The 72,089-nt window shown below is 45.2% G+C and overlaps 1 protein-coding gene across 3 annotated transcripts; it reads right to left on the reverse strand.

Annotated features, from left to right (window-relative positions):
* Positions 1 to 7,318: 7,318 nt before the first annotated feature.
* CAB39 (calcium binding protein 39) lies at positions 7,319 to 51,981 on the reverse strand (the record flags this gene model as incomplete). Of its 3 annotated transcripts, XM_080688915.1 has the most annotated exons (8): positions 7,319 to 7,507; positions 8,021 to 8,164; positions 9,072 to 9,137; positions 12,366 to 12,425; positions 19,320 to 19,488; positions 24,786 to 24,904; positions 27,109 to 27,273; positions 51,868 to 51,981. In XM_080688915.1, the coding sequence occupies 8 exons, from the start codon at positions 51,979 to 51,981 to the stop codon at positions 7,319 to 7,321; spliced, it is 1,026 nt and encodes a 341-aa protein (XP_080545041.1). The 3 variants fall into 3 exon arrangements, with proteins under 3 accessions (XP_080545041.1, XP_080545043.1, XP_080545042.1); XM_080688917.1 differs by lacking the exons at positions 19,320 to 19,488; positions 24,786 to 24,904; XM_080688916.1 differs by lacking the exons at positions 9,072 to 9,137; positions 12,366 to 12,425.
* Between the last annotated feature and the right edge of the window lie 20,108 nt (positions 51,982 to 72,089).

Consider the following 72,089-nt stretch of genomic DNA (forward strand, 5'->3'; position numbering starts at 1 on the left):
TGCAGATGCCCATTTGGAAGACTGGGGATATGAGGGGACTTTTCAAAGCATTTTTTCTTCCTCAATAATTTTTTGTCCACTGCACTTTTCCTATTTATTTATTTATTTATTTATTTATTTATTGTGGTACTAGGGATGGAACCCAGGGGCATTCTAGCTCTGAGCTATACCCCTAGCCCTATTTTCTATTTATTTATTTATTTTTGGTGGTTCTGGGGGTGGAACCCAGGGGCTTTCTACCTCCGGGCTACACTCTCAGACCTATTTTATATTTTATTTGGAAACAGGGTCTTACTAAGTTGCTGAGAGCCTCACTAAGCTGCTGAGGCTGGCTTCCAACCTGCGCGATCCTCCTGTCTCAGCCTCCCAAGTACTGGGAACACAAGCGGGCACCACCATGCCAGCTTCTATTTTTTTTTTTTTTGAAACAGGGTCTCACTGAGTTGCAAAGGGCCTCACTAAGTAGCGGAGGCTGGCTTTGAACCTGCAAGATCCTCCAGTCTCAGCCTCCCAAATGCTGGGATTACAAACATGCGTCACCACGCCCAGCTTCCATTTCTTTTAAAGTGCTTTAGAGGAACTCTGAGTTGCATGTGTCTTCAAAATGCCCTTTGGCTCATCTCCTAGGAGGCATCCGTTCTTTTTTTGTGGTACTGGGGGTGGAACCCAGGGGCTTTTCTACCTCCCGGCTATACTCCCAGACCTATTTTATACTTTATTTGGAAACAGGGCCTGAGTTGCTGAAAGCCTCACTAAGTAGCTGAGGCTGGCTTCGAACCTGCAGGGATTAAAGCAGGCACCGCCTCGCCCGGCTCAATTCTCCATTCTTATTTTTGGTACTGGGAATGGAACTCAAGGTCCTTCTACCTTTGAGCCACATCCTTAGCCTTAATTTTTAAATTTGGAAACAGAATCTCACTAGGTTGCTAAGTACCTCACTACATTGCTGAGGCTGGCTTTGAACCTGTCATCCTCCTGTCTCAGCCTCCCAAGTACTGAGAATACAGGCTTGCACTGCCAAGCCTGGCAGGAGGTGCACATTCCTGAGTGCGTTTGCTGCACCCGCTCCCAAGCACGGCACCCTCCGGGCTCCTTTATGCAAGCAGCTGTCCAGAGGCTCGACCTGGCTTTCCAGTCTTCTGACATTTCATTCTGTTTAATACATTCACCCACTCGTTCTTTCCTTTCTTTGATTTCTTGCAAAAGCAGCTTCCATGCACCCCCAGAGGCCGTGGTCCTGTCTGGCATCCCTTGGTGCTGGGGAAGGCTCTTTTCTCCCTCTGACGCCTTTTGAAGGCCGCTTGGGCTGCAGGTTCTTGATCTTGAATATGCTTTTTTTCCTTTTTCTTTCCAGTATTGGGGGTGGAGCCCAGGGGCATTCTGCCTCCGAGCAACACTCCCAGTCCTATTTTATTATCTTGAAATAGGGTCTCACTGAGTTGCAAAGGGCCTAAGTCGTAGCTGAGGAGGCTGTCCGCGAACTCAGATCCTCCTGCCTCAGCCTCCCGAATGCTGGGATCACAAGCGTGCACCACCACGCCCGGCTTTCGAAGTGTTTTGATGCATCTTCTGAAGACCGTTTCTTGTAATACCAGCCACAAGCTCGGCTTGTTCTGCACATTTCATTTCCCTTTACATCCCTTTCTAGAAGCCTCTACCTTAAACCCAAGCCAACAGTTGGTGATGTTCAGCTTGTTTTTTTATATTTTTTGCTAATTCGTATGTGTATGCAGGCTGGGGATTAAAGCCAGGGCCTTGTGCACGCTAAGCACCATGCTAGCGTTGAGCTATATCCCCTGCCCTCCAAGAACGCGTTCTGCATCCTAGTTTTCATTAAAGTTAATGTAGGGACTTCTTAAGTCATTTTCCAAGAGGTTGTTTCCAAAAAGTCTTTTTCCTAGAAGGGCAGGAATTCCAGTGGCCAATGGTCTCAACTTTAAGGTAGTCTCTCTCTCTCTCTCTCTCTCTCTCTTATTTTAGTACTGGGGATGGAACCCAGGGGCATTCTACCTCTGAGCTATACCCCCCCAGCCCTATTTTTTATTCTTTATTTTGCAACAGGGTCTGAGTTGCAAAGGGGCTAAGTAGCTGAGGCTGGCTGCGAATCCAAACCCTCTTGCCTTAAAGTCTGTGACCATCAACACCACCATCTTGCCCAGTGGTCCCTGGGAAGCTGCGACTGGTCCGATGTCCCCTGTGTTACCACCACTGCCTGGCCCCAGGGCTCTAGGACCTGAGCGTCACAGCCATCGCAACCCTGCTAGACCCAGAGGCCATTTGGGAGTCCCTCATGTTTCCAGGGACCAGCCAGCCTCGACAGACCAAAGAGAACACAGGAGTCTTCCTGGAGCCACCCTGTCCCAGCAGCCGACTCCAGGGCAGGAGGGGCAGGGACCATGTGGCCCACTGGGCTGATACTCTTCTGCTCGGGAACAAACTTCTCTTTTCAAGGTCTGGGGCCTCCGCTTGCCTACAAAGTGTCACACAACACCCCTGACAGTCCTCCTTGGTGTGCAGACAGGGGTGCAGGCGGGTTGTGGGGGCCTACAATGGGCTCACTTCACCATTGTCCCCTTTTAAGGCTCAGGAAGACATCAGCGATGTTTCTAGCCACCAGGACAATTTAGCAGGAGGCTGAGGTCCAGCTGCAGGAATTTACCTCTGTCTACATATTTAACACGGTCACAGTCACACCAGCTTCCTCGAAATTAGTGCTTGCATGCTTTTTACTTAGTCCTTTTGCTTTTAACTTATTTCTATTTCTTTAGTGGTCCTGGGGAGCAAAGCCAGGGGTGTTCTGCCTCTGAGCTACATCCCCAGCCCTATTTTTTTTTTAACTGTCTTGCTAAGTTACTGGCCTTGAACCTGTGATCCTCCTGTCTCGGTTTCCCAAGTACTGGAATTACAGGCTCTGCCACCACATCTGGCTAAACCGTGAAGTTTAATAAAATAGATACCCATTACTTAATTCTACTTCACATTTCTATCTCACAGGTCTGTCCGTCCCTATTTGTCTTTTTATAACCCCTTCCCGGACTGCTTCCCCCTCCTGGGTGAAAGCAGCACCCAGGAAACCTGGGACAGGATGCCCAGGTTTGCTCCAAGGGGCCAGGTTTGCTCACAGGCTCGCTGATAAAGCCAGCGGGCTGCACCGCCACCTGGTGGGCTTCCACGGTATTGGCAGGAGAAGCCGGCCACAGCGGGGCCCAGTGTATCACTATCTGGCCCCAATGCCAGATAGCTTTGTAAGGCTATCCAATACCTTACACAAGTGGGTGAGCGGAGAGTGCTGGGCGCCGGCGGTTCTGGTAGCCTGGTGACAGAGGGGAACATTATCTACCGCTGCCTATGAGGAGCCCAGGGCCAGAGATCCCACCTAGGCTAGGTGGGGCCTGGTGCTCACCGCCTGCTTCTCCACGCAGCTGAGGACTTTGTAAGATGGGGAGTGTCGGGTGAGTGACTGTGTGTGTGTCCATGCGCATGTGCGTGGAGCAGTATTCTGTGAGGGGTTTTGGCTTCCTGGGACCAGCCAGGGTCAAGGGGACCACAGGCCTTCCAACTCCCGCCCGCTGGCAGAGGCGGCCAGCTGGAGAAGCCTCCGGAAGCTTTGAAGCCCAGGCTGGCCCGCTGCTCCTCCTGGGACCTCTGTTCACCTTTGCATCTCAACCAAACCATCGCCAGGGCCGGTGGTGTCATTCCCACGGAACAGCAACACTGTTACAAGGTGGTAACACGTTTCCCAGGCGCTGCCGAGCTGAATCTCTTCTGTGGAGTGGGAACTGCTGTCTGAACCACTAAAATGCTGCCTAGCAAAGAAATGTAAAAATCTGCAGAAAACATGCCAGCAAATCGCAGAGGACACAATCCTGGGATTACCTCCTAGGCCAAGCCTGCAGGCAGGTGCAGCAGGTTCCACCTCGGCTGGCAGGGGAGCCAGCCACCGGGCACACACGTGGAGGGGCCGCGCATGCTGTGAGGCGAGCGGCCTTGGCAGCCACCAGCTCCTCTCCAGCCGGCCTCACGTCCGGTGGTGGTGCCTGCCATGGCCAGCGGGTGGGGCTGCGGTCTCCAGGTGGAGGTGGAGGCAGAACGTGTCCAGACTGCTCCCGAGGTCTTCCCGTGAGGTCAGTTTCTTGGGATCCCACAGGGCTTTGAGAATGAAATGTGGGGTTGAATCTGACCTTGTTCTAGAAAGCAGAGGGTCAGAGACTTCAAAATCTAAAAGATGTGGGTGGGAACGGCCGAGAACGTGCCTAAGAAACCTAGGAGCAGCCCAGGGGCCGTGTCTTCTTCCTCTAAGGGGCAGCTGGCACTCTCTCCAGAGGCTTCTCATGGCCTGGGAGCGGCTCCAGGCCTCCCTCCCTCCGGCTTCCGACTGCACCCTGGTCCTGCAGGGGGGAGCAGTGGACTCGAACTGCCGCGTGCGACTTGGGCCCTCTGCGGCCCCTCACAGCGCAGGTGCAGGCCGTCATCGAGCAGCACGCACTGGTCTTTGGAGGACCACGGCACTGTTACTTTGACGGAGGTTTTGGGCAAGCCCGTGGCCTGGCCCGCCCTCAGAGCGCGGAGATCTCACTGCTGGGTTCCAGCGGGAGGACGGGTGTGCGCAGGTAAGCGGCGTTCTGGAGGAAAGGCGGCCGCTCTCCTTCCCGTGTGCCGAGCTCCGCGCCTCCAAAGCGCTCTCGCTTCACTCCCGTGACTTGTAAAAGCTGCTAGTTCACCTTGGAGCGTTACGATAAAGGATCCCAGAGCCAGGCAGGGCCTGCTCCCCAAGGCCACGGCCGCACGCTGCCGTCCAGGCACAGCACTGCTGACCTGCGGCACAAGGAGGGGCATCACGCGGCGCGCAGGGACGGGGCCTGCGGGTCTGGGTCGAGTGGTCAGAGGCCGGGGTGGCGCCGGCGGCTTCCCGCGGGCCGGCGACTCTGCGCTGCGTGTCTCCTGCTGGGGATGTCCAGAGAGCACATGCAATCTCTAAAAGACATCGTGAAGATGGACAATGCTGTTTCTCCAAAATTTTATTTTAATTTAAATTACAGGGCCAGCCAGATATTCTGAGAGAAAATTCACTTTTCCTCAGGAGAAAGAAAATGCATTCATGGCATTGTTAACAATTGTTTACATCTCCACTTTTTCTTAAAGGGTTAAAAATCACATTGAGTAACTGCCATAAGTAAAACTGAACCTTTGTGACACAAAAAGAAACCACTTCCAGTCTAATGGTTTTGGTAATCCAAATTTCAGATGCAGCTTTTCAACTTGAAATGTTTCCACATTTTGTTTAAAAACAAAGAAAGTCTTAACTACCTTCGACTTCCAATGCGCCAGTGACAGTGGTGTCCTGACGCTTGGCCTCACTGTCTCCCACATACAGGCTCTAGTGCTGAACAGCCACGTAGCTGCCCAGGTGACGCTGCTTCCCTGTTTGAGGTTTCAAGGACTCGTTTGGCAAGGAGACGTTTCCTCCGCTTGGTGTAATGACTGCTGCACACTAACTCAGGACACACAGCACCCGCCCACGGGAGCCAGTCTGCCTTCCTACACAGCCCAGGGAACTTCTTTTCCAGGAGGTCAGAATGCTCTCCCTACTTCTGCTAGAGAACACGAATTCGTCCACACACATTCTTGTGACGACAGCCCCGGGAAAGCCAACTGCTGTAGACTGGCATTTAAATTAAATAGAATAAAATACATCAGTACTTTCTGTTCCCTGAAGGAGACCTTAAATCCTGCTGAAACATCAATTGGAAGGCTCATTTTACTGGCTGATAAATAATTCAATTCGTAAGAGAGGCTAGCAAAGAATAATTATATAAATTTCTTAATCAGCTACAGCCATGCTGAATTCGAACTGGCAAAGGCTTTGATTCATAAGTTGTTAGTTGTGATCTGTGATCTTCGTATGGCTAAGATGAACAGATACCATTCTAATAACTTTACAGAGATACAGTCTAGAAGTCATTGTTCTGCCGTGGTCACAGTAACAAAAACGTGGTGCAAAATCAGTTACTTTATAAATACTGATCATTTGCAGCATTAAGGAACAGGACATTAAAAAAAAATAAATTTCCCCACAGGACACCTATGACTAGGAATTCTTCTTTCCCTAAAAGAAGCCAAGGTTTTAATTTTTCAGTTTCACAACTATTGAATTGGATTACTTACTCTAAGAAAGAAAGGGTGCTCTACAGAATCCCCCCCAAATCAGCATTAATTTAGCATAATCTGTATCATTCATAGATCTGGCAAACTTATGACTCATTCTAAATGAATAAGGCCAATCTTATGCAGGAGAGTGTGGCGGACTGAGCTGCAGGCCAGTGGCCCGCCTATCGCTGGCACCGGTTAGGTAACTGAATACAAAGGACTGGTTTACCTTTTCTTTACCTTTCTGTGATCCTAAATGTTAAATCAGCATTTTCATATGATCTGAAGTATTTCAATTACATATGAGCATTCATATTTTTTTTTTGCAAAAACTCAGTATTAGGTAATAGTTACATACTACTACAATAACATTCCTCTGCTGTACAAATTAAACCATTTAAAAGAACTGAGCATTCTAAGAATTATATACAAAAGAAACCTCTAAGCAGTGTTGAAATGAAATGCAAGGTGTCGTTGCTAGCTCTACTGTTTTAAAATGCCTTCAAAGAGTAAAATTAACAAATACCCTTCAACATATCCAGGTTTACAAGTCTCAGGAAAATCAAACGTCGAAACGTCCTACAAAGCCATGAAAAGCATATATACATTTTCCTCATGACCTTACGAAGCTTCATACTTTCGAGAAGTTGCTAAGTTTCAGTATCAATTTATCTGCACGTCAACTTTCTTCGCCCCCAGAGCTCACATCTTGGACAGTTGCCGATTTCCAGCGAGGTCTGCACGCGTGGTCCTCCGCTGGCGAAGGCGGCATGCGCGCTGCTGCAAGGCACCAGGCATGCACACGCCAGGCCTGCTCGGATCTCCAGCGGAGGAAGGCGAACACAGGCGAGACCGGACGTCAGCGCCTCCCACCACCCTCACCCTACGGTCGCCCTCGCGAACCCAGCCACAGTCACAACTCCTGCGGCCAAGAGTCTTGAATTCTGAAATGACACAAAGATCAAGAAAAGCCCACGTGCGCTCTCGTGTGCAAGCAGCAGCAGCTACGCTCTCCAACCTGGACTGAAAAACAAAAAGGTAAAATGAAAAACCGTTCACTTAACAGCAGATTAGCAGTAATGTTCCTCATGAGTCGATAAGAGTGCCTGATGCTGAACAGCTAACAGCAAACGCTGACTTTGGATTTGGTATTTCAGGTGTTTATTGGAGGTCAGGCTTCTTGCTGGGCTGGCCTCTTCAGATCCCTGATCTGCTTGACTAGGTAGGTCTTCTCGTCGTTGAACTGCTCGTCCTCGGTCCTGTCGTTCTGGAACTTGCTGAGGAACTCGATGAGCTTGGTCTGGTTCTTGAGGAGAATGTCCAGGATGGGCTGCGTCTTGTTAGGGTTGGCTACGAACACCTGCGGAGAGGAGGCCACGTCAGCAGAGACAGAACAGACGGGCGTGCACGCCGGGCAGGCCGGCGGGAGCCGGGCCCGCTGATCCGCTAGAACTGACTGTATACAGTCTGGCGTCAGTGACAACAATCATAGTGACTACATGTTTCAGCACAGAGAGGACTGACAGGCCATGCTGGCTGCTCTGGACCACAGTGGCTAGCACTCAACCCGGTCTTGGATTTTAGAATTCTGGGCGCAGGAGGCCCAACTGGAATTTAAGAACGAAAACTTCCATGGACAGCACGGCTAAGCGCTTTCACGCTGGACTCATAATGGCACTCCGCTGCTACTACCTGTTCTCGTTCCCAAATCTAGCTTCAAGGTCTTTCTGTTTAAATATTATACTACACAAATATGAAAACGGAGTGAATTTTATCAGATCACCAAAGTAAGGCTAACCATATTCCGTGATTTGTATATGAAGAGACGTAGCAATTCTGGAGGAAAATGTTATTTGTGGCTTGCATACTCTACCTTGAAAACGTGAAAGGCCTCAAACTGGATGTTACGACTTTTGTCTCGTAGAAGGTTCATCATTAATTTGAGGTTCTCAGGTTTACTGATGTATTTTGTCATAATTGTGAAGTTGTGTCGATCTAACAGTAGTTCACCAAGAAGCTGAGAACACATTTAAACAATTACTCTTACATTATTATCGATGCTTAAAGCAAACCCAAAGTTTAAAAATTAGCTCATGTGTAATCATCGTCGAAACATGGACCCAGAAAATGGACAGAAGGGACCAAGTGCCGCCCCCCAAGCCGTGTGGCGGGGCCTCCTCTGGCTCCACTGTGTCCGGGTGTGTGCCGCCCTCAGCAGGGCACGCCAGGCACCAGGGCCCAGGACCGGCGCTGCCAGAGCATCTTTAAATGTGCATTTGTGTTAACTCACTAAAAGAACCACCCAAGAAAACATTCAGAAGAAGTTACTGGTAATTCCTGTTAACTAGCCTTAACTTAATTAAAAAGTTTTGGTTAAATTTTATTTAGTTTGCCTTCCTAAGATGAAGATTTTTGTGATCAAAATCCCCACGCCCTGACTCCACACACGCCAACTCTGCCACTAAGACAAAGGCCAGTCTCTCCCAGTGCCACTGGGCCACTAGGCCACGTGAGAGCAGCAGTGTGCTCGGCTCCCCGTGCTGGGGACCGGCAGGTGGCAGGGTGCTGAGTCTCCCTTGTCAAAGCCGCGCAGACACTGCCCAGGGCCCGTGGCGCCTGGAATGCCTTCAGCAGCTGGCGTGCTTCTAGGTTTTCAAGACAGGTTCAAAACCTAAAAGACAGCACTGCTGGCAAGGGATGTCCCCTGCGAGCTTCTGTCTACTCTTGGTGTGTCTATCTTCCAAGGGGTCAGCAGGCACAAAGCATGGACGCTGTCACACCCAACTCCTTCTGCCAAACAACCTGACTATGGATGTTATTTCCCAACAGAGGCCTACAACTCACGCCAGCACAGTTCCCTTTCCAAATTCAAACTTCAAACACAGCACACAGAGAAATAAAACCAAGCGCAGAGTCTGTCTTACCTTCAGTGACTGCCTTTTCGTCACATAATTTTCTGAATGAAGTAGCTTCTCATATTCACTGAAAAACTAAGAGACAAGAACACAGAGATACTGGTCAGGGTTACTGGCAAAAAAAAAAAAAAAAAAAGCTTGGTAGATTGCAGTAATGAGGTTGGAGGATGAACTCCCACCACCAGGAGGCCACGGTGGCCTTGCTCCAGGCCCCCTGCTGCCACGGGCAGCCCCTGCTCTCCCCCTCCATGAACAGGCCACTGGGACGATCCCCTGCACAAGCGAACAGGTCCAGAGACTGCTCAGGCGGGCCCCGCACCTCATTCCCGTGGTGCCCCAGCCTGCGCGTTTCCCTACAGTTGGCGCTCACTTCTTAGTAGTAGACTGGAAAGCTTGCCTTTAGGAGAATGAGAACTCAATGTGTCCAAAGCACTGCCACCGAGAGAAAAGTTACCTTTTTTCCCTTTGTTATCAAGTGAGAGAAATCCTGCACTGTGTTAGAAGAGGTAAAGGTTCTAGAAAAGGTGAAACTGGGCTCAAGCTTGGAGGAGGAAAGGGGTTTGTCTAGAAAAGCAGAGAAGAGACATGGGGGTAAAGAGGAAGGGCAGGCGCAGCTCGAGGAAGATGTGGCGAAGCAGCCGCTGCAATCTGACCAATCTGCCGCAGATGGGCCTGCTAGCTGCAGGTTATAGACGCCTTGCTTGTTTCTTTTGGCTAGGGACAGGTTGAAAACATTCCACAGGTCTGCAGAACCAGCATGCCTGTAGACACTGGTGCTTCACGGGGACTTCCAGCCGATGGTGGTGGTGCTAGAGGGAGGCCTGCTTCGTGGTCTCCCAGTGAAAAGCTTTAGGGTGCAACCTCAGGAGCCACCGACCCGTGGCTCAGAGCAGAGTTCGGCAAACTATAGTCCACAGGCCGAGTCTAGTCCGCTGCCTGTTTTTTTTTTTCTTTTTTTTTTTTTTAACCCAGGCCAGGGGCAATCTACATCCAACCTATACCCCAGACCGAATTTTTATTCTTTTGTCCTGAAACAGGGTCTCACTTAGTTGCAGAGGGCCTAAGTAGCTGAGGCTGGCCTTAAACCTGTGATCCCCCTGTCTCAGCCTCTCAAGTACTGGGATTACAAGGGTGTGTCACTATGCTCAGCCTGCTGCCTGTTTTTATACACAGAACTACTGGAACCCTGCAGAGCTCATTTGTTTATTGTCAACACACTCGCCAATGTACTTATTGGTTGCTCGTGGCGGTTTTCGCAGTATCAGACAGGAGAGTGGACTGAGGACAAGGGCCCGCGGAGCCTCAGTCACCATCTGGAGCTCTCGGCTTTGAGCCAACCCCAAAGGCCTGCGCACACTTCTCTTGTCTAACTGGTATGCAAGCAAGTTAGACTGAGCTCTTTCTGAAAAGGCTGTTGACCCTCCCTTCTCAAATGGATATGCCTTTAATCAGGAATAAATATGCACACCTCAAAAAAAAAAATTTTTTTTTTTTTTTTGCGGGTCTGGGGATGGAAGCCAGTGGCATTTGACCTCCGAGCCACACCCCCCTGCCCTATTTTTATTCTTTATTTTGAAACCGGGTCTCAGTAAGTTGCGGAAGGCCTCACTGAGTAGTTGAGGCTGTCCGCGAACCATGATCCTCCGGTCTCAGCCTCCCGAATGCTGGGATTACAAGCTTGCGTCACCATGCCTGGCCACACCTCAAATTTTTGACATAAAATGAATGTTAAGATTTTCAGCTGCATTATTTCTTAGGATAAGCTTGGTTGCAAGAAATAATTTCTAGTGGGAATTGCCTGAAGAGTGTGTGTGGAGCCCATATATCTGTCCAGACAGGTCAGATCTTCTCCCTGGACAGGGGTATGATAACCCTGGTGGCACCCCTCCCCTGGGTGGGCTGTCCACCCCGTGACGCGCGGCCACGTCCCTGCCCTTAATGAATACCGATGCAGGCGTCTGCTCAAGCTCGACTTGCAGGAAAGCCTGCGTTCCCTGTGAACAGCACTCAGTCCACTCTACAAATGGTACCAACTTTGTTTACCCCTGTGCTTTGTTTTAGAAAAGTCAAAGCCAAAGTGTTCGGGATTTTATTTATTTACTTAGTTTGTGGCACTGAGGATTGAACCCAAGGATGCACCCGTTGAGCTATATCCCCAGCACTTTTATTTTGAGATATGGTTTCTCTAAGTTGCGGAGGCTGCCCTTGAACTTGTGATTTCCTGTCTCAGCCTCCCAAATACTGGGATCACAGGTGCGCGCCCCCACGTACTTCTGTGCCACGGCCTCACCTCCGACCTCACTCACCCACGCTGCCCACCTCCCTTCCCTCTCAGACCTTACTTCACTATGTATATGCTAGTTGTCTCACATATATTTTCCTAAAATCCTGTGAATGGATGTTATTCACTAATAACACGCAGGAAATGATATTACTGCAAAATTAAACAGACTTCTCTGCCTGCAGTAGATTTCTTGGAAATGAGCTAGTTGGTATCTTTGGTAGGCTTTAAATTAAGATACTCTGGCGTATTAAAAAATGTGAGGTTAAGTGGCAATAACAAAATAGCTAGCATTTCCGAAACGCTTCCTACGCTTCGGAGCCTTCTCAGGCTGCGCGTGCGCGCTCGGAGACCCCAGGGCGGCTGTCTGAGGCCCTCCTGGCTGGCACACGCATGCGCCAGGCCCAGCAGTGCCGAGGGCGCCCACAGGCTGTGCACGAGGCCCGGCACACACTCAGCACTGTCATGCATGGTGCTGCCAGGAGCGGGAGGGCAACACACGAGAGGCAGAAAGCATTGCTGTGCTTCTAAGAGCCTTACAAGTGAGTTAAAACAGCAAAGGAAAAGACAAGTCATTACTAATACTCATTTCCAAGGTCACACAGCATTAAAGCCTAAGCCAGATCTGTGGGATGCAGAAATTCTACATGGATTCTTACTGTTCTGATTACCTATGAGACCTTGGACAATGAGGGGCCGGGAACCCCCAGGGGATGGCAGAGCCAGGAGTGGCAGAGAACAGAGGTGCCGCAGCCCAGGGCATGCTCCGTGGCGGGTTGGGACTCCAGTCAACGTGCTCACATCCCAGAGATCTGTGGGGTCACCCCTGCCAGAATGGTCGGAGGACACTGTCTCAGTCTCCCAAATGCTGGGATCACAAGCGTGCGCTGCCGTGCCTGGCTCTACAGCACCATTTAAAACCGTCTACATGCAAAACATTCTGGTACAACATCTAACTTAAATTTCCCATTGCTGGTAACAAAAGTTACAATTTTTCATTTAAAAATATTTCATATACTTACTCTATCATAATGCTGTTCCAAAAATTCTGCACTGAGCAATTTATGTCTTGTAAGTAAATCCTAGAAGAAGAAAACATGTTTATTTTTAGTTGTTTTCCATTAAAATTCTTTCAGAAGAGAACCCTAAAACACTCTATGCCATTTTACCTTATAAAAATTATTGTTAAACATTACTTAATATCTGAGCATGAATTATACTGAAAAGGCTGATTTTATATAAAAGGAAATCAGTACTTTGAAGCCACAATTTTAATGTTATGACTTGTATGGATCTATAATTCTCAGAAGAAAAAAGGCAATGGAAATATAAAAGGAGTAAAGAAGTAAAATAAAAATTTAAAATTGTTATGAATGTTAAGAATGCTATGCCCATTTAATGCTCCTAGTAGAGAAAGAAAATTTCTTGCATCAGAAAAAGTATTAGAGATCCTATTCCCTTCCTTCTAAATTTAATTATTCCATTTCAAATCTTACGTGGTCTTTTTCAGAGGTCGAAAAGTTTTTTTTTTTGAAAGGCCCATCATATAAACACTAGCTCCTAAGGCAGCAGAATAACACTGCACAAATGTGGGGTTAACAATTAGTGTGACCTGCCATCCAATTCTGCACAGCTATGAAACAAAGCTCATGTCTCACCCAGGAAATAACTCAAACATCATTCATCCAGAAATAATCCCGTGCTAGGAAAAGTCTAGGGACTGAGCCACAGACAAAATGAGCTGGAGCAGGCGCACACTTGTAAGTTCTTAGGAGGCTGAGACAGGAGGATCTGGGTTTGTGGCTAGCCTCAGCTACTTAATGAGGCCTTTTGCAACTCAGTGAGAACCTATTTCAAAATAAAGAATAAAAAATCAGGCTGGGGGTATAGCTCGGAGGTAGAATGCCACTGGGTTCCATCCCGAGCAACACACACACACACGTGCGACCACCTCTGCCCTGGGGGACTCCAAGTTGGCAAGGACAAGCCTGGGTCTCCTCAGGCAGGGACGGAGGGGACAAGCGGCAGCAGAAGGCCCGGCCCAGCTCTGGAGAAGCCATGAGTAAGGTCCCCTCAGTACCACCTACCAGAGGTGAGCGCCAGGAGCCCCTTCTGAGTCAGCTTTCCTGCTCATGTCCGAAGGCTGCCCAGGTTACAATGAGCCAGCATTTTCTGAAGTGTGCTGGCGTGTGACAGTGGTCCCGAGGAATGCTTCTGGAGACATTCCATAAAATGCAGGGAGGCCACTGCTGAGTTCTCAGAGACTCTGAGGTCTCTGCCCCAAAGGCCCTCACAGGGCTCCCCGCCTGGCCTCCACTGGCCTCCAGGCCTTGCCTGCCTCATCAGACCTTTCCTGGCTGATGGCCACAGTCACGGCCACTGCGCCTCTCCCTCCTGCTCATGGATCGTCTGAGTCCAGTCTCTGCTGTGCTAGATTGCCAGTCCATAAACACAAGGGTCATGTCTATTTCCTCTAACCCTTGAGTCGGTAGCCCCAGTATAGTGCCCCCTCCCAGCAAGAGCTTAATATTTAATAAATCAATGAATGAACCAAGAAAACCATGGAAAAAATCACATTAAGCAACCTTCAAAATATGCTTTGGGCAGGCTAAGCTCCACCCCAGAATTTACAGTAGTGTCCAGCTCCTGGACAGGTTTACCACCTTGTTTGGATGGGGCTGCCCAGGACAGGCCCATCACATCTTTCCCCTGAATCTTGGGGATTGAATAGTCAATGTCAGAACTCTAAGCATGCGTTTTTAGTATGCTTCCAGAGAAGTAGGAACTAGATTCAGTCTTCAGTAAAACTTCCCCCTCAGGACCACCGACACCGTGAAGACTTTGCCGGCTGGAGTGCTACAAGGTTCCACTCGCAGAATGTGAGGAGGAGCACGGGACCTGAGGTGTCGCCGGCGGTGGCACTGGCGCGGCCTGCGCCCCTGGGAGGGGCCACGGGGCCGGTGCTCAGAGGCTTGGAAAACCGAGGTGAGTGAGTGAGGGTGAGTCTGGTTTTGCTGGGGTGTGTGGTGAAGACGAGGACGTGCAGCCAAAGGAGTCTCTGCTCACCACCTGCCACTATCTGCAGCAAGACAACGCCGAGGGCGAGGGGCCTGATAGCCGTGGCTCTCACCTGCGGTTGGGGTCTTCGGAACCATGTCTTCTACCAAGCAAAGGTCCTCTAGGCATGACCATGCTGAGCAGCAGATTTTAACTGAATATTTGAATCAAGAGACTGTTCCCTCTGAAGGGTTTATCCCAAGCAGGAGCCTGCCCTGGGAAAGTGTTACCGCTAAGCTGGGAGAAGAGGAGATGGGTGTTGGGTGGTACCTCCATCTCCTGGGAGATGAGAAGGGTCCTTAACTTAGTGACTGTTGTCAGAAGCTTAGGAGAGAAGCTGGGCCTGGCACAGGCCTATCTCAGTACTTTGGAGGCTGAGAGAGGAGGATGGTAGGTTCAAGGCTACTTAGCAGTAACTTCGGTTGTTTCAAATAAAAAAGGGCTGAGGGTGTTAAAAAAAAATCCATACACACTACACATGTTCATTCTCTCTCTCTCTGGAGAGTTCAACCCATAGGGAGGGGTAAAAACAACAGAAGAGAGAATGACACTGGGCGCCGTGGTGTAAAACCTGTGATCCCAGCTACCGAGAGGCCGAGGCAGAAGGCCCGCACGTCGAGGCCAGCCTGGGCAACTCGGAGACCCATTCTCAAAATAAAAGATGAAAGGACTCGGTGAGCTCAGTGGTGGAGCACCTGTCTAGCGCACACAGCGCCCTGGGCTCATTCCCAGCATGGGGTGGGTGTAGGAAGGGAGGGAGGGAAAGAAAAAGATGAAGGAAAAGAGGGCATGCACGCAGTGTGTGTGTGTCCAGAGCCCAGAGCCTCCGCACCTCACCGGCCCCATTTCCTGCCTGCTGCTGCCTGTGTTCAAGGACAAGGCGCTCTGTTCTCCCCCACGTGGTTCACTTTAGAGCTCTTGCAGTTAGAAGGCTCTTTCTGTGCTAGAGTCGAAACCCATCCCTGGGTTATTTCCAGACACTGCTAAAGCTGACAGAAAGGGTCCGTTCACTTAGTAGAGGCTCCACTTCAAATACAAGCAGGGATGTCTCCAGCAAGGCCCACCAGCTTCTCTTCTTCGGGCTACGTACACTCAGCTTCCCAGTCCCTCCTCGAATGCAGGGGCGCTGGTCCCTCACCATCGGCCGCCTTCCAGAAGCCACGTGTTTGCCTACATGCCTGCCCCTGAAAGGGCAGCACTGTGGCAGGCCACCTTTCCGCACTGCCCCCAGGAGACGACGGGGTGGGGGGGGGGTTGTCCTGAGGTTGCACAGGGGCTAACGGGCTGGGGGCCGCGCCGCGACACTGCTTAGCTCCCCTGGACACATTCAGACTTGTGCCGCTCAGCCTGGCTCTGAGTCGCCTGCCAGCCTGGTTCAAACCCAGCTCCCCACTCACTGTCTTCACTCAGCATCTCTAGGCTGCTCCCAGGTGTCAAGGAGATAACAATGCCTGCCTCCCTTAGGGCCGAATGTGATACTGATTATATTCTACTAACTGTGCTTAGTAATTACTTAATTTCACATGAACTATCGTCACCGTGCCCGACTTGCCTCGGGATGGGCCCTTGAGTGGCAGCCTGTGCTCACTGGTATTTAACTGTGCCCTGCTCTGGTCTGGCCTCCAGGGAGCTTTGTGGCCTTCCAGGGCCAGTGTTACCCTACCTTCCCTTCTTGGCTAGCACCTACACATTAGATAAGTAGCCTCGTCACCCTTCAGCCATGGATACAAATGTCCATCTGGGCTGCGTGGGACAAAGCCTGAAGATCTGCTAGAACGTTTCCTCCGGGGTGCCGGCAATCCATCTGCCAGCAATGTATGGACGCGGCACTCGGAGTTGTGACCCACTCTGCCCAAACTCCACCTGGTTCATCTTCTCTGTTTTAGAGAAGCACTGTAGATAGAACCGTTCCTATCTGGGCCCCCAGTGTCTTGAGGAATCACCGCACACAGCTGTGTGCAGTGCAGATGCCTCCCATACTTGAATCATGGCCTAACTGGTAGCAAGTAGAGAGCTGCGGGTTAGGGCAGCAGAAGAGTGGGCTCGAAGCGGCAGCCATGCTTTAACTGCCAGCTCCCGGCATCTAGGAGACTGGCATGGTTGAACCCCCTTTCCCAAATGCTCAGAAATCGCCTCTTTATTCTTATTTTATTTTTGCGGTACAGGGGATCGATCCCAGGAGGATTCTACCTCTGAGCTATGCCCCCCTCCTTTTTTATTCTTTACTTTGAAACTGGGTTGCAAAGGGCCCCACTAAATAGCTGAGGCTGGCCACAAACTAAGATCGTCCTGTCTCAGCCTCCCAAATGCCGGGATTACAAGTATGTGCCACCTTGCCCAGCTTGAAATCACCTCTTTAGAGATACCATCTAGCTGGGCATGGTGGCACACTCCTGTAATCCCAGTACTTGGGAGGTTGAGACAGGAGGATCGCAGGTTTGTGGCCAGCCTCAGTAACTGAGCGAGACCTTCCGCAACTTACCGAGACCCTGTTTCAGAATAAAAATTAAATTGGGCTGAGGGCATAGCTCAGAGGTATACTGCCTCTGGGTTCAATCCCCAGCACCACAGAAACAACAATAAAAAAAACCCAAACCAAAAAAAAATCTTTCTAGAAGCTTATAAAGGTGTAACATCAAGCTCCAAGTCACACTCGCCTCCCTGGGGTACCTACTATGTTTTATTCTGGAAAACTGGAAATGTCTGTAGGCCTTTTAATGCCCCTCCCCATCTCAATTCCTCAAAAGCAAAACAAAAATGACCAATGACTATATCGCTATCTGGTTTACTCTTTCAGGTATCCATGCATTGCAAGCTATGGATCTTGGACACAGAGAAGCTAGTTTTAGTCTCCTTTTAAGAATAGCACCTACTCCAGGGGTTTATATGAGCACATCTGTTGAAGAGTGGTTGTGCCAGGGCCGCGGGCAGAGCCCCAGGCGGTCCCTGCTGCTGCCCTCCTCCCCGCCTCACGCGGTCCCTTCAGGGAGGCCCGAGTAGGTAGCTCTGGTTGGCCTGATATCCGATGGTGGCCTGTCTCTTAGGACTGTCTTGGTAGGGGCTCCGCTGTGTTTTTTTAGAGAGGCCTTTTCAGGGGCCTCTACTGAACTCGCCCCTCTCGGCAAGCAGGAGCACCTGACACAGCTTCCCAGCAGGCTCCTCTGGAGTCCATCCTGGGAACCCTAAGCTATTGCTCGAGTTCCCTTCTTCAAGTGGAGACCACTGCCTGCTCTGCCCAGTCCTCCCTCTGCGGCTATCATGACCTGACAGGACCGCGTTACCCACTGATCACATCAACCCACTTTCCACTTGGAGAAAATTAAAGCAGCAACCCGAATCGAGATGGTGTCATCAGTGGAGAATGCCAGGCCGCGCATCCCTGGCAGTGGCCCGCGACTCTCACCTCGGAATCAATCTGCTCATCTGTCCAGGACTCTGTCCCCGCCGAGGGGTCTGGCTGCCACTCTCGGGACCCTGGCTGTCCTCCCACACAGGGCTGACACACCTCTGTACACACCTCCCTTCAGGCTGGGCTGCTGTGCCTCAGCGGGGAACCCTCCCACCGACACAGTGATCACAAGTACTAGACCCCGCTGCGGTGACACCAAGGAGCAGTGACCACGCCATGTTAGCACCTCAGATCCACTTTGTTTTCCTCTGTACAGTGACAGGAAGTATCTGAGGTCTTACTAAGGTTTCTGACACTCTAAAGGTTTTGGGCAACAAATCCCTAAGCACCTCTCAGGCCTGTTCTTACTCAACGTCAAACCCCAATGGCCAGTCCCGAGGCCTTCATTCTACCCCAAGGGCGTTCATTTACCCAGAGCCCAAGGTGTGCACTCATTACACGATGAGTTCTTTATAGTCATAAAACTGAATCCTCATGAGAAAAGTGAACATTTCTTATTGTAAGTGCATGGCAGTCCATGTATAAGTATACAAAATACTAGTTATATTAAAAAGTCTAGCCGGGCGTGGTGGCGCACGCTTGTAATCCCCGCGCTTGGGAGGCGGAGACAGGGGGATCGCACAGGTTCAAAGCCAGCCTTGCTGGCTTAGGACATCCTGTTTCCAAATAAAAAGTATAAAATAGGTCTGGGAGTGTAGCCTAGAGGTAGAAGGGCTTCCAGGAACCCCAGTACCACACACACACACAAAAAGTCTAAACAATTATGAGGTTAGACATTTTATAAGGGAATGTAATATATAAAGGCTCACTCTCATTGAGGAAAAAAGTGAATACAAGATTACGGCTTTACTTATATATGTTAAACAGCACAGAACCTTGCAACCTGAACAAAAATCCTGTATGCTGTACAGCGGTGTCAAATCATATGTGTGTTTAACTCATTCAAATCCACAACAAGGGAAGTAAGGCAAGGGAGGGAGGGACGGAGGGAGGGGATGGGTGGGAGAGGGCAGGCGAAGCTCGAAGCTTGGCGTGCGGGCTCAGGGCAAGGCCTGTTGCCCCTGCGGGCCTGGCAACACATGGCCGCCCCAAGCGTGGCTCCACCATCTAACTGACACATGTACCACAAACTGGCGGCCTCCGGAACACAGCCAACCTCTTCACTGGTGCTTGGCCAGAGAAACTGCTAGTGTCCCAGCACAGGAGGAAACCTTGTGAGATGTACTATTATGTCTGTACTCTATACTTAATGGGAAATTTAATTTAAAAAAAGTGAATCTTGACCATACAGGAGCTTTTCCTTCTTGACAGACTTTAGAATATAATGTTTCCACCATTTTAAAGCTGTGACTTTCCTGGAAACACCTAAATCACACCAACACACATAACATCTATCTTCTATCTTCCCACTAGAGGGCAGCAGTGTCTAGACCAGAAGGGCAGAGGAGATTTGGGGAAAACACACGGGTTGATCTGACTTGCAAGTGTATTTAGAATTAGTTTTTGTTACCTTGAATGTGGCAAATGCATCTGAAGCTATGTCAAATGTTGACATTTCGACGTATCTGAAGAAATCGTAAAATTGTTCTGACCACAAAATGATTTTTGCAAGTGGTTCATGTCTGATGCATTCTCTTAACATTATTCCACAATTTAGAGCTATTTCTGGAGATTCATACCTGTAAAAACAAATAAATACAAAAAGCCAAAACATGATTGTTCTCTCAATACAGTGAGCATTTCAAACTTTCAGAGCAGGAAGTTTCCGAGGGCCAAGGAGGAAGCATCAGGGCCACGCCACTCCCCTGGGCTCGGCTTTTATCTCCGCACTCAGAAGAGCCAAGAGTGAATAAAAAAATACGTGTTCCAAACTCAGAATTTCATAGTATTTAAATACACAGCATTTATACTTTTGTTTGGAATTCAACACTCAAATGGTGCTCCAGTCTCTTGGTAACAGGTAAAAGCTGGAGGCCCAGTCCTGAGGATACAGGAAGTGCTTCCAGGTTGGAGAGCCGGGGCACCAGGCACGCTGGGCCCCAAGTCCCCACGCAGCCTTCGCTAGTCTCAGTTCAGGCCCCTCTCCCCTTCCAGCTCCAGGGGCGGGTCTTCCCTCCTTGGGCCAGCCCTCCCACTGCAGGGTGCGCGCGGCACCTTCCTCTTTTCTTTCACTTCCTTTCGAGCTGCATGTGTTGGCTTAATTTCCTTCCCACTCACATGCTCCAATTCCATGTCCTAACACTCTGTGAAATACCTAACTGGCCAGTAAAGGTTTCCTCTTGGCTAAAGCCAGCCATCTTCTCCTAACAAAAGGCCCTCTACTTAGTGTTTTGGCAGTGCACATCTCTGCATCTACCCCCTAACAACAACTCTCTCGGTCCTCCACTCTATCCTGACCTGTTCCTACTTCCTGCCTGGCTGAGGTCGGGGCCCATTGCCTCCAGCCTGTAAGGAAAGCCCATCTGGTCTCCTGTTGCCTAATCCTCTCCTCTCCACTCCTGAATTGCAGCTAGGAGGCATTTTCTGTGGCCTTGGACTTTAGTCAAAGGTCTACCAGAAATTCAGCATCTAAAACCGAATCTCATCTTCCTCCACAAAATAACACCCACTGCCCCGGCTTCCTCATTTCTGTAAGTTGGCATTATTTGTTTAGGATAACCAGGTCTAAAAGGAGCTTCTATGATGGCAGAAATGTCCAAGTCTGTGGCATCACGGAGGCTTAACTGGCCACATGTGGCTACTGGGCATTTGCAGTGTGCTTGGTTCTGACGGACTGGCCACATTTGCAAGCCGTTCCTTCTTCACTCCCAACCCCATCATGGGTCAGCAGGCTTCCTTACCTCCAGTTCCTTTATCCACCCACCGCCTCACCAGCCTACGCTGCTAGCGAAGCTGCAAATGCTTCCTCATAGTATTTTCCTTTAAGCTCCACTTAACCAATCCATGTAGCAGGCACACAAGCTTGTCAACAGATTTTTTTTTTTTTTTTGTGGTACTGGGGATGGAACCCAGGGGTATTCTACCTCTGATATACACCCCGCGGCCCTTTTTTCTCTTTCTTTTCTTTTCTTTTTTTTTTTTTTTGCGGGGCTGGGGCTGGAACCCAGAGGCATTTGACCTCCAAGCTACATCCCCTGCCCTATTTTTTATTCTTTATTTTGAAACAGGGTCTAAGTTGCAGAGGGGCTCACTAAGTAGCTGAGGCTGTCCGCGAACCGCAATCCTCCAGTCTCGGCCTCCCGAATGCTGGGATTACAAGCGTGTGCCACCACGCCCGGCCCAGCCCTATTTTTTATTCTTTATTTTTTTACTTTTTTTTGGTGGTACTGAGGGTAGAACCCAGGGGCTTTCCTACCTCTGGGCTACACTCCCAGACCTATTTTATACTTTCTTTGGAGACAGGGTCTAAGTTGCAGAGAGCCTCACTAAGTAGCTGAGGCTGGCTTCAAACCTGTGGGATCCTCCTGTCTCAGCCTCCCAAATGCTGGAATTACAAGCGTGCGGCACCACACCCGGCACATCAAAATTGTTTCCCAAGAAACTTAAAATGAGACTGGGCACAATGTCTAGCCTTCCCCTCACCCTGGAAGGTGGCCACCTCCCCACCTGCCACTACACTCTGACTTTCTGCATACCGCGGCCACCCCTCCCTGGAGCTCTGGCCTGGCCACACACTAAGCTGCTTCTCTCTTTTTTCTGCCTCTGAAATTCTAAACCACCTGGAACTCCAATCTTAAGTCCCGTTCCTTTGGCCAATCTTTGCCTTAACCTAACTCCTAAGTCCTGCAGCACCTGTCCGTTGCTTTTGGTGTCAGCCTCGTGAGGTCCATTTGCTCACAGACAAGATCAGCCTGCGCACGGCAGCCAGCTACATGAGACTGGCTCTTGCTTGATTAAAATGCCTCCCAAGATGGCTCACACATCCTTCTCTGCTTATCTTCAATAGGCAGGAGACTGACGGACAGGCTAAGGCAGCTTTGGAAAACAAGCTGGGCAGGTTCTGATGGGGTTCGTCAAGCTTGTCTAACTGATTAAACCATAAACCGTGAGTACATGGCAAGCAGTTATGCTGAACAACCTGTCAGCACTGGACTGGAGAGAGGGCACGGTAACTTCTAAATGGCCACTGAAAACCCCTGGCTTCCAAGTGTAACCCAACACTAGCACCAAGCTCTAGGATGCACACTAGCTAACTGGCATAACCTCAGAACACCTAGCACCAAGCACCTGCAGTCTAAGGAGACAGTCACATTGTACATAAGTACCCTAAAACAATCAGTCAACTAAGTACAAAAAATCTTTTAAGAAAGATGATAGTACTCCTTAAAAGAATGGTTGTTTCCAGGTCTGGCAGGAAACATACAGAACCAGCAAAGTGGTCATTTTGTGCCAGAAAGTAAGGAGGCTATCACAGAATAAGGGAGGTCTTGCCAAAAGGACACAGGAACCAGCCTGAAGGAGTTCCCAGTAGTCTAAGATAAAAAAGTTTGACCATAAAAATAATGACTGCAATGGACTGAAACACGTGCACACACAGATACATACATACATAACAACATACATATAACACACAGAGAGAGAGAGAGAGAGAGAGAGAGAGAGAGAGCGCGCGTGCGCAGGCCAAGCTATTAATATTGTTTAAACAACATACTCAATGCTCATCTAAGGAATTGGCCAGCACACAATTATACTAAATGACATCAGTCTTTCTTATATGTATTTTGGGGAAAACTAAATTATCAACAGGAGAGGTTTTTTATAGAAGAAAAACATTTAATTATATTGAGAAGTAAGAGTGGAATCAGGAAATTGCCATTTTGAATTAGGTAAGATAGATTCTCAATGGCTACTAAAACCTGTAGGTGAAAAGTTGATAGAGAACTTCATACTGGACAGATTATACGATGGGGTATTCAGTGGTCAATCTAAATGCCACCCTAAGTGGGATAATCAGTACTATAAAAGTCATGGAACATTCAAGAAGGGCTCATGCCCCCAGAAGTGAACTTAAATCTAACCAAGCTCTGAGACCCAGAACTACCAATTCAAAAGAATGAAACCACTGGAATGTGAACCCCAAATATGTAATCTATCTATGAATCAAATGACCTAGTTGCTTCAACAAAAAATGAAGTTAAAAGAGGGGCATTGATTATTATAACTGACAGAAGGGTAAGCCATATCAATCAAATTCAGAATCCAATTTAAAAGAAACAAGCCGAGGCGGGCAGCAGTGCACACCTGTGACCCCAGCACTTGAGAGGCGGAGTCTGGTGGATTGCGAGGTCCAGGCTACGCTGCAGCAACACAGCGAGACCTGGCTTCCAAACAAAAATAAAAAGGGCTGCGGGGGTGGGGCTTGGAGGCAGAATACCCCTGGGTTCAATTCCTTGTACTAAAAAAAAAAAAAGTAAATAAATAAATAAAAGAAGAAGAAACACCGGACTGTAGAATGTATGTGTTTTGTAAAATGCCAGGCAGTCTGAGCCCTGGCTGGGCACTGGATAGCGTCAGGCTTGTAAATGGTACTTAAATCATCACCCTGCCCCATGGGTCCCGCAGTCTTGTCAAGCCGTAGGTGAGGGGCAAGGAGGCACGGGCAGGTGGTGCCAGCAGCACCACTGAGGCGCGGTTCTGGAAGAAGGCTGCGGTCTATTCCTGGCTGTTGCCCGCACGGTTCCCGCAACCAAGGGGGAGGCGGCGCTGCCACCACCCTGCTGCGGGCCCCAGACGTCTCTTCTTTTCCTCCCTGGTGGAAGTTTCTGCTCTGACTAGCTAAGAGCAGTAAACTTTAAAATGTATCTCAAAAGTCTTAATTTTATATAATGTCTGCCAATGTGTATACCATACTTCTTGCTACTGTAAAAGGAATTCACAGGCAGAGTTAACTAATTTATGGATCTTTAAAATTGCTGATTTCTATGGAGAGGGAAATACTGGCTTTAAAAATCCAGACATGTGACTGGAAGCTACTCTAAGAACACCAAAATTTCAGGCCACTCACTACACATTTATACAGCAACGCTGGAGTAACAGAACAAAAATAAGATGCCACAGATTCGGTATGGCAGCACCTGAAGAAGCACCATGGAGGTTAGGAACAGAGGAGGAGAGAGATGCTGGCGTGCAACATGCACTGGCTGGTGCTCTGCCTACAGTCTGAACTTGGGGAAGTGATACCCACAGAGCAATGCTCACATCGAGGTGAGCTGTGAAGCGAGGCAGGAGAGCGAGCAGATTCCCACCCCGTCAGGCCAGGGACACGCTGGCCCACCGGGTAGAACAGCGCGCATTGGGGTGAGAGGGGCCCGGCATTCCAGGGCTGCTGAACAACTCGCTGCACAACAGGGGCCACCTGCCATCCAGAGGCCCAGCGCTGAGAAGAGGATTTGTGTTCCATTTCTTTTACATTTCAATTTTGGGATTTTTTGTTTGGTGCTTTAAACTGACAAGACTACCCAATAAATGCCTGCTTGGTCCTGCAACAATTCCGGGAGAGGCGCCATGAGTTAGCAAGCTGGGGGCTGGAGAGTGGAGCAGAGGTGAGCTCTGGGCCCCCGTCCCCACAGGAGCTCTGCAGGCAGCTCCCGGCAACTCCTGGAGGCTGCTCTCAGCCTCACAGCACAGACCCGCATGAAGGAGGCGCCCTACAGGACTTGGCTGGAGGGGAATGAGACGCAACTCTTTAAATCTTAGAGAACAGGAATAAGACCACAAAGGATTTCCTTCCTTTAGTCATGCTTGAATGGTGAATTAAAAACTCCTAATTCACCTAATTTTAAACTCCATGCACAGGGCATTTCTGCATTCAGTTCAGCTCATGGCTGATTTTTAACGGGCAGAATGCTTTCAAGATCTATGGAAGAACACGCTTACTGAAGAAAACGTTCCCCGTAGTCACCAGCCTGTGTCCCCCAAGGCAACCTTTCCTTTTCATTTTCAACTAAGAATATAAATTTTATTATATTGTACATACCCTTTCAATAACATGAACAAAATATTCTGTTGGGTGCAGATGTATTCAACAGTAGGAGTTCTTGTACCAATTTGTCTTCTGAGAATATTGTTGAAAATTTGAGCCACGTCTTTTTTGCCCTATTAGGAATACAATCATGAAAATATTTACCTGACTAAGCAACAAAATGCCCATCTACCCTCCCAAATAAACTAAAAATACCCTTGTATATTTATAATTGTGACTGAACATCTGACTTTAAAACATTCACAAACATTAAATTTTGTCTCTTTAAATTCCAAATTCTAAGTTTTAATAGTGTACTATTTTTAATACAAACACTGTGTTGACAAAGTGAAATCTCACTACATTCCACATGTAATCTCAACCATTTCTAACGCTCAGAATCATGCTGACTCAGATCCAGAAAACAACATGTCGCAGCATGCTTATCATCTGCGGGGATCTGCGCCCCACCCCAGCGGGACAGGCGGCTTCACAAGAGCCTGTGCCTAGAACAACGCACACAATTCTTAGTCATGGAAAGGGGGCTGTCGTACTCTACCAATGAAATAACATGAAGCATTCCAGAAGCAGTGGGCTTTCATGGCAAGTGGACATTCCCGTGTTAAACTAGTTCTTAGGAAAGATTTCATAAGGATTAATAATGGAGGCACACTAAGTATCACATGATATTGTGGTTCAGACTAGAACTTATTACACCACGACGGAAAACAGAGGAGCAGCACTACCACCCCGAGCACCTTATCATCAGAAAGCTGCACAAAAACGGACCAGAGGAGAACTGGCCCCAAGTGCTTCCGAATGGCCGCCTGTTGGCAGGCTCCGTGAACCAGACCCAAGGGCACGTATTCCTTTTAATTGATGTTCCTCAAGTCCCAAGTGAGTACTGAATTCAGTGTCAAGCCTGGGGAGCAAGACAGGTGGAGGCAGACAAGAGGGAGGGACTAGATGTTCCAGTGCATCCCCGACTTTGCAGGTGAAATACAATTGCTGTTGGAACTTGATACACTATTAAAAACACATGAGAGCAGCTATATAAACAGAAATATCTCAGTTCTATCTGCTCTACAGGACAAAAATAACTTTTTATTTTCCTCTAGCTGAGTATGGTGTCCCATACCTATAATCCCAGTACTTGAGAGGCTGAGTTAGGAGGATTATAGGTTTGAGGGTAGTCTCAACAACTTAGTGAGATCCTGCTTCAAAATAAAGAATAAAAAAGATTGGGAGTATAGCTGGGAGGTATAATGCCCCTAGGTTTAATCCCCAGTTAAAAAAAAAAATTCAAGTAATTTATGAACCACACCCTCTCCTCTTCCTCTAAAATTTAATGTGGCTGTCATTTCCCTCTTCTCCGAACACATATCTGTTTAAGGATTTGCACAGACATCCATCAATCATGCTGATAAACACTGGGACTTAAGCACACTTGTGACAGCCAAAGAGGAAAATGCCTGTGACCATGTGAGAGAGCTTCAGTACCATCTAGGCTTCCCAGAACAGTTATTCAGACTGGTATCAAGGACCATTCTTCTCACTGTTCAATTCACTAAACATTTAACATAGCATGACTCAGCTGCATAAACTTGGGCAAAAATCTCAAACGCCTACCAAGGCTGGGCAGGAGATGCAAATGGGCAAAGCAGGCCTCGAGCTGGAAAAGTGCGCTGTGCTATCTCCAGCAAACCCCAGCACGGATCCCTGGGCTACGGCTCTCCTGCAGCTGAGGGCCAGGCAGGACTACAGGCCCAGGACTGCCAGAGTCAAACTGTCCAAGAGAAGCCAGAAGTTCAAAATTACGAATAAGATCTGCTGGTTAAACATTATGCTAATTTAAAAATTTAATAGTGTCGAGCAAACAAACGATGTCTGAGGCACGGGATGCTCTAAGATTTTACCTACTTCTAAAATTCTAGCGTTCTGGAGTCTTCTTTAGATTGTCTGCCATCTTAGAGCCAAGGACTACTGAGTTGTGCCGTCTGTTACTGTGCTCTGAAGAACAACATTTTATGAAATACCACCTGAACAAAAGGGCAAAACAAAAACCCAGGACTCCACATACACTGCAGTGAGACACAGGGAACAGCCTGGCGAGGCCTGAGGTACCGGGGGTCCTGCCTGGCTCCGCTAACGAGGCAGGCAGTCTGGGCATGCCTGCAGAGCTCAGAAACCCTGCGCAAGAGCCCAACGGGGAATTCTAAGATGTTCCAAAAGAAACAACAACAACAACAACAACAACAACAACAACAACAAAATATATATATATGGTAAAGGACTATGACTAGGAGCTCTGTTTGAAAATTAAGAAGTGTATTCTTACCTCAAAGTCAATGAGCTGCAAGTCAGCTACCAGAGTGCCGAGGAGCCCACTGTTATAGAGCTCCTGAGCAAGCTGGGCCACGGCTTCTGTCTGTGGCTCCTTTTCATTTGTGCCATACAGAATTTCTTTCATGGCAACCAGATTTTTTGAAACTTCTTCTGTAGCCTGATTTTGGGAGAGAGGTTGGATAAGAGGAGAAAAACAATTTTAGCAAATATTTGACACACTTGTGCTTGCTAAATCTCTTCTCTCATACACAAGCAGACTACGTGTACGCCCCATCTGTGCCCAGGAGCAGTCTGCATGCTGTGCGCTTCAACACAGAAGACTCGGTTTATGTGTGTAGACACAGAGAGACGAGAAGGCTCGGTCTCTCCCCAAGTGGGGAAACACCAGCAGGGGCACTGAGCTGACTCTGAGAAGGAAGAGACGCTGACAGGAGTCAGGGAACAGGAGCAGCACGAGCCAAGGGTGAGGGAGAGAAGTTCGGCTTCTGACAGGAGAGGTGTGGAGGGCCGGATGAAGCTGAAAGGGCTTTGAGTGCAAAAGGTGTCAGAAGAAAATAAAAAGTGTACAGAGCTTCCACTGCGGGCCAAGATGATCAGGGCCAGATTAACCTCCCCCATGAAAAAACGAACGCCTGGACAGGACGCACGGAACGAGGACTTTTAGATGCCGCGCTCCAGGCAGCACGGCAGAGATTCCCGGGAGAAGGGACACACAGGGAGGGCCACCAGGCACAGCAGCTGGACCCCATAAGCTGAGGAGGCCGAGGAGCTGAGGAGAGGGCCAGAGAGGAGAGCACGGCACAGACAGTGTGGGCCTTGGAGCCCACCGGCTCCCGCAGCCGAGTACTGATCAGTACAGAAGCAGAGGGAACAGGGCTGGAAAGAGCTCTCGTTCCCTCAGCCTGAATGGAAAGCCTCACAGTCACAGGGCGTCAAGTAGAAGGCCCAAGATGGTTATGCCTCAGGGCTAAACAAGATTACCCAAGACTAAGCTCTCAAATCCACACAAAGCCTAACAACAAGCCTGGAGAGAATCACAACTTGAAGATACAATAAAAAAAAAGAGAGACCAGCCACAAGAAACCGGCCTGGAAATAACAGAGATGGCAGAATAAACAAATGTTAAAGCAGTTACTACAACTATATTCAATATGTTTAAAGAAAAACCTAGCTGGGCGTGGTGGCGCACCCTTGTAATCCCCGCGCTTGGGAGGCTGAGACAGGAGGATCACACAGGTTCAAAGCCAGCCTCAGCTACTGAGTGAGGCTCTCAGCAACTTAGTGAGACCCTGTTTCCAAATAAAGTATAAAATAGGTCTGGGAGTATAGCCCCTGGGTTCCACCCCCACCACACACACACACACACACACACGAATTCTGGAGACAGTAATGTGAATAAGCATAAATGACTTTCTCCCTAGTCTTTAAAGATGTCTGTAAAAGAGAACTGGCTGTTTAAAGCAAAAACTGCAATGTATTCTGGAGTTATGACATATAAGTAGAGCAAACATGCATGTCAATAACAGTTCAAACAGGAGCCATGGAAGTGAAGGGTGAGAAGTTGTTTACAACAACGAATCAGCATAGTACTTCCCAAAGGTAGACGGTAGTGAGTCAACAGTGTACACTATGGACCCTGAAACAATCACAAAAAACCCACAAAGCACACAAGAAACAAAGAGTTGTAGTTAATAACCAGCAGAGGAGACTCAAGTGAAATATGAAAGATATATATATATATATATGTGAAAATATATTCATAATGAGACATTATGGCCAGAAATATACCTAAGGGAAATAATACAGATTCACAGATCAGCAAACAATACTTAAAAAATCATTTACAATCTTTTAATCTTTTCTTTTTTTTTTGGTGTTAGGGGTTGAGCCCAGGGGGCATTCTATACTCCTATACTCCGAGACCTTTCCCTTTCTCCCTCCCTTCCCCCCTTTCTTTCCTGGGGATGGAACCCAAGGGCATTCGACCTCTGAGCTACACCCCAGCCCTATTTTTTATTCTTTATTTTGAAACAGGGTCTCACTGAGTTGTGGAGGGGCTCACTAAGTAGCTGGGGCTGGCTGCAAACCTGTAGTCCTGCTATCTTCAGCCTCTGAAGTGCTGGGATTACAAGTGTGCGCCACCACACCTGGCTCTTTTACGATCTTCTAACCAAGTGATGTTGCTTCACCCTGAATATTTCCAGTGTACAGCAGTGCAGTATTTGGCAGGTTTCAGAATCAGATAACTGTTAGACAGTTTTGTGAGGAGGTGAACAGTGCCTCACTGTACTGTCTGCTGGCCGGGGCCTGCCCTGCAGATGGGCAGGAGCCCATCTTTCCTCCCCACACAGCTCCTGTTTAAAGGCAGCCAGCTGGTCTTCTCTAAACTGTCAGCTCCAGTTATCCTTCTAAGAAGGCAGGGCCAATGACTCAACCCATCGCAGGTAGAATGACTCAAAAGGCACCAGAACACCACAAATGTCGACACAGATCAGTACCTCAAGAAATTTGGGAATTACATCACATAATCAACTCAGAAAGCTTAAGAGTGAACCAAATAGACCTCGTTGGCTTTCACAGGCACTTTAATTAAAGCCTGATCTTTGCAAGTGTTGTTCTTACACTAGAGTGAATGGCCTTTCAATGAAGGCCTAACTCTGTCTTTAATCTCATTAGCCCACCATTCACGATTGCGGAAGTATTTCTGGATTCTGAAGGACATCCAGTATATCACCTATAGCTCTCTCATCTGAACCATCTAACGATCTCACAGGTGGCCAGGCCCAGTGGTACATGCCTACAATCCCAGTGCTAGGGAGGCTGAGACAAGAGGATAAGAGGTTTGAGGTCAGTGCACGTTAACAGAGGGAGACCCTGTTTGAAAATAAAAATAAAAAAGGCTGAGGTGTAGCTCAGTGGCGCGCTGGGTTCAATTCCCAGTACCACAAAACAAACAATCTCCCGGGTATGCCTATGGTCATGGCCTGCCTCAATCATAGACCAAAATGCCGAGAAAGGAACCACAAATGGAGCCCAGCATCATGTCTTTAGCGCAACCTTCTCTTTCCGTAATGATGATAATGTTTGGGGATGACTGCTCAGCCACTTATACCTACACATGTGGCTTTTCAATTCCATTTCATTCATCTTTATTTCTCAGAAGATTCTGACAGGTAAGACTATGAGTAAGCTTTAACACCAGTGAACCTCACAGTAGCAGGTCTCGGCCTCTTGCTTTTCTGGTTAGACCAAAGTTTTAAAGGTCTTAGTAGCTCTTCAGTTTTAATTTGAAATAACTATGTGAGTTTAATCTTGTATTTAGGACATATTCCATGTTCTCTTCTGACAAAAACAGGTGACTGAGAAAAAAAGAGATGCTTGGTAGCTAAAGGGTACACCCTCCCCAGACAATGAAATGTTCTAAAATTGGCTGTGGTTACGGTTGCACATCTGTGAATAAACCAAAAACCACTGAAATGCACATTATAAATAGGTGAACTGAATGGTGTGTGAATTTTATCTCAATAAAGCTGTACTTTTTTTTTTTAAAGAGAGGAGAGAAGTGGGGGCATAATTAGAACTAAGTTACCTTTGGTACTTCCTAGTTAGTGAGTGGACTCCTGTGCAACCCACCCCGTGGCACTGTCACCACACTGTGGGTGGGAGGAAACGCTAATGGAATCCCACTTTTCTACCTACAGTATAGGCCACTTGCTTTTTTTTTTTTTTTTTTGGTAGTACTGGGGGTGGAACCCTTCTACCTCCAGGCTACACTCCCAGACTTATTTTATATTTTACTTGCAAACAGGGTCTCTTAAGCCAGCGCGGCTGGCTTCGAACCTGCACGATCCTCCTGTATCCACCTCCCAAGCGCGGGGATTACAAGCGTGCGCCACCACACCCGGCTCTAGGCCACTTGCTTTTGAATCCTATCCCTTCCTGCCCCTTCAGGAGCTCACCATATCTCATCTCCTTGGACAGCCAACTGCCCCTCACCTGACTTCCCCTACCCATTTATAGCATGATTTAGGACTCCCTTTAGCAAAATCAAGAAGGCTCTCCTTGGACTCTGCAAACCCCCACTCGGCGGCTGCCCACTCGTAATGAGCTCTCCTGACACATTCACTGGGGTTTGCCAAGTTCACACTGTCCATTCACTCCACAGCCCAACCCCGGAGGGCTTCGACACCCACCTGACAGCTTCTGGCTGGTCACCGGAGGCTGAGCTGTATGCACCAAGTCGATCCTCTGTGCTCACTGAGCATGCGCTCTTGGCACTGCCGGGAGTGACTGCACCCTCCTTCCAACACTGCTGCTCCGTCCTCCTGACTGCTCATCACCTTAACCTTCCTTCCTGTCTCTCTGACTGCTCCGTTTTGGTTCATCCTCCGAGAGCAGGCCATTCAAATATTAAGCATCCCCCCAGGCAGGGTGGTAGGCCCTCCCTCCTGGCAGCTCCTCTTGGCGTGCCCATTCTCACACGCTGCTCTGATCAGCCCCTAGATGCACCTACCTCCGAGGCCTCGCTCTAATCCAGCTCTTTTCTCCCAGGCCTTCCCAGTATATTGAGCAGTCGACTCAGAATGTTTCCACTTGGAGGTCTCAGATCCCCAACCCTAATGCATCTAAATCATTTCACAGAACTCAAGAGTGTCTCCCAGTGCTGTATCCTTCCCTTACTACCTGAGGTAATGACCCACTAGGAGTATTCTTGTCCATGCCATAAGCCCAGGCTCTTCCTCAGCTCTTCCCTCTCCCTCACTCTGCCCCAAGAGCTAATTTGTTACAACTCTCCCCAATCCTTCTACCAACGGCTATGTCACTATCTAAACCAAAGTCCCCATAAATGCAACAGCCTGCTGACTGACCCTTGCATTCCGCCGGCTCCTAGAATCCATTCTCCACATCACAACTACGGTGCTCCTTTCCTACCATGCAGATTTGGACGCTCCCTCTGCCTAAACGCTCAGTGACTCTCTGGGCTCTTAGGATGAGGCGAATCCCCTCATAACATGGCCTATGAAGCCCTGTAGGCCTGGCCTTCCTGCTCACATTCACCCTGTACCTCAACTCCTCCCTGCTACCCACTCCCCAGCGCGGCCACACGGGCCCCTCAGTCCTCGCACATGTGGGGTCTCCCGTGCCTGAACTGCTCTGCTCGACCTCCTGGCCAGCTCTCACCCCTCCTTCCTTGCTGAGCTAATGAGCGCTCCATCAGAAGTCCTTCTGAGCAAATCCCACCATGTGGTCTGGTGCCACCACAGCCTTCTTCAGATGACTTCTGTTAGGTAATTATGCATTTCTGTATGTTGTCTACTTTCCTTATGATTTCTACATAACTGTTTTCTTCTGCCTCACTAGGAGCCCAGTGTGTGCAGGTGTCCATACATACTCAACCACAACACACCCGGCCACAGGAATGTAAACCCAGACTACAACTTGGTGTTGGGAAATCTGGTGTTACTACACTGAGGTCAGGAGGCTCCTTAAAAATGTAGTATAGATAGAGGAACTGAAATGAAGACGACTCTGTCATTTCACTAAGAAAGCTACATGGTGGGCACACTTATAATCAATCCTGGTGCTGGGGAGGCTGAGACAGGAGGATGCACAGGTTCAAAGCCCGCCTCAGCTACTGAGTGAGGCTCTCAGCAACTTAGTGAGACCCTGTTTCCAAATAAAATAGAAAATAGGTCTGGGAGTATAGCCCGGAGGTAGAAAGCCCCTGGGTTCCACCCCCAGTACCACACACACACACACCAGACTCTACCTCCCAAGACACTGCTCCACCAAGCAGACAGTGTACGAAACACTTAACTCCAGTCATAAGAAGAATAGGACACTGCATAACTGCTTTACTCCTAGAAATAACACATGTGGGAGAGAAATACATGCAATGTGAACTCCTACCTCTTAACCACTCCCAGGACTGCTGGGTCACTGGATAAGCAAAGCAAAATCATGATTTTAGTTACTGATAAAGGAAAAGAAAAAACCGCCAGAATTAGGAATCAAAAACTGTCTAGTACTGGCCAAGAAAAAGACTTTCCTTAAAGAATGGGCAAAGGAACAACTCACTCAAAAGATAAGAAGACAGCTACAATTTGAAGGAAGAGGGCTGATGAATGGACGAGTCACAGCACACATCTACCTGACAGGGCGGCCGCGTGGAGTGGCAGGGAAAGGACTGGCCGACAAATCCATGATGCTGGCCATTCTGCTCAAGACCAAGTGCCCTGAGCTTGTGTAGCGTGCACGTGCAGCTCAAAGCACGGCCCTTCCCCTCGAGCTGGCCCAGTGCGAGCCAGCTCCGGTGCCTGGTCCTCAGCTGGAGAGAGCAGGGCTTCAGTGCTGGAGGAAGTATCTGCTGTGCCTCAAAGCATGCATCGCCACATACCCACACCGTCGAGTGTCTTGCGGGCGACGTGAGTTCAAAGGTAAGTCTCGCTGTGATTGCCTCACGCTCAGTGTGCAGGCTAACTTCCTGGCATCGCATGGCAAGAGTCTGAAGGACACACACCACGCTGAGCGCTGTCCACGCTGGGGAAGAGAGAGGAGCACTTTCACCTTCTACCTGCCCCACTCCAGACTTCTCTCAATGCTTCACAATTCTTTTTTTTTTTTTTTTTTTTTTGCAGTACTGGGGATGGAACCCAGGGGCATTCAACCTCCAAGCTACACCCCCAGCCCTATTTTTTATTCTTTATTTTGGAACAGGGTCTCACTGAGTTGCAAAGGGCCTCACTCAGTAGCTGAGGCTGGAGGGAACCTGGATCCTCCTGTCTCAGCCTCCTGAAGGCTGAGATGACAAGTGTGACACCCACGCCTGGCACGCCCTGCTTGTTTAGACTTGACCTGGCTCCTGCCTTCATGTTTAGGTTGGTGACCACACTTGCCCCTCCCCCCGCCCGCCTGTTTGGTCATGTCAAGATGCTCTCACCTCCCTGGCCACATCCTTCTCATCTGCACTTCCCAGTCCGTCTCCTCGTACCTCCTGAGCAAGCCACATCATCGCCTCCCTCTGCAAGCTGCTGAAATCACCCGTGTTCTCTACTCTGCTGGGCTGCCCAGGCTGGGAGTTCCATATCTCTTTCTCCCTCAGAGTCTTGGGCTGCTTTTCTGCAGGGAAGCGAGAGGTCCCCTGATCTTCATGCCATTCCACGCCTTCATTTACGCTTAGAAGCATTCCTTTCCACTGGGTGGTTTCCAACCAGCAATCCTCGCAATGTGTTTCAAAACAGCTCCACCTTCCTCCAGAGGCTCCTGGTCTCTCTCTCTACTCCACACCTGAACATCTCGCTTCACTCCTCCAAGACTTTCTAACTAAGACATTCTCAGTTTCCTTGCTTCATCTTTATGTACTCTGCCATCCTCTGGCTCAACTCTAGCAACACAATTATAATAAAAACTTTTCAAAAAGATGACCAGTCCCCTGAGTTATTTACTGATATGACAAAAAAACCTAGTAACTTTACAGTGAAGAATCCACTTTAACCAAGTGATCAACGTGGATATGAGCCTGTCAGGGACGAGATTACTGATAGAGGGCTCTTGACAGGGCGCCCTGTAAGGGTGCCGCATCACGCTGGGGTATGTTTTGCCCCAAATGCATAATCTACACGAATCATGAGAAAACATCCAGCTAAACCCAAATCAAGGAACATTCTACAAAAATTTTAAGTGTCCAGTTCATAAATACCAAAAAAAAAAGAAAGAAAAAAGAAACAAAGAAACATTGAGAACTTCTTTCAGATTAGAGGAGACTAAGGAAGTTCAACTACAAATAATGTGCGACTCTGAATCAGATGCTGATCCAGAAAAAGGCAATCAGGACAACTGGAGAGACCTGAAGAAATGTCTGTGCATTAATAGTACTGCATCAAGGCTCCTTTCCTGCGTCTGGGCACTGCATTGTAGTTAGATAATATATGAAACATCTAGGAAGCTGGTGAGGAGAGCTCACTGCAGCAGCAGGAGGCTGGCCGTGCCAAGTCCCTCCTGTACAGCCTTTTCAGTTGTGGGGCTCGCAGGCGTACTCTGGGTCTTACTGGGCCTCCTGATGACTAAGCGGCTGGACCAGGGCACCTCCAAGATCCCTCCCTTTCCTTCCTCACTTTTCTCTCTTATACTGGACATTGAACCCAGGGCCTTGCACATGCTAGGCAAGTGCTCCACCCCTGAGCTATATCTCCAGCCCAATCCTCTCTTCTCTTCTTTTCTCTCCCTCCCTCCTTCCTTCCTTTCTTTCTTTCGATAGAACCCAGGGGCATTCTACATCTGAGCTACACTCCCAGCCCTATTTTTTATTCTTTATCTTGAAACAGGGTCTAAGTTGCAAAGGGTCTCACTAAGTAGCTGAGGCTGGCTGGGAACCACAATCCTCCTGTCTCAGCCTCCCAAATGCTGGGATTATAAGCGTGTGCCACCACGCCCAGCTCCTTCCATTTCTTAAGATTTGAAATTCCAAACAAGGCCTTCAACTCTGCTGCTCTATCATCCACGTCCACTCCTTGCCCTGGAGCCTCACTCTCTGCTCCAGCTGGAAGCTTGAGTGTTCCCACTCCCTGGCTCCACTCTCAGCTGGATTCTCTCCTGATGCCTACAGAAGCTAGGATCTTCTTTCACGGCGGGCCTTGTGGTGCTCCAACGTCTCCCGTGGCCTCTCACTTCCCTACCACAGCCAGTGCCCTGGAAAGGGCGTATGTACACCCTTGCCCTCGTGTCTAAGATGGTGATTTGCACGTGGAATGACCTCGTGGTTTTGTTAACTGGCTGTCTGCAAGTGTTCAGTGATTGGACATGATGTCCTGAGGCGCAAAGGCTACTCTTGTATGAGCCAGGAAGCCTCACATTAGGTTTCATGGGCAGGCTGCTTTATTAGCCAACTGTTCAAGAAAAGACACATGTGAGGGAATAGCCCCTCGTGACTGGAAAGCAAGCCATGAGGCTTGTCCTCTGGCTGCTTACGCCTTAGGAAGGAAGGACAGAGCTTACTGTGCCAACTGCTTTCTCAGTGGGTTCTTGAGAAGCAGCTCACCGTGCGCCTGGCCAGCAGAGTCTGGAAACCTAGATGAGGGTGAGCAGAGCCGCGAGGATTCCAGCGCTGGGCAGTTTCTCAGAATCAAGGTTCTCTGCCGAGAAGTATGCGTTCCTTGGGGCCAGGCGTGTTACACTAGGAAAGCACCTGGGCTTCCATAGACAATGAATGAGATATTCTAGAACTGAGTTATAGGATCAACTTAAGCATTAACCAATGTCTCCAAGTTCACATCTAACGCTCACCTCACTATCGACAGCATCAGAATGAACTTCTCTTCCACCAGAGAGACAGGTAACGACTTCCAGTCTAGGGTAGCGCACATCATCACTGCAGCAGTGAGACTTTTCACTGCTGCTTTCCCATTAGAAAATACAGCAAGGCAGGTGAGGTGGCCCCTTCCTGTAGTCCTGCCACTCGTGAGGCTGTGGCAGGACTGTCTGAACCCAAGAGTGTGAGGTCAGCCTCAGCAACAGTGAGGCCTCAGAGCAAAAACAAATAAACAAACAAAGCTGGGCATGGTAGTGCATGCCTGCAATCCCTGAGATAGGACTGCAGGCATGAACATGCATTCCAGAGGAATAAAAACATGTTTTCATAAGAACTTGTAGAGAAATGTGTCCAGAAGCTTTATATTTAAGAGCCCCAAAGAAGAAATAGCCCCACAGTCCTTCAACAGGTCGGTGTCTAGACTCAGCGCAGTGCTCCATGGAACGGAGCACCACTTAGCAATCAGAAGCCGTGAACAGTGATGCGGCTGCTGGCAGAGACCTCATGGGAATCATGCAGACTGGAAAAAAAGCCAATCTCAAAAGGCTGCATATTATGAGTCTATTTGTGTAACATTCTTGAAATGACAAATATTATAGATTTGCAGAACAGATTATTGGTTGCTGGCAGGGATAGGGATGGGCTTGGCTATACTGGTAGCGAGAGAGCTGTGGTGATGGAAAAAACTTATATTATGAATGTAGTGGTGGTTACAAAATAATCACATGGCTGCACATGTAATAAAACTGCACAGGGCTAGGCCCATACCCACACACTGGAGAGCTGGTGAAGGCTGAGTAAGGCCAAGGCTAACGCTCTGGTTTTCATATTGGATAAAGTTATGTGAGATGTAACCACTGTAGGAAATGGGAGACGGGCACGTGGGATCCCCCGATGCATTTTTCCAATTAGGCTGCATATGAGGTCCTTCCAATCTATCAAAACTTACATCTCTAGCCTTTCTTCTTCCCATCTCCATCTCCATCCCTACAAGTCACCTCAATCTCTTGTTGCTTTTGTCTAACATTTTCTGGTTTTTGTTCCTTTAATCCCATTCTTAAAATAATAATCATTTGCCGGGCATGGTGGCGCACGCTTGTAATCCCCGCGCTTGGGAGGCAGAGACAGGAGGATCGTGCAGGTTAGAAGCCAGCCGCGCGCGCTGGCTTAGGAGACCCTGTTTCCAAAATAAAACTGTAAAAAATAGGTCTGGGAGTGTAGCCCAGAGGTAGAAGGGCTTCCAGGAACCCCAGTACCACCAGGAAAAAAAAAAATCATTTAAAATATGTCGTCTAAATATATACCACCTGTATTTATGACCTTCTATATCAATTCTTTCTCAAAAAAGGATTAAATGACCTCATTTGAAAAAAAAAAAAGCTCTGAGCAGGGCGCAGTGGCGCACGCTTGTAATACCAGCATTCAGGAGGCTGACTGGAGGATTGCAGTTCGCGGACAGCCTCAGCTACTTAGTGAGGCCCTCTGCAATTCCGTGAGACTCGGTTTCAAAACTAAAGAATAAAAAAAATAGGGCAGGGGTGTAGCTCGGAGGTTGAATGCTCCTGGGTTCCATCCCCAGACCCACAAAAAAAAAAAAAAAAAAAAAAAAGAGCTCTGATATCTATGTATATGAAAACAAAACTGTGAGATACAATCTAACAGTAAACTGACATTTATGAGAAAAGTCCATTATCACCTTAGTTGCTATGCTAAATACTTTTTAAACCCCAGCCTCCCAACTTCTTTACTACAGAAAACATCTAAGTATTCTAAGCTGAAAGATCATGGACTAAGAAAAACCTATTAATAACCTCCTGGTGTCAAAGACTGCTTTAAACAAGTTTAGTAACCGTGACTCACTGTTAGGTGGCCGTGCTAGGAAAAGGCTACTGACAGCCCTTACATGCGCCAGTGAACCGATCCTCCGGAGGCCGAGTAACTCCTCAACCCAGTGAACGCGCATGCACGGCGATGAAGGAAACCAAGCGCAGGCCGCGCCAGGCGGCTTGGCTTCTTTACACAGCGTGTAGTGGGCAGACTGTAAATAGTCATTACACACACTGCATCTGTTTGGCTGTTGGCAGTGAATGAAAAAGTCCCATCCTATCCCCACCTGTCAATTACCTAAAAATAAAGACGGTGAGATTAACCTTTTTTTTCCTTAAAAAAAAAAAAAGGTGTAAGAAAATCAGTTTTATACAAATTCTTTTAAAAAGCTGTGGCAAAGTCTGAAGGACTTTGTATCAGACACAATTCTTAACATGTCAACCATGTACAATATAAAGAAAAGTAAAACTAATATACTCATCATTTTGTCTAAAGGATCAAAAGAAACAAGGGGGAAATGCCCATGGTATAATGCTAACCCAGAAACATAATTTTACCCTGGGTTGGGCAGAGCCAGGCACGAACTCCATCTCTGACTCTAATGTATAATGTAATGGGTTAGTAAAGAAGCAGCAGTGCTCTGCATTCTATCATGAGCATAGCAACAGAAACAAGATGGAAGCTCCCTACAAAGCTCCTGCAAAGGCTGGTGTACCAGTGGAAGCGTGCCCCAGCTGTGCAGCACTGGGTTCCTTTCACAACTCGAGTAGTGTTCATATCTAGTCCATGCCATTACCTCTCCAAACAGAGGAAATTCCTACGGAAGCCAATTCTCACCTATTACTTTTCGTAATATTAAGGTGAAATTAAACTCTTACGCTTCCACTCACATGTCTGAGCTGTTTCCTGCACCATCCAGAACAGGCCAGCCCTGCCTTACGGCACATGCCCTGCACACCTCACTGGAGCTAGCACACACCCCCCTCCGTCACACCTCACCGGAGCCAGCACGCGCCCCCCTCCAGCGCCCCCTCTGTCACACCTCACTGGAGCGAGCACGCCCCCCTCCGTCACACCTCACTGGAGCCAGCGCGCGTCCCCCTCCAGTGCCCCCTCTGTCACACCTCACTGGAGCGAGCACGCACCCCTCCGTCACTCCACTCAGTCCTGTGTGCTCCTAATCCAATCAGCTGCTCCTCGTGCAGAGCTGTGAATTTCCACGCCAGCCTGCCTACTCCTCTCCATACTCAGTTCCCTCACCTACCCAAGTGAGGACCCGCCTACAAGAGCAGAATTTAAATCGTGCATTTCTGCTATTGTGACTGGCCTTTTAACAGCCTTTCTGGATGTTGTGTTACATTATCTACTCTCTGGGTATACATGTGTGGTTTCTAAGCCACATCTGTCCCATTTGGTACTTGGGCCATCTTACTTATTTATTCTCTATTGAGTTATAACTGACATACAATACACTAAACATATATGAAGTATATAACTTGCTTATACATACACATCCATGAAACAAAGAATCAAGATGGTGAAGGTACCCATCGCCACCCAAACTTTCCTTGTGCCTTCACCCCCTCTCTTCACCTGCCCACTTATTTCCACAGGTCACAGAGAATCCTAAAGTAACCACTGAATTTTGTAATGGGCTAGTTTCATTTTCTAGAGTCGTGTATAAAGAGAATCATGTATCATGTACTCTATAACCTGGCTTCTTTCACTGGACATAATTATTTCACTATTTATCCACTCTATGCAGAGCGATAGTTCATTACTTTTCATTGCCGAGCACTACTTCATTATATGGATGGATCCCAATTACAAATGAAGCTGTTATTAACATTTACAAACATGTCTTTGTGCAGATATATATTTCTTGTTCTCATGGATAAATACTTAGGAGTGGAGTGGTTAGATCTTATGGTTGGTTTAAATTTAGCCTTTAAGAAACTGCTACTTTTCTTTCTTTTTTTTTCTTTTGGTGGTACTGGGGTTCCTGGAAACCCTTTTACCTCAGGGCTATATTCCCAGACATATACATATACGTATATGTATATGTATATGTATATATATATTTTTTTGGAAACAGGGTCTCCTAAACCAGCAAGACTGGCTTTGAACCTGCGCGATCCTCCTGTCTCCGCCTCCTCCGCCTCCCAAGCGCGGGGATAAGTGTGCACCACGCCGGCAAGCTGCCACTTTTCCAGAGTGGTTGTACCACCTCATATGTTCAGCACGTCAGCTGCTCTGCATTCTCAACATCTGGGACGGCCAGTGTTTTCAGGAGTGGCATCTCACTTCCGCTTTACTTCGCAATCCCTCGGCGATCCCTGATTAGCATCCTCTTGTCCAGGGCTTATCTGCCGCCATGTGCACAGGTGTTTTGGTGAAGCATATCCTCAAATCTGTGCCACTTTTTAATGAATTGTTTGTGTTCTTACTGCTAGCTCTGAGAGTTCTTTATACATCCTGAATGCAATCTTTATGACAAATGCTTTACAGATTTCCTCCTTGCCCATAGTTTGCCTTTTCATCCTTTGGACAGTGTCTATGAACAATGTTTATCTCCCACTCACTTGGCGCTTTGATTTCTACGCAATATTTTACAGCTTGTCTTTCATTTCCTTTGTCAATCTCATCACTGTTTCATATTCCTCGATGCTATTCTAAGTGATATTTTGAAATTTCAATCTGATTGTTTATTGCTACAATACAGAAATACAATGGATTTTTGTAGTGTTCTTTACCCCCTGTGACCTTTGCTAAATTGACTTAATAGTTCCAATCGTTTTTTTTTTTTTTGGTAGATTTTCTCAGCTTTTCTTTGTGAATGATTAGGTCATCTATGAATAAAATGATTTATTTCTTTCCAATGGAGGCCTACAATTTCTTTTTCTTGTCTGACTTCCCAGGCAAAAATCTAATACAAAGATAAACAGAAGTGGCAAAAGTACACATTCCTGTCTTACCCTTGATCTTAGTGATTAAAAATGATTCGGCTTTTCACCATATATACACTACTAAATATAGGGTTTGGTAGATACCCTTTATCAGATATTGAGAAACTCCTTTCTCTTCCACTTTGCTAAGTGTGTGTGCGTGTGTGTGTGTGTGTGTGTGTGTGTGTGCGCGCGCGCATGTATGCACTGAATCAGAAATGGATGTTAGCCGGGCATGGTGGTGCACACTTGTAATCCCAGCATTCAGGAGGCTGAAACCGGAAGATCACGGTTCGCGGACAGCCTCAGCTACTTAGTGAGGCCCTTCGCTACTCAGTGAGGCCCTGTTTCAAAATAAAGAATAAAAAATTGGGCAGGGGTATAGCTCAGAGGTCAAAGCCTCTGGGTTCCATCCCCAGACCTGCAAAAAAAAAAAAAAAAAAAAAAAGAAAGAAAGAAAGAAAGAAATGGATGCTAATTTTCTTTTCCTTTACTGACATGTAATTTGTCATATAATGAACTATACTGATTGATTTTTTTTGAATGCTAAACTAGCCCTGAATTCTAAGAAAAAGCCCCATTTAGTAATAATGTATCATCCTATAGTTAGATTCAATTTGTTAAAATTATTTTAGTGTTTTTGCACCCACTTTTGTGAGTGATGTTAGTTCGTAATTTTTTCTCCTATCTTTCTTTGGTTTTGGTATCAGGATAATGTTCACCTGATACAATGAGCTAAGAAGGATTCCTTCCACTTGAACTTCTCTGAGAAAGTCTACATAGTAATCCTATTATTTTGTCCTTAAACATTTGGCAAAAATCTCCAGTGAAAGCCTCTGGGTACAGAGTTTTCTTGATGATAAAAGTTATCATTAAATTTTCAATGGCATTTTGACATAGGACCATTCAGATTTTCTAGGCAATTTGTATCTTTCAAAGAATTTGTCCATTTCATCCAATCCGTCAACTTACCTTTCTTTCTTTCTTTCTTTCTTTCTTTCTTTCTTTCTTTCTTTCTTTCTTTCTTTTCTTTCTTTCTCTCTTTCTTTATTCAGTACTGGGGATGGAACTCACGGGCATTCTACCTACGAGCTACACCCCCAGCCCTATTTTTACTCTCTATTTTGAAAGAGGGTGTCGCTGAGTAGCAAAGGGCCTCACTAAGTAGCTGAGGCTGTCCTTGAACTTGATCCTCCTATCTCAGCCTCCCAAAAGCTGGGATTACAAGTGTATACCACCATACCTGTAATTTTAGTACTTAGGAGACAGGAGGATTACAGGTTCAAGGACAGTATTGCCAACATAGTGAGATTGTCAGCAACCTAGTAATACCCTGTTTCAAAACAAAAAGTAAAAAGGGCAGAGTGCTTAGCTCAGAGGTAGAATGTTCCTGGGTTCAATCCCTAGTATCCCCCCCCACAAAAGTTATGATAGTGCCTTTTCAATATCTGTAAAATCTGCAGTGATAGTGATATCAACTTTCTTATTCTATATATTAGTAATTTCTGTCTTCTCTTTGTCATGATGAGTCTTAGCTAGTTTACTGATTTACAGATACCTTCAACCTCTGGGCTACACTCCCAGACCTAATTTATATTTTTATTTGGAAACAGGGTCTCCTAAGCCAGCAACGCTGGCTTTGAACCAGCACAATTCTCCTGTCTCCGGCTCCCAAGCCTGGGGATTACAAGCGTGCGCCACCACGCCCAGCCACCTACTTACTTTATGTTTAATCCCTCCCTCCTTTTTAGGGTAGGAACTCAGACCTTTCTTTTCTAGTTTATTCCACTCAAACTTCCTAGATTCTTCTTTCAATCATGAATTATACATATGATAGCATCTAAATATTTTCTGTTTCCAAGGATCTGTTACTTCTTTTCAATGTAATTCCACTATACTCATGAAACATACTATATACAACTTCATCCTTCGAAATGTACTAAAATTTATTTTTATGGCCCATAATATTATCCATGCTGATAAATGTTCCATCTGCACTTCAGAAGGCTGTGTAAGTTGGTTCTGTCACTGAGTGGAATGTTCTGTAACTGTTACTCAGGTCAAGCTGTTTGACAATACTATTCTGGTCTACTAGAAAATCTTTGCTGATTTTCTGCCTACTGATCCTATCAATTATTGAAAGTAGGGTACTAAGATCTCAAGCTCTTAGAACTGTAGATTTGACGGGTTTTTTTTTTTTTTTGTAGTTCTATCAATTTTGGGTAATTTTATTTTGAAGCTCAGCTTAAAGATATGTCCATAGATAGTAACTGACTCCTACTTCAATATGAAATGGCTCTCTTTAGTCTTTGCTCTGATATCCACATTTTGTCTGCTCCCCCCCATTCCCCCACCCCCGGTCTAGAGATGGAACCCAGGGGGCATTTGACCTCTGAGCTACAACCCCTGTCCTATTTTTTTATTCTTTAATTTGAAACAGGGTCTCACTAAGTTGCGGAGGGCCTCACTAAGTAGCTGAGGCTGTCCACGAACTGATCCTCCGGTTTCAGCCTCTCTAATGCTGGGATTACAAGCTTGTGCCACCACACCCAGCATTTTGTCTGCTTTTAATAGGGCCGCTCCAGTTTTCTTCTGACAAGTTAATAAAGTCTATATTTTTTCATTCTTTTAATCTATTTGTATCACTACCTGAAAATCACATTTCTTTAATTTTAAAAAAATTTATTTATATGTGGAACATATTGAAAATGGTATACATTTAGACTGTGCTTGGTCCCTCCCCCCACCCTGTTCCCCTTCCCATCTCCCAACAGATTTCTTACAGGCAGTATATATTTGGGACTTTTTCATCCAAAGAGACAATCTCTGTCTTTTAACTTGTGTGTCCAGACCATATGTATTTAATGTGATTATGGATAATGGATATACATTGAAGTCCGCTATCTTACTATTTGTTCCATCTATCATTTAATCTCCTCTGTGCCAGTATTGGGAATGGCCTAGGAAGATTTGAGAAAGCTATGATTATTAATATATTTCAAAAATTGGGTGGAGGGCAAATCTGTGAAAGGACTTGGTTTCTGCCTAAAGCAGGCAACTATTCCAATGTAAATTAACCTAGCTAAAAGGTGATTAACAAGTTCATAGGAGAGGAGAACTAGGCCTTTCTCTAAAGACAGATCTTAGGAGAGGATAACTAGGCCTTTATCTAAAGACAGATCCACATGATAATCTAGAGAGGATGGAGCAGGGTTTGACCTTGCCCTCCAAGAAAGGAGCCGCCTTGTCACACCTTGCTGGGGGAGGTACCTTATAGGGTTAAGGGGAGGTACCTTACAGGGACGTTCACCACATCAAAATTACATAAACAAGATGGAGGTCATGGGTATAAAAATTCCTGTCTACTGCTGTATCTGGGGAGTGGTGAGTTGGCCTGGGCCACCCTCCCCCCAATGCCATTTTGGAATGGGGCTGTAACTATTTTCTGTATTTCTATTTTCTGTATTTCTATCTTTTTAATAAACTTCTTTAAATCTTCAGCAACTGTCCAAGCTATGCATATTTATTCTTAGCTCAGGACAAGAACCCGCAGGCTTTTTTCTGTTTTTGGTCGTTTTGGGTTTTGTTGTGGTTTGAGGGAAATTGTGTCTGGGACCCTAACAGGGGTCCTCAGGAACAATTTCCCCACAACCATATTCTCCCAATCCGTAACACCCTCTTCCTTTTCTTGTCTCTCTCTCTTTTTTTTTGGTGGTACTGGGGTTCCTGGAAGCCTTCTACCTCCGGACTACACTCCCAGACCTATTTTATATTTTTATTTGGAAACAGGGTCTCTTAAGCCAGCTCAAATACAAATATTTTTTGAGCTACCTCTTTGGAAGATTTATAATATAAAAAGGGGAAACAAGTATGTTAAAAGAAAAAGCCAGGCGTGGTGGTGCACACTTGTAATCCCTGCGCTTGGGAGGCAGAGACAGGAGGATTGCGCAGGTTCGAAGCCATTAGGAGACCCTGTTTCCAAATAAAAATGTAAAAATAGGTCTGGGAGTGTAACCTGGAGGTAGAAGGGCTTCTAAGAACCCCAGTACCACCAAAAAAAAAAAAAAAAAAAAAAGAGAAAAAAAAAAGAGACCCTGTTTCAAAAAAAAAAAAAAAAAAAAAAAAAAAGAAAGTATAAAATAGGTCTAGGAGTGTAGCCTGGAGGTAGAAGACTTCCAGGAACCCCAGTACCACATACACACAAAAAAGCAAGATTTGGAGGAATATGGAATTTAATAGGGGGCTGGGTGAAAGTATATATGTATGTATGTATTTATTTTTTTATGGGTCTGGGGATGGAACCCAGGGTCATTCGACCTCTGAGCTACACCCCCTGCCCTATTTTTTATTCTTTATTTTGAAACAGGGTCTCACAAAGTTAGTAAGTTGTGGAGGGCCTCACTAAATAGCTGAGGCTGTACACAAACTGCGATCCTCCAGTCTCAGCCTCCTGAATGTTGGGATTACAACCACCACGCCCGGCTTGAAAGTAGCATTTAAATAAAGACTTTAAAAAGGGAGTAAGCCAAGGAGAGGGCTCAGAGAGGGAACAGCCAAACTCAAAGACTATAGGCAAGCCACGCTTTAATCCCTGCGCTTGGGAGGCTGAGACAGGAGGATCGCACAGGTTCGAAGCCAGCCTCAGCTACTTAGTGAGGTTCTCAGCAACTTAGTGAGACCCTGTTTCCAAATAAAATATAAGAAAAATGGGTCTGGGAGTATAGTCCGGAAGTAGAAAGCCTCTGGGTTCCACCCCCAGTACCGCAAAAAAAAAAAAAAAAAAAAAAAGACCCATAGGCAGAAGTGTGAAAGTACATGAAGAAGGAAGGCCACGGTGGAGAAGTGATCCCTTCCTCCTAGGGGAGAGATCACCAGTTATGGACTTGATTGTCCAGGTTAGCGGTTAGCAATTACTTCTTTGTAAACGGGCACTCAGTAACTATTTTAGGCTTTGAAGGCATGTAAGGTCTCTATTATTTAATTCTTTCTTTTAAAAATAACCCTTAAAAAAACGTAAAAACCATCAGGCTGGTGGCACACGCTTGTAATCCCAGCATTTGGGAGTCTGAGACAGGAGGATCGTGGTTCACGGCCAACCTCAGCTACTTAGTGAGGTTCTTTGTAACTCAGTGAGACCCTGTTTCAAAATGAAGAATAAAAAGTAGGGCTGGGGGTGTGGCTTCGAGGTAGAATGCCTCTGGTTTCTATCCCCAGCACTGCAACAAAACAAAACAAAACAAGAAAACAAAAAATGTAAAAACCATCCTTAGATCATGAGCTTTACAGAACTAGACTTCAGGATGTTTGGCTGCAGAATATGCTTTAGGCCCATAGAAGAACCTTGACTCTTACTCTAAGGAAGTATTATTTGACTCATGCTTTGAAAGAATCACTGTGACCGCAGGGAGGCAAGGGAGCCCAGTTAGGACAGCACTGTGGTAATCCAAAGCAGAGATCAGGATAGTTCAGACCAGGTGGTAACAAGGAAACTGGGAGACATTATTACCTTCTGGACCCCCCCCCCCACCCCCCTGAGATAAAAACTCTGGGTTGGGGAGTGAGAAGGAAGTCAGAGGGACCGTTTTGGCTTGAAAAACTAATAGGATGAAGTTATGTAGATCATGACTGTGAAAACGGAATGGAACAGGTTTTAAAGTGTGTGTGTGTGTGTGTGTGTGTGTGTGTGTGTGTGTGTGTGTCTCTCTCTCTCTCTCTCTCTGGGGATGGAACCCAGGGGCATTTGACCTCCGAGCTACACCCCCTGCCCTATTTTTTATTCTTTATTTTGAAACAGGGTCTCACTAAACTGCAGAGGGCCTAAGTGGCTGAGGCTGTCCGTGAATCACGACCCTCCGGTCTCAGCCTCCAGAATGCTGGGATTACAAGCACGCACCACCACACCCGGCTTAATGTGTGTTTTGATTCATAATACAGAATTTATATTTGTCAAATTCCAAAAAGATCCTGCTGTGATTTGAATGTAATCGCTTTAAGATTAAAAGTTAATCTGAGAAGGGCAACTTAACTACACTCCACATTTCCATCTGATAACATCTATCAAGTATTCTTTGATGCCGCTGAGTAAGGTGAGATGGTTTTCTTCATATATGTTCAAGATTCTCCGCCATGAAAGCATTCCTAGATATCTTAGACTTCAACTTTGTTGCTCTATTGGATGAGATACTTTTTCTTTTCTAGATGGCTAGAGTTGGCATTTAGAGAAGTTACAAAGACACTATTCGTTTAGCTGATCTAATAGACTTTCTTCCCTCAAGTGTCTTGTATTTTCTAAACATGTCTGAGTATCAACACTATAATTTCCCCCTCTTTATTTGCAAGAGCTATATTTTTAATTTCTAAATTATTTCTTTATGCATTGGCTAGAATTTCCAGAACAGGTCATAGCAAGTACCCTAGTTTAATGGGATGATCATAGGATTTCAGTATGATACTAAGTCATTTTAAACAGTTTTGATTTAATTAGAGTTTCACCTTTCCACTGTTTTCAGGTCTCAGTTCCTTCTCCTTAACCATGTACATTAGTTGGTACTTTCTTTTTAATCCTGATAAGAAAATAAATCAGAAATTTCAGGGTTTTCCTTCCTGGTCCGAATCTAACTCAGAATAATTGACATGGACTGCTTTTCAGAGTAGCCCCCTTCTTTTGAACTATTTTGCAACTATTTCCCTTTACTTTGTATTATCCTAATAGCTGGAGTTCTGTTCTTGTTCAATGCTGGTTTATAACAAGAGCTCTCAACCTCAGTGCCAATGACATCTTCAGCCAGTACTTTGTCATGGGGACTCTTCTGTTCATAGTATCTCTGGCCTTTACTAACTGGAGGCCATTAATAGCCCTCCCTAGTGTTACAACCAAGAACATATCCTGACATTCCAAGGGGCCCCGCGGGAGGGCAAAACTGGCCCCGGTTGAAAAAAAAATACTGATTAGGCCAAGTAGATGATAGGGATTCCACCAGAGACTAAACATGCCTCCTCTCCCTGTAAGACCGACCTTAAATGCTACCTTCTTAATGAGGCATTCCCTACAGAACCCATCTCTATCAGGTAGCTTTTTTACTTGGTGACAACTCAGGGGAGGAAAAGTTTGTTTCGTTTTATTTTTGGTACTGGGATTGAACGTGGGCGCATTCTACTCAAGTACACCCTTAGCCCTTTGTCCTCGCTAAGTTGCTGAGGCTGGACTGTGATCCTCCTGTCTCAGCCTCCCAAGTACTGGGATTACAGGGGTGCCACAGTGCCTGGTGGAAGAGTTCACTGTGGCTCCTGGTTTTACAGGCCCAGTCCACGGCTGGCCAAATCCGAGGCAGAAGCATCATGGTGGCAGGGTGTGGCTGGGGGCAGCTCTGAGCCCGATAGGAAGCATCAGGTGCTGCGGCCCTCCAGGTGCCACACCCCGCTCACTATGGCGGCACACCGCAAGGTGTGGGTCCTGGGGTTCTGTCTGCAAGGTTTCACAGAGATAGAAACCTTATTTGCCTTTCCCCCACTGCGCGGCCACTGCGCGGCCACTGCACAGCCGGTGCTGACGTCCTGGCACAATCAAGTCAGCAACACCAGCTGTGCCGCTGCTGCTGCTGTCTTCAACACCAGCGGCTTTGCTCAGAGAAGAAGAAGGCCAGCTTGCTTAAGAATGCCCATGAGGAAGCAGCGTGGTGGCACACGCTGGGAGGCTGAGACAGGAGGACCGCGCAGGTTCAAAGCCAGCCTCGGCTGGTTTAAAAAGAGACCCTGTTTCCAAATAAAATATAAAATAGGTTTGGGAGTGCAGCTCGGAGGTAGAAGGCCCCCGGGTTTCATCCCCAGCACCACCACCACCAAAAAAAAAAAAAAAAAAAAAAAAAAAAAAAGAAAGAATGCCCTCGAGGAAGCGGTAAGAAGTTGACCTTTTGAGGTACACAAATATTATAAAATATTTCGTGTGACAAACAAGAAGTATGCATAAAGTAATTTGGCTTCCTGTAGAATATGACTGGTTATCTTAAGGAAAATATTTCGTGTGACAAACAAGAAGTATGTATAAAGTAATTTGACTTCTTGTAGAATATGACTGGTTATCTTAAGGAAAAGCACTGTACACTTGTTAAGCTATGAATTAAACTAGTCACTTTTTTTTTTTTTTTTTTTTTTTTTGCAGGTTTGGGGATGGAACCCGGGGCATTTGACCTCTGAGCTACACTCTCTGCCCTATTTTTTATTCTTTATTTTGAAACAGGGTCTCACTAAGTTGTGGAGGGCCTCACTAAGTAGCCGAGGCTGTCCAAGAACCGCGATCCTCCGGTCTTGGCCTCCCAAATGCCGGGATTACAAGCGTGCGCCACCACTCCCGGCTAACTAGTCACTTTTTCATGAAGTTATTATTTTTACTTGGAAGGAAAACTGACATTATTCATACTGGCTATCTGGCAGACATTTTCTCAAAAATTAATGAAGTGACCTGACACTTTAAGGAATCCAAGCAGTATTTGTTGCCAAATTTGAATACATCATGAATAAGCATGACCACATCTCAGTACTTAAGATTCTTCTGACATAAGTGGTGATATTTAAAAAAGTGAACTTTTATATACTGTATAGAATTCTTGTCAACATGTGAAAACCCTATATATCAGCACTTCAACACTTTCTAAATGACTAATGCATATTATACAATCATGTCTGGGTAAAAAGTCCTTTCAAAGTACAAAGTATGAAAGTTTATTCATGCAGTGTAATATTCTACTGCAATCAGGAAAAGGACAATTGTTGAATTCTGATGTGGTATCAAACAATCCAAATTATCTGGAGTGCTATCAAAATACTTGTCTCTTTTCCATAAAGGATTTTAGATTTTTTTTTTTTTTTTTTTTTTTTTTTGGGTACTGGGGATGGAAATCCAGTCACGGTAGACACCCCTGCTTCTTGCTAGCTCCACTTCAGGTAAACCCTGCATACCATCAGGGCTGTGGGTGCTCCAGACAGCTAAAGGTGTCCAGGAACAAGAGGGCAGCCAGGCTAGGCACGCTCACCTTGAGTTGGCAGGCGTTGCTATGATTTGCCAAATATTCTTTCTACCTTCCTGAGGACACCTGTTTCTCATTTCTGGAGCTGGACTTTCATATCTTCCTATCCTAACTACTTTAATAATATGAAAAAGAGTACTTGAATTTTATGTTTAATATTACCTACCTTACCCAGAAGTTCTCCTAGACTTTATTTTTTTTTTTTTTTTACAAACTGTTTCAATTAGCCTGGTTTCCCAGTCCCAAAGGTATCCAAAATATTAGTAGAATGGTAAATAAAAGGAAGCTAGACAAGGCTAAGATCATCCAGCAGACCATTCTAAAAAATTATGATACCGCAATAGAGGAAAATACAGACAGAGCAAAAATGATAACTGATAGCCACAGAATACGGGACCACTGAGAACTGAAATAATCAGTCATCTATCCCTCAAACTCATCTAAAAGTATCCATACTACACTGCAGTATAATATTTATAGTGAGACTCTCAAACCCATGTTCATAACATTCTAAGAACAAAGGTAAATAGTTTTTAACTTAAAAGACAGTAGTAATTGAGCAGTTTAACCTTCATCTCAAGACAGAAAACTATAAACAAAAGATAAGGTGAAACACTTCATCCCAACTGAAAACCCATTCATTACCAGCAGGCATCCAGCCGATGGGTGTCAGGTACCGTGGGCACAGGTGGGTCAGAAATGACACACTGGTCACAGGGCTTGTGGTTCAGCAAGGGAGGCAAAAGTACAACATGAACATAAGCAGGCTGAAGGCCCTGGTAGTTCTGAGACTCCAAGACAGGTGACCAAATGGTGGACTTTTGTTTTAGTGGGAAGGGATGGGAAGGAGAGGAAAGGGAGTATTCTGGGAAGCCATCTAGGAAAAAGAAATGTGCAGGGTCTCCTGACAGATACATGGAGACTTTGGAGGAAATTAGGAAGGGGAACAAGATTCCAGACAGAAGCAATTAGACAAAGGCAGTAAAGGTACAAAGACTTAGTGGAGGCTGCTGAAGCCTACAGAACAAGGGATAAGGGCTTATAATTCACCTAGAAGAGATCAGATCATGGAGGGTCTAGTGTGCCCTCTTGTGGGGCACTGACGATTTAAAGCAGAGGTATTTTAGAAAGTACGTTATAAAGGTAACCACGAGGGTCCACAGAAAGGTGACAAGGATTTTCTTCTTCAGGAAGCAATGAGGTGGGACTCGGGGAAGGGCTAAATGAGTGACGTGTGCATGCATGCCTCCACGTCCTGTACCTCATCAAAATGTATGACTACAATGCACCAATAAAAAGACAATGAAACAGACTATTCAAAAACCCTTCAGGAAGCAGAATGCATGCTATCTAGTGAAAAATGCTGATTCAGAGAAGAGAGGGCGAGAGAGGACTGGGAAAGTCAGGTAGACTGCGGTGACCAGGTGGCTGAGGGAGCTGGCACAGGGAGAGAACACGGAGAGGAGAGCAGGACCAGGGTCCTCCCAGAAGACTGCTCTCAAGAAGCAGAGAAAACACTGGGGAAGGAAATAAACTTGAAAGCTTTAACTGGAAAATGAGTAAGTTAGAACTATGTTCGTGAGATGGAATTCAGGAGATTAAAAACCAACCAACCAACCAACCAACCAACCAACCAACCATATCCATACCTTTTCTGCTTTTTTGTCAGAAATGTCCTGCTTTTCCAGAACAGCCATGCTCTCCTTGAGGTTCTTCACGATGTCTGCTGGAGATTTGTGGGACTTTCCAAACGGGAACGGCATGACGGCAGCAACAGAGGCCTTGGCTGCACTCTGCTGGCTTGGCCTGCAACACACCACGGGCTTGTGTGAGAAAAAGTGGGGCCAGAGACGACATGCTCGAGAGCCCAGTCTGGGAAGAGACCCAGTGTTTAATAGTCACTTTACCTGACTCTACTAAGTGAGACCCTGTTTCAAAAATCGGTAGAAACTGTAAAACTCATTAATATTTGAAAGAAATGACAATACGGAGATGCTTCAGAATTACAGAACACTGTACTTTTCAGAACACTATTTTACTTCTTTCCAAATCTCCTGCTCTCCTAAGCACTCCTCCAAGGAAGAACCTGCCGAGAGTGCTGATGTCGGTAAGAGCAGTTCCCATGCACAGGGCAACTACCATGCATTTAATTAATTATCTCATGGACTACTACCATGCCCCAGAGGGGCATTATCGTTCCCATTTACAGGTGAGGTTGAGCAAGACTGAGAATCTGTCTTTAGTTACTAAGTAATAAAAACAAGCTGAGGTCTCTCTTGAGCCCAAGTGTCCCTTCCCACCACACGCCCCTCCAGGGAGGTCTCTATCTGCACAACACAGGCAGCAGGCTTCCCGTTTAGTCTCCAGGCGTTCCTATCTCAGTGCCCATGCCGCTGCTCCTCAGCCACGCGCTGGGCTGCCCCGAACATGCACACACTTCCTGCGCATGCCCACACTCGCATCCAGTCAATCCCAGTCTCAGAGCTACAGAGAACCTTTGGTGGCGCCTTGGACAAATCTCCCAACAGATCCTCAAAGCTCTCATGTGACCATTTCAACATATATTCTTTAGACCTAGATGTGACCATCTCCTGTGAAAGACCTCACTGGATAAAACCCTGGAGATAATAAACTTCTGAAAGTTAATTTTTTTGTGGGTAACAGAAAACAACATTTCAGCTACATAAACTGCAATATTGCATGAGCCAAAGAAGGACTATCCCAAGAAGCCACCATGAAAAAACAAAGATTACAGGACAATGGGAATGGCTTGCGAACACGTTGGAAGTGACAACTTATTTATTTATTTATATTTATTTATTTTATTTTTTTGCGGGTCTGAGGATGGAACCCAGGGACATTCATCCTCCGAGCTACACCCCATGCCCTATTTTTTATTCTTTATTTTGAAACAGGGTCTAAGTTGCAGAGGGCCTCACTAAGTAGCTGAGGCTGTCCGTGAACTGCGATCCTGTCTTGGCCTCCCGAATGCTGGGATTACAAGTGTGAGCCACCATGCCCAGTAGTTACAATTTACTAAATCAACTTAAAAGTTATAATCATAGGCATTACGCAGTCTCATTTCAAATATAATAAGATAATACTTTTCAGAAGAACCTTAGGGATCACTTAATTATTTTTAAACCGTGAATTCCAACCATATATTTAACTGTCCCAGGAACCTCCCAACCTCCCAACCCTCCACCAAAACAAGAGATAGGTCTCAGAAACCTCAACCCTGCTGCGCCTTTCCCCAGTAAACACAAATAATGTCTGTTGGAAAGCATCCTAACACTTCTTTTGAACTCTGCTGCAGTTTTCATTTGAAGAACTTGAAATTTCCCCCCTAAAGTGTAAGACACAGTGACATACATATCTGTTTGCAAAGAATAAATACTTAGCTGGGCATGGTGGTGCACACCTATAATCTTAGTACTTGAGAGGCTGAGACCTGCAACTTAGTGAGAAGCTGTCTCAAAATACAAAATAACAAGGACTGGAGTATAGATGAGAGGTAGAACTCTCTAGGCTCAATTCCCCACTGCCACTGTATAGACACATACGTACATACATGTGTAGGGCAAGAGGATGCAGCTGAATGCTCATGTTAAACCTACAATCAAGTCATGAACAAGTATGTTAGTCATAGCTCAACATGTTTTGGTATGTTCTGTATTAAGTCATGAACAAGTATGTTAGTCATAGCTCAACATGTTTTGGTATGTTCTGTATTAAGTCATGAACAAGTATGTTAGTCATAGCTCAACATGTTTTGGTATGTTCTGTATTAAGTCATGAACAAGTATGTTAGTCATAGCTCAACATGTTTTGGTATGTTCTGTTCTGACCAATCTCTATCCCCAAATATCAAGTAACTTAGTTTTTGTCACCTTACAAACTTTTTTTTATTCAAATTAAAACCGTATCTCCAATAACTAAAGAGATGAAGTCTGACACGTCTTCCATTAGGTTCTCAAAATTTTTTAAATGCTGAAGTTCACTTCTATAAGAAGTGTGGTTGGACTACAGGGGAGTCACTCTGAACTAGGTGTTAAATTATCTCTCTGACTAGGGCACACAAATTCTGAATCATTTTTTCCCATTACCTTAAAAAAAAAAAAAGCCTTAGAGGGGGGTGTGGGTTACTTCTAAATAAATATAGTGGGTCACAGTCACAATATGTTCTCTGAAAATATTATCCTTTCTATCTATAACTCTCCAAACAATAGCAGTGATGCTATATATGTCAGTGCTGGGTGGAGACTGGGAGTGTTTAATGCTATTTTGAAGGAAGTGTTACAATGCTGTGCAACAGAGATATTTTCAGCTCTGGCTCAACGGTGGAAGAGGTGCCTTTCCAGGGTAAAGGAGGTTTAAAAGGTCCACACACTAAATGTTGGTCACAGGAAAGCACAGCTGAAGAGAGATAGGAGATTCACCCCCCAGACGCCAATGCCATTTTAGAGCCCCCCCTTTTACTTAGGCATCTGGGGAAGTTTCCAATATGGTGGAAACAGTGCAGATGTGAGGATGTGGTGCAGCAAGAGATCACTTCTCCTCCGAATGCATAGACAAAGGGGGCAGGTTTCCAGAGTTAAGAAATCCCACCAGGCGATTTCAGAAACAACTACTCCAGGCCTTCTCCAGACTGTACCCCTTCAACAGGGCCTTCTCTTAAACTGTACCTGACTTCACTTAATAAACCTCTTCTATGTCCCACTAGTGCCTTCCATTTGAAACCTCTCTCTTGGAAAGCAAGGGTGGGGATGAGAGATGGTCACACTACATTTACTTCTAGGAAAGAGTATTACCCTTTATCAGTAGCGTGTAGGTAAAACAGGCAGACATTATTCAGTAGGACTGGATCATATTAGTGAAGCTATTCATGGCATACTCATACCCTACCCCATTTTATGTATTCTTTTGTGATTTAGTTTTTAAATTACAGCTAAAAGATTAAGTTAAAGTATACTGTTCTCATTTTAGAGTATGGCAATTCTTTTATTTATGTCCTTGGACCCATTTAATACAACTGAATGACCCAAGATGCTGAAGGCAAAAACAAGAAAATAATAACCCCTAAAACTTCTGCAGTAGATAATTTGTTTTTTACATCTAGGTTTGTTGTGTGTTGAACTTAAATAAATATTGTATGTACTAAGTGATTCAATTTTTAGAGTATTAGAAGTACAAAAAATGACTAAAATTTAAGAAGCCCGCATGTGATGTCCAAGTAGGTAATACATATGCCTGGAAAGATGCTAAGAGGGTAAGAAAAGTAATGCTTTAAGAAACAGAGCTTTTGGTGGCAAATGCCTATACTCCCAGTTACCTAGACGTCTAAGGCAGAAAGACCCCTATTGAGGCCTGGCTGGGAAACTTAGCAAGATCCTGTCTCAAAATAAAAAGAGCCCAGGATGAATTCAATCCCCAGTACTAGGGGAGGGTTAAGAGAAAAGTTCTCAGGGGTTGGGATGTAGCTCACTGGCAAAGAGCTCGCTTTTCAGGTGTGGTGCTCTGGGTTCGATCTCTGGTTCCAAAAAGACAGAAAAAAAAAAAAAAAAAGAGCCCCTTTAAAAAAAAAGGCTAAGAAATAAAGTTCTTTAGTGTCAATCACTACACCAAACATGAGGAGGGGGGAGGGGGAACTGGGTGAGGACTAATTGGGTGATGTGCATGGATGTCTCCACCATCTTGCATCCCATTAGATGTAGGACTAAGCTGGGCGTGGTGGGCACACTTGCAATCGCAGCATTTGAGAGGCTGAGATAGGAGGATTATGGTTCATGGCCAGCCTCGGCTACTTAATGAGGCCTTTTGCAACCCAGTGAGAATCTGTTCCAAAATAAAGAGTAAAAACAGGGCTGGGGTAGTGTAGCTAGGAGGTAGCATGCCCCTGGGTTCTATCCCCAGTACCACAAAAAAACAAAAAAAAGATGTATGACTACAATGCACCAATAAAAAAAATTTAAAAAGAAAAGAAATAAAGTTCTTAAACATGTTAATGTGGACAGTACTATGCATTAATTTTGTGTTGCTAATCTACAATGAGCACAATGAAGAAAATAAAGCAGCTAGAGGCAGAGACATTTGTATCCTACACAATATGGTGAAGCCATAGATGTGTCATACAAGCATGTTCATGACGCCAGAGACAAAAGAGTTGAAAGGTGTCACCTCTGGAGGGGGCAGAAAAAGGGTGAGAAGCGGGGAAAGGGTGAGAATACGGTATTTTTTCCTTAGAAGCCTTTTCTCCCTGATTCTTTCAATTATACATACATGTAACTTCGATAAACATAAAGCCTAAATTTAAAGAAAAAGAAAACAATGGATAAAATAAAACAGTTCACCCATAAGATTTAAAAAGTACTATCCAGCTGGGCGTGGTGGCGCACACTTGTAATCCCCTCGCTTGGGAGGTGGAGACAGGAGGATCGCGCAGGTTTGAAGCCAGCCGCACTGGCATAAGAAACCCTGTTTCAAAAATACAAAATAGGTCTGGAGTGTAGCCCGGAGGTAGAAGGGCTTCCAGGAACCCCAGTACCACCAAAATAAATAAATGAATAAATAAATAAATAAAATAAAAAGTACTATCCATCAAACATCTGAATGAAAGGTAGAATAATAAAGTAACATACCAACTTCCTGACCTTCAGAGCTGGGCAGAGACAAGAAGCGGCAGAGCGTCCCCAATCCTGACGTGGTCTACAGTGTGGAGCTTATTTACCTTACTACATGTGTGCGCACACACGAAGCTTTAAAAGAAGAACCAGTATAAACTCCGATATTTTCTATTTTATTCAGTTTTGCTTTTCAAAACACAAAGGTGACTGGACACATTTATGAATCACTAATTGGTTTTAGTGATAATAAAGAGGAATAGGAAGACTTGGAACCAAACAGGCTTAACAAGGACTGAACGTCATGTTTCAGTTCTCACTTCAGTCTTCTTACTCTAATCCATACTCAAGATACAGAGTTAATTCATTCACAGAACACACGACCTTCAGACAAGGCTCAAACCACAGAGAGGCACCTAGGCCGCCAGAGGGGACTCTGGCCAGGGCCGCCTTCTCCTTGTAATGGCGGCAGTGCCTTCCAAAAAGCCAGGCCAGACCACAGGCAGTGCCACTCATGCTCCCTGCCCTCAAGGGGGTGAAGTCTTTCTCATCAGCAGTACTTCCTTAGGTAAGAGAGTGAAGGATGTCAGGGCTCAAGGAGAATCCACTGAACCAGGCCCTTCCTCAGTAACCGTTCACTGCCCTTAGAGGAAGCTCTAAACCCTTGACCTTGGCTTTCTGGGCTGCACCCATCCCTAGCTTGAGCACGACCTCTGGTCTCTCACCTCTGATCCACACCCACAGCTGTCCCTTTCTGGAAATGCCAACTACTTCTAAGCTAGAGTAGTATATTGCAAATATAATACAAGTTATACTTTTAAAGTTTAGATGGTGGGTGTATGGGTTTTCATTATTACTCAAGTTTTCCACACATTTAAAAATTTTCTTCATGTTTTTCAACAGCTTAAACTATTCTGGACATAAATGGAGTTCGTGAAGGAAATGGACAAAAATATACATGCCAATGGAAAAAACTCACTTAGCTTTCAAATACAACTCTTGTCCCTTTAAAAAAGTTGTTTCATAAGAAACCTCAGTGGGATGTCTTAGACCGAGCCAAAATTATTAATGTGGCTGGGCCAAGGCATTGCCATTAACAGCATCCTCAGGTAGGCTGTGGAAACCCACATCTGCATTTCCCCAACTGGGGCCATGCTTGCCCTTGATGGTAATCAGCAGTGTGTGCTGGAATCCAAAGATAGAGAAGGCAGAAGGGGAGGAGTAACTTGAAAATGCAGAGGCGACTCAGCACATTACTTTCACAGTCAGATGAACACTGCGCTGCATCTGGTGAAAGGAGTCCACTGGATGCTGGCTCTGCCCCGGCGTTCATGCACTGCTCCCCACTGGGTTTCCTTCCTCCAAGGAAATGTTCTGCACTGATTGGCTTATTTACCTATCTTTCTATGTAATCAATGACCCAGCTCTAAATCAATGTTGATGTCCTTCAAGGTTCCACTCTTGAGGTCTCCTTACCATACATTTCTCCGGGTGATCTCATCTATGGTTTCAACAATCTAAAATCCATTACTGATCCAACCATTCACTCTTACATTTCCAACTGCTGCTGCTCTCTCTCTCCCAGCAACCCGAACCTTGTCTCAGTCCTTTTCTGTCACCCTTCAAAGTGGATGGACCTATCATCCACCCACTTGTTGCAAGTCACAGAAAACTCCACTTGTTTAGTTCTATGTAGAATCAGTGAATTCTATTTTCTAAATCTCTCCCCATAGGCACTGAGTATAGCCTCTCACCAGGTTGCCAATGTGGCCGATATCACCTCTAGAGGACTACTGTGGTCTGAATGTCCCCCAAATCATGTTAGAAACGGAACCTGCAACACCCAGGTTGGAAAGTGAGACAATGAGAGACAGGTGTTCAGGCCGTGAGGGTGAGGCCCTCGTAAGCGAGCATGTAAGGACGCCGCTCACTCTCCTGCCACATGAGGACACATGGTTTGTCCCTTTTCGACTTTCCAACTTCTACTCTATGAGGTGAGACCCTGTCACACACCAGATGCTAGCGCCGTGTTTTGGACTCAGCCTCCAGAACTGTAACAAATTTGTTTTCCATATTACCCATTTTCAGGTATTTTATTATAGTAGCACAAACAAATTAAAACAGGGATGTTCTGGAAATCTGGGCTGTCACAATGAACTGGTCATTTACTGACCCCTGGAAACCATCATCACTGCTTTTCATGTTGTTAATCACGTAAACATAGCCGTCTGCTAGTTTCTGAGGATGGATGGGGTCCTAATAATGAGTCTCTCTATCTGCTCCTGCATCTAAGCCCACCACTGAGAGTTACATTTTTACCTTAGGAAAAAGTAAATGGTTACATTGTTCATTCTGCAAAACCGAAAATGAACAATTACGTAAGGTCGCCGGGTGTGGTGGCGCACACTTGTAATTCCCGCGCTTGGGAGGCGGAGACAGGAGGATCGCACAGGTTCAAAGCCAGCCTCAGCTACTTAGTGAGGCTCTCAGCAACTTAGTGAGACCCTGTTTCCAAATAAAATATAAAATAGGGCTGGGAATATAGCCCGGAGGTAGAAAGCCTCTGGGTTCCACCCCCAGTACCACAAAAAAAAAAAAAAAAAAAAAGGAATTACGTAAGGTAGAAAGTGAAAATCATCTGCAAAGCCTAGAGCTAGCCATTGATGGGCTGGCGTATTCTCCTTGTATTTATTGCCTTCTATTTGTAGGGTTTTTTGTTTGTTTGCTTGTTTTTGCAATGGAGGCCTGCTCTCTTCTCCAAAACAGATGGAGACCAGATGAATATACACAAGGTCACTTCTCTCACAAAACACAAAGACTTCAAATCACTGCTCTGTTCTATTAATATTCATGAACAGAAGAAAGCTCCACCCCAAGAAAGTGCTGGAGAAGATACAGAAGAGCCATTGGGAAAAGTCCGGAACGTTCAAGTTAAGACTGGTAAGCACTATCCACCTTTAGCAATCTAAATGCTCCTGGCTTATGCAACACACTTGCATTCACCTATATACTGATAAATACTGAAAAGAAATCAAATGGCCCATGAGCCATTCATCAGGACACATTCATCCATTCACTCAAATAGTAACGGTGTACTTACCATACGCACAAACTTAAGGTATCGGGAGTGCCTGGTCTCAGAGAAACTTTCTGGTTCGTATGGATGTGGGTGTATGTGTTTAGAGACAATAATGAAAAGCTGCTAAATGACTATACAGCCTAGACAGCTCATTCACAAGACTACACGAACATTTGTTAGACCTGACTCACACACTTGGTGGTCAAATGCAGAAAGTGTAAACAAACAAAAACCCACATACGACTTGCAAACAGGGACTAACAGGGCCATTAATCAAGCAGCCGTAGAAAGTGTGAAATGTAGTACATACATGAACTTATTTTTTTTCAGAAAGCTTGTTGTAAAAGCAAACTCTGCTTCTAGGGTTGTTACTTGATTCACACAACCACTGAGCATGGACAGATACTGTGTTGAGCACTAGACTCTTGGCAGGACAGGGCAATTAGAGAAAGCACAGTAGTTAATTACATGGGCTTTAAGGAAAGCTTGAGTTCAAATCCTCACGTCCGCAGGCCTTAATTCATTGAAGACTCTTCTACCCCGCTGTGGTGGCACATGTAATCTCAGGATTTGGGAGGCTGAAACAGAATTGTAAATTTGCGGCCAGCCCAAGCAATCTCATAAGACTCTGTTTCAAAATTTTAAAAAATAGCTGGGCATGGTGGCGCACGCTTGTAATCCCCGCGCTTGGGAGGCGGAGACAGGAGGATCGCGCAGGTTTGAAGCCAGCCGTGCTGGCGTAAGAAACCCTGTTTCAAAAATATAAAATAGGTCTGGGAGTATAGCCTGGAGGTAGAAGGGTTTCCAGGAACCCCAGTACCACAAAAAAAAAAAAAAAAAAAAAAAATTAAAAATATATTAAGAAAAAAGGACTGGGGGTTTAGCTCAGTGGTAGTGTTTCTGGGTTCAACCTACAGTACCACAGACACACAGAAGACTTTTCTAAACCCCTTTTCCTCATCTCTGAAATGTGAAAAACAATAGCTACCTTCTAATGTGGTTAAGAATTAAATTACATGTTTTTAAAGTATTTAGCATAGCACCTACATATAATAAAACTCGAATAAGCAGTAGCAGGGAAAAGTTATTTTCCCCTTGCCGCTAAAATCTGACTCATGACTACTACTTTCAGAATCCAAATGGATAGATAAGGAAGGTATTTATCACATAAACTGGATAGCAATATACAATGGATTAAAATGAGTGATTTTTTTTCTCTAAAGCCTACATTGAAAAGTCTTGATTCAGCTTCTGGATGGACATGAGACACACCCTTCTTAGCTGCAAGTAAGATGCAGTGATTCAGCTTCATTAAAATAAACTATGAGTAGCTTTAAGAAGCAGCTGAATCTTTGGTTGATTACCAAAGCTACCGATATAGCTCCAACTAAACTGGGTCAAACCATATTCAAATGCTCAAGAGCACAATCACACTGGACTATTCTGCAATTAATAGGTCTTGACCAGATTTTCATGATATGCAACAGACTGAAACTCTTTGTTTTTTTTTTTGGTAGTACTGGGGGTGGAACCCAGAGGCTTTCTACCTCCGGGCTACACTCCCAGACCCATTTTTATATTTTATTTGGAAACAGGGTCTCACTAAGTTGCTGAGAGCCTCACTCAGTAGCTGAGGCTGGCTTTGAACCTGAGCGATCCTCCTGTCTCAGCCTCCCAAGCGCAGGGATTCAAGCGTGCGCCACCACGCCTGGCTAATTGGCTTATATATTAATATTTTTCATAAGGTTAATTATTTATAATGTTCATATAGCATTTTTTTCTGATTATAGAAGTAGTACTTTAAAAAGGTAGTTCAAGATGAATTCCCACTCAAAGGAACGAGGGCTCCACAAAAGAGCAGGAAATACGCACGAGACGAGCTTGGGACGTGTTACTCCAGAAAGCAAATACTAAACTGGTCACGCCAAAATGACAAGAGCCAAGCTGGAAATGACCCACAGGCCCAAGACGGTAATATAGGCATAAAAACAAAAGTGATCACACATTCAGGAGGCTGAGACAGGGGGATCACGTTTCACGAAGAGCCTCAGCTACTTTGTGAGGCCCTTTGCAATTCAGTGAGACCCTGTTTGAAAACAAAGAACAAAAAATAGGGCTGGGGGTATAGCTCGAAGGTAGAATGCCCCTGAGTTCCATCCCCAATACCACAAAAATAGTGATTACAATTCACTGACAATAAAATTAAATACCTCTATATAAAAAGTATTAAATATTTAACAATACTATAAGACAAATATTAAAATCCATTAAATTAACACCAGAAAAAATTACTGGTCACCTTGAAGAGTGTGAAGGCAAACGACTCAATAAGCTAAAAAGTGGTAAATAAAAGAGAGTGACACGTTTAGCCTCTTTTCTGTACAGTCTGTTTTACAGGGTTAACTAAATGTTAAGAAAAATTCCCATTTTGTAATCCTTGCTGAAATAACAGATCTAGCAACAATCATCAACGGCCATTAAGACTACCAGGTGCGCAGCAGATGGAGACCTGCACATGGGTGCGTGGTCTGGTGACAGGGCACATGCTCTGTGACTAAGAACACGACGGACACCGATGTGACTCAGGGAGTACAGAGCATCACCCATAGAAATTTTTTGTTCTATTTCTTCCCCCAAAATTACAACTTCAAATTCATTCACGTTTCTAGAGCTATCGGTCAGTCTACAGAAAACATGGGGGTACAGGAACAAATTGAACAACATCACAAGAGGCAGGAAGTCAAGTTCAGGACAGGACACACGACAGGACGAAGGTTAGGTTTCTTGAACAAATCAAATAGCATGAGAAGAAAAAACGAGAAGGCAGTGGAGACTGACTGGTAAGTAGTAAAAAAGACTCATGATTAAAATAAACCAACTGAAAAAAGCTATGCTGGCAATCAGGGAATTATATACTAGGTATGATGATTAAGGAATCGCTGTTACTTTTGTTAGATATTATAATGCAGAGGTCCCCAACACCCCCTTTTTTGTGGCACTAGAGATTGAACCCAGAGACATTCTACCTTCAATCTATACCCTGTCAGCCCAATTTTTTTTTATTTGAAAAGTGTCTCCCCAGGTTGATGAGTCTACTTGCTGAAGCTGTTCTTGAACCTGCGATCCTCCTGTCTCAGCCTCCCAAGTACTGGGATTACAGGTTTGTGCCACCACGCCCGGCTACTACCACCACTTTTAGAAAAAAAGCTGTTTAGTGCACCACTGAAAATCTACGTCTTTAAGCAAATAAACAGGAAGGTGTAGTGACAGGCATCTTTTATATGTCTACGTTTCGTTCCAGTGTCCCCCTGGGGTGGTATTGCCCACCTTGGGGACCTAACTATGGAATACGGCACACATGCAAACAGTGTTATCAGGAAGACACAGGTATGGAAAACTGATTATGATCTGGAATCTGCTGTAATAGACCAGGGTCACCCCTCTCAAGGGCACAAGATAAAACAAGGCAGCAAAGGTGCAGCCGTGAATTCGTCACACCAGAGTCTATTTGTAACGTACTGAACATTTTCCTAATGAAAAAATTAGTATATAGGGAAACGTTTCTAGTTGAGGAACCGGTATGTTTCTTTAAATTAGTCGCTGGACAGTGAACTTTATAACCTATTGTGTTTTGTTTTGCTTAATTTTTCCTTGTCAATAAAATAAAAATTAAGCAGGGCGTGGTGGTACACACTTGTAATCCCAGCATTTGGGAGGCTGAGACAGGAGGATTACGGTTCGAGGACAGCCTCAGCTATTTAGTGAGGCCCTTTGCAACTCAGTGAGATCCTGTTTCAAAATAAAGAACAAAAGATAGGACTGGGGGTATAGATTGGAGGTAGAATGCCCCTGGGTTCCATCCTCAGTACCACACACATACACACACACCAATCAAAATTAAATGTTATGTCTAACTGCGAAATGATCACTTTAATCTATGTTTCTGACATAAAAATAACACCTCCCCCCCTACAAGATCTCAGAGTTCTCTTATTTAGCTATTCCAATCTATTGATGTCTCATTTTGTCACTGCAATTCAATTAAAGAAACTCACATTGTTGATGGCAAATGGGAATTAATATCGCGGGAGAGAGGCGCATGGGAATGTGTTCAGTAATAGCTTTATAGTGTTTCTCCCTTTCCTTCCTTCTTGAAATAATTCTTGGAAACTACTGCAATGTCAACATGGACAACCCTTGTTGGGAATACCTTTACCCCTTAAAAACAAAACAAAAAAAACAACTTAAAAAAAAAAAAAAAAGATTGGCCCATCCCAGTACTTGGGAGGCTGAGACAGGAGGATAACAGGTTTGTGGCCAGCTACTTAGTGAAGCTCTCAGCAACTTAGTGAGACCCTGTTTCAAAATAAAGATAAAAATACGGTGGGGTGTAGCTCAGAGGAAGAATTCCCCTGGGTTCCATCCCAGTACCGTGGTGGTGGGGCGGGGAAGTAGCCCATAACTCTGCGTCACATCTTTTAAGAGGATTTTTACTGCAAGTTTCTGATATGCACTGCATAGAACTAGGCAGTCAATGCTGTATATTACTTTCCATTTCCAACCAATTCCCTTGAGCACACACATAGGTCTGAGTGGCTTCTCCAAAGCTCATCTTTTGGGAAAATGCTGACTTAACTAAAAAGAAAGCTTTTCTAGGTATACATATGCCTATGCCCCCCCCTCAAATTTTTTTAAAAAGATTTTTCAAGCTGAGAATGGTGACACTGTAATCCCAGTACTTGGGAGGCTGAGCTAGGAGGATCACAGATTTGAGGCCTGTCTCAGCAACTTAGTAAGATCCTCAACAACTTAACAAGACTCTGTTTCAAAATAAAAAGGACTGGGGGCGGGTGTGTCTTGGCGGTAGAATGCTCAGTACCAGTAAAAAAAAAAAAAAAAAAAATTTCTTTTTCAATCCCCAGTAGCAGAAAAATTTTTAAGAGATTTTCAAAGAATTCAATTTTTTTTTAACCTTTTTAGAATTAGAGGTGAAAGCTAGACCATTGTTAGTGGAATATTTCTATGATTTTAAAGCTAAATATACCCATCACATGTCATATGGACCAGTTAACTTATTTTGTAGTATAAAATATAAAATAATTCTTATGCTAACCTACTTTTTTCCTAAACAGTACTGGGGATTGAACCGAGGGCCACTCCACCATTCCCCAGCCCTTTCTATTTTGAGATAAAGGTCTCACTGAGCTACTCAGGCTGGCCTCTGACTCGCCATTTTCCAACCTCGGTCTCCTGAGTTACTGGGCTCACAGGCAGGCACCACTGTGCCCCAACATACTAACCTATCTTTAATAGTATTCCCACAAGTACTTGAATTTTTCTGTTAAACCTTGAAAAATTTATTTTACTAACATTAGACTTGAGGAATGTCAAAGTAGGAATGTCTAAAATATGCTAGCTGGGCATGGGGGTGCATGCATATAAACCTAGTACTTGGGAGGCTGAGACAGGAAGGTCATAGGTTCTAAGTCAGCCTTAGAAACGTGTCAAAGTTCTCCTCAACTTTAGTGAGACCCTGTGTTTCAAAATAAAAAATGAAATTAAAATAGGGTGAGGAGTGTAGCTCAGAGGTAGAACGAATGACCCTGGGATCAGTACATGAATGAACGAAAGAAAGAAAAGGAGAGAGAGAGCAAGCAAGCAAGCTAGTTGTCACGATAAAGTTCATTCTTCATTCAAGAACAAAGCTGAAAATAACTGCTTATAGGAAAGAGGGCATTGTTTTTTAAAGAAAAGTCTTTAAAAAAGGCAATAGCACAGCCAGGCGTGGCCATCTTGTGATCCTAGTACTTGGGAGGCTGAGACCGAAGGATGCAGGCTCACGGCCAGCCTCAGCTACTTAGTGAGGCTCTCTGCAACTTAGGGAGACCCTGTTTCAAAATAAAGAAAAGAAAATAGGGCTGGGGATATAGCTCAGAGGTAGAATGCCCCTGGGCTCCATCCCCAATACCACAAAGAAAAAAGGGGGGAAAGGAGGGAGACAGAAGACACAGCAGCACAAGTCAGGCGTGGCAGCCTACACTTGTAATCCCAGTACTTCGGAGGTTGAGACAGGAAAATCACAGATTCGAGGACAGCCTCAGCAAGTAGTGACTCATCAATTTAGCAAGATCCTGTTTCAAAATAGAAATAAAATGGGGATGGGGTATAGCTTGTAGGCAGAATATCCCTGGGTTCAATCCTCGGTACTACATACACACAAAATAGCAATTGTACTTGTAAAAGGCTATATGTTAACTTTAAAAACAGGAACCTCATGTTAAATCTCAGATACTAAGAGAATCCTATTACTACTTTATTATGATATGGTCAAGTTTTATTATGGTAATTTCAGCTTCACATGTAGCCATTACGGATTTCAAAGACTAAAGTTATGATAATTAAGAAGAAAATATTTCAAGCTATCTTAATTCCTTCTGGAACAAGATGTGGCACACATAAATTTAAACAGTTCTAGAATTTATTTGAAATTATGGGTGGAAGTGTTTTCACCAAACTGAACACAGCGAAGTAACTCCTACGAATTGGGAGTGCATCGCACGCAGAGCTCCGCGGCTCCATTCTTCTAAGTTGTGACAGGCTCCCACACGATCTGACGTCTGCTCTTTATGCAGTATTTGTTTCTGCCCGAGTACTGGATTTCTACTATCTGTGTTGTTTTAAGAACAGTGGCTTTCTTAGGAAGAAAGGCGCCATCAAAAAGGGAGCGCTCTTCTTCCTGGTTTCCTTCTAGTCATATCAGAATGACTGTCAATTTCTCAATCAGTTTAACATTAGCATACAGTTGAGTTTAAAAAACTAAGGTGTAGTCATTATGTTTCAATTTTCTGCATGGACATAGCTTGCCCAAATTTTCAGTATACTTATCAATAATTCTACATTAGTTTAATACTGTCTTTTAATTATGAAAGTATACGCTTTCATCATTGCTGGACCAATCCAGCTCTTTTTGAAGTCAGCAGTGGGTCACCTTAGGATTTTTCCAAAGGACAGACTGTTTTTCAATTATTTTAGCAAAAAGACTTGGGTTACAGACTCTGGGTCTTGCCTCTGAATCACTAGATATGTTCTTCCTTTCTCTGCAAACGGACCCAGCTTTACTATGTCTTAAAGTACAAGTGTAGTTATCCCTAGAAGTCATATAAAAAAGTGAAAGAAAAGAATCTCCAATTCCTTGTCTTCCTCTCTACTAATCAGACCTGACAGTCGCTGAACTATCAGTTTCCTCATTTTTATAGAAATTGAGGAAATGATCCCTGACCTGCCCACCCTAGAGAGCTATTTATTCATAACAAATGTCTAAACAATGGCTGAACAAAGGGCTGCTCTGACCACCGAACGACCAATGTTCTGTGCAAGTCCTCTGTGCCAGACACCAGAGTAAAACGAAGCCAAGAGAGACCGTGAGGCACCTCAGTCTCCTGAGTGGCTGAACTACAGGTGTGCAGCCATGCAGGCTTCCCCTCGGCCCTCTGCTCGACTCGGCTCTTTGGGTTTGAACTGCTAATCCCTGATGACCAGGAATATATGTTCAAGCCTATAATCCATTCTTATCTCCGTTGAAAAACAGCGTGCACATCTCTGCTGCCCATTAGTCTACAAGATTTGGAGCCTTTCTTACGGATTTTTAGGAAATTGTATAATTATGAGTATTAACCCTTTAGCTTTTTTTGCAGGTATGCTCTCCTAGTTTGTCCAAATGATTTAGCTTTGTCGCTTAATGCAAAATGTTTTAGTATTCTTACAGCTTTATGTTCAAAACTCTTCCTTTAAAAATTTGGCATTTCCTACTAGGCTTGCAACTGCATGCTGACTATGGATTTACATATCAAACATTATTTACAACTATACAATGTATACAATTCAGAAATAAGCCTTCCATGTGGAATCTCATTTAACAAATCTTACTACATTATCCAGTGTGAAGAGTGGTTGTTTATTTTTTACAACATTGCTGAGTTGTGGGCAAAGAAGTCCATCAACAAATCTACTATGACAAAAGAATAGGAGTCTTCTCCAATTAACCATCAACTAGGTTATTTTAGAGTGCATTAAATATTCTTTAGACATGGCAACTATGTTTTAATGTATGTTAAATAAGTATGATGCTGAACTTGTTCAAATTTATCTTTCAAAATTATAGACATATGACTTGATATTTTAAAACCTGAACATGCCTTTCAGAAATGGAGTCCAACTAATGATGTGACAGAATTCTCAGTTCTAGACCTCATTCCAGTCCAAGCCAAGAGTGAACACTAGAACTTGTTGGACTTGAAGTAAGTTGACAAAATATACCATTAAGCCTGGGCAGCCATTTCAGTGGGCATTAAGTAGGAATATCTTGAGGTGGACCTGAGCACAGAAGGATCCAGGGGTGTAGTAAACTGAAAGTGAGAGATAATATTAGGAAAGAAATCAAACCATTCTGAACAATTTATCAGACATGCTAATTTATACATCACCATCTCCACACTACTCTGTTAAGCACCATAGGGTCATATTCACTCCGTGCTACATCTAGCATGGTTGGCAGTCGATTCCTACTTGAGAGAGAGCGAGCTGACCACTCGTGGAGGGGCACCCTCACCCTCCGCATTCAGTGTGTCCCTGCTCCTCCCAGGGCGCGGGGTTCAGGCTGGAGAGAGGAGCCTCTGCAAATCCACTGCCCTCCTGGCCCTGACCAAGCCTTATGTGGGCTTTTAAAATGCACGTCTACCCACTTGTGAAACGAGGGTTAAGCAAATGAAGCAACATCTTGGTCAACAAAAGGACCAGTCTATAGAGAAAAAGACCAAGTCCTAATTCTCCAGGAGGGGTCTCGGGAAGACAGCTCTAACGCTTTTCCTGGGAGCAGTATGAGCTAATTCTTGGCTGTAGCAAGTCTCTGGATTACTGGATGCATTTCTCTTATCAGGGAGAAACGGACTATATGATCTGACCAGCCAAGACTGCCCATCCATGTATTTCATAAATGTGGTCTTAACCTTCATTAATAGTTTTAATGGTCACACTACACAGCTTAAGAGCTTCCTATTGACAATTACATCGACGCCAGACTTGTGTGTGTAGACTCTGTGGTGGCAAGCCACACTCATGGTTTACTCCTGCATCTGGGGACATGCCTGGAGGACTGAACAAATACTCCCAGTAAGTTTCTTCTGATTTAGATTTGGTATACAGTCTGGCACTTAAAATTCTTTTCCCGAGTCCTGACTGTATATTAGCTTCCCTTACCAGAACTCTGTCCATTACAAATCTGGTCAGCAAGTCAGACAGGTCTTTCTGTTACTCTGTTAAAAGTACAAATAGGTCAGGGAAGACCGTGCAGAAACTTTCCAACCAAGGCCTGCCATCAATTTCTTTTGTAGGCAGCCATCTAGACAACCACAAGGCACAGGCCACAGAAACATTTTACCACTCCCAATGGTCGGTTACAGACTTCTCTGACCTCATGACACATATTGATTCATGCAATAAAAAACAAGTATCGTCACACAGAACGGTCCTTACTAGTTAAAGTTACACTAACACTATTTTATTTTGCTCCAGGCTTATGCCTGACTCTCTCCCTCCTTTAGATGCTGATCATAACTCACTAATTTGATTTCACAACCCACTAATAAGAGGGAAACTACAGTTAGGAAAACAAAGATTTAAAAATCAAGCAGATGGGAGGGAGAAAAGGGAAATTCCCTAATGTACATAATGTATATTCACAAACATGTCAAAGGCAATCACTAAGCCAAACATGAGGAGGGGGGGGGAGGGAACGGGGTGGCCCCCGGGGAAGGGCTACATGAGTGCTGTGTGCATGTGCGCCTCCACCACCTTGTACTCCATTAAGATGTATGACTATCTCATAAAAAATTTAAACATCAAAAATAATGAAAAATGCACCAATAAAAAACTGGTGCACCAATAAAAATTTTTAAAAAATCAACCAGAGTAACTTTTACTAACAACAGCTATCATATTCATAAAGCTGAACTTCTCAAACTGTCAAAAAGCAGAAAGATGAGCCAGGCGTGGTGGCACACGCTTGTAATCCCCACGCTTGGGAGGCTGAGACAGGAGGATCATGCAGGTTCAAAGCCAGCCTCAGCTACTTAGTGAGGCTCTCGGCAACTTAGTGAGACCCTGTTTCCAAATAAAATATAAAATAGGTCTGGGAGTGTAGCCCAGAGGTAGAAAGCCTCTGGATTCCATCCCCAGTACCACCCAAAAAAAAAAAAGCAGAAATATTTTATCACATGATGTAAGACTTAAATTACAGCTTCACATTACAAAATTATATAGAAATATTTGTAATATACGACTCATTTCTATGATCTTTTGTCAATATTGACCTGCCATTTTTAGATTTATCTACAATGATTCATTCACAGATATTCTAAGAATTTAAGTAACTTTATCATATTTTTTAGAGAAAATGTGAAGCCAATTTCTAGGCAAATTAGCACTGTATTTTAAGATAAAGATTAGTCAATGTTCACATTTTAAAATGTGAAACTACCAATCTTTCAGGATGAAATTACAATTTATTTTTACTCTGGTTAAATTTATTATTTGTTTTGCCACAAGGTTGTACAAACACAGTCCATATGACCATGGGTAAACATCATGGTCTCCGAACCCACATTTTTATAAATAAAAGCAAATAGCTAATCCTACCCTTTAAAAGACAATTCTTAAAAAAAAAAGGCCCCACTGAAAACTTGAATATTTTTTATAAACAAATTAGAAACTTTGAAACAAAAAATCTCTTTTCTGCATCTAAGAATTAAAAGTATATTAAAATGTTGTGATTCTAAAAAGTTATGCCTGATAATGGTAAGATGATCTTTATATTTTGTTTTTATTCATTCTGAAGAACTCTATTTTGAAAAAAACAAATTTCGTTTTAAAATTTATAGCCTTAAGCTTATTTTCATAGAAACAGACACAAACCTGGAAAAATCACTGTCCTTCAAAGTCCAAGCACTACTATTTCTGTTCTGGCCGAACGCCCACAAAAGCACAAACATGCCACAAAACCAGCCTGCGCTGAACCACCAGAGCTGGGATTTAAAGGTCTGCTTTCTTCTTAAACTGCCCAAAGGCTGCTGTATGGTGGTAGAGGAAATAGACTTTGCAGCGTGTGTATTTAGAGTCACAGAGTGCACTGTTATATAGCCCTGTAGACAATCACGTAGAACATCCTACCAAAGATGGCATCTGAGAATTCTTCTAACCAGTCATTGTGTTTCCCACCCTGCCATCAGCACACTGACTTATGAAGGCTGGATCCTGGGTTGAGCGAAGAAAGTTCTCAGCAATGAGGATAAAAACGTTTAACTTCCGAGGAAGTAACTGAACCTCTAGTGTCAACTGAAGTGCGGAATCAAATATAATAAAGCTCTTGCTTGTGCTTTTGGAGAAAAAACCTCCCAGTCACACAGTCAAAACCCACCTCACAGGCCAAAAAGATGGGAGGATGCGGAGCGCGAGCAGGAGGCAGGGCACACAGACTGGAACACGGACACCGGCCCGGCCACCAGGCCTGGTGAGAGCCCCGGCTAAGCCACGTGAGGAGGTCGGCGGCGGAGAGGCTTCTTCAACTGCCTCTTGGGAGACTGAAGTTGCTGGATAGGAGCCAGAAAATGCATTCCACTCGACTGCAGAACTGTATGCCACCACCCCAACTACGATGAGAAAACAAATGATCCTGTAATTTCATCAGGCTCCGGTGGGCAGTAAAGAGTCAAGTGAAAATAGAGGCTGAAGGTGAAAACCCACTGCAAACCCAAGAGCGGGCCACAGAATAGCCACAGGCTTTCTTTTATTGCTCAAGGAACATTCCACTCTCGATGGAGTGGTGCTTCCAGCCCAGTGCTGACATCATAATGTAGTCAAACTGGAAAACGTGCTTTTTAATATGAAGCTGCATCTAAAATGCACAACAAAAGCATCTGAGAGCCAAGAAAGCATAAAAAGTCACGTTGTAGTGAGAGGTCCCTAAAAGGAAGTGCTATAATAGTAAAATTTACTTACATTTAAAAACTTACTAGCCGGGCGTGGTGGCATACACTTGTAATCCCCGCGCTTGGGAGGCTGAGACGGGGATTGCACAGGCTCAAAGCCAGCCTGAGCTACTGAGTGAGGCTCTCAGCAA

The sequence above is a fragment of the Muscardinus avellanarius genome, assembly GCF_963383645.1.
Source record: "Muscardinus avellanarius genome assembly, chromosome: 2".
Taxonomy (NCBI): Eukaryota; Metazoa; Chordata; class Mammalia; order Rodentia; family Gliridae; genus Muscardinus; species Muscardinus avellanarius.